This window comes from Dipodomys spectabilis, unplaced genomic scaffold (assembly GCF_019054845.1).
Source record: "Dipodomys spectabilis isolate Male_0828 unplaced genomic scaffold, ASM1905484v1 ptg000567l, whole genome shotgun sequence".
NCBI classification, from domain to species: Eukaryota; Metazoa; Chordata; class Mammalia; order Rodentia; family Heteromyidae; genus Dipodomys; species Dipodomys spectabilis.
Window position 1 is genome coordinate 3,228,545 of NW_024871244.1, and position 72,089 is coordinate 3,300,633.

A 72,089-nucleotide genomic window follows, 5' to 3' on the forward strand; every position below is an offset into this window, starting at 1 on the left:
ATTCCTACCAATTCTTGGGTATTTATTATGCCTCCATGTAATTAATGTTATTATTTTCATCCTTAATAAACTATTAAGTAAATTAGTGCCCTGAAATTATTGCATTCCTGTGAGAATTAGTATTTTTAATACTTCATAAGATAATTAAATAAAATCAGCCAACTGATATCATGATGTCTAATTTTATATGATTATCATTCATGAGCAACTTATTCAACCGTGACATTGATAACATTCCATAGTTATTCCTGTGGATGGGAACCAGTCTCTTAGGATCCCCCACCATCCGGAAGTGACATGACTGGGATTCGAACTGTAGGGCTATGTTGCTGTGCGGGACTATGGCTTCCCCAATAGCCACAATTAAAAAAAAAATTAGCTCCCTGGTTCAGAATTCGTGCAATTTTTTCTGCCAGGCCTGGGATTTGAACCAAGGTCTGGGTAAATATGCAGCACTGTGAGGGAAGGGAATCTGACAATTCTTGAAGACAAGAAATTCAGGCCTGTTCCCTAGGCCAGAATTCAAGCCTCCGGCCTGGAAAACATACTCCTTATATCCATTTTAAAGATAGGATTTATACTTCCATACAGATATTCAGTCCATATCATGTTTTGTGTGGTTATTCATTTTATTTCTTGTTTTATTCATTTATTTACCATTTATTTTATTGAATCTGATGACACCTCTACCATTTATTACATTGTTTACATCCTATCACATAGCATCCAGATTTGTAGATATGTTCTCCATCATGCCTGACACCCAGAACTCTCCTAGAAAAGGAAAACATGTGTCACACTCAGCTTCTTATTCCAAGATTAAATTTTTGGGAGTGCTGGGATCTGAATTCAGTGCCTAGCAGGCCCAATTCATAAATGGATGAGTGTGAGCATGGCAGCCTCTAGCCAATGAAGCTGTCAGGTGGTTCCCAGGTGCTGACATCCAGCCCCAGCTTTGGCCAAAACAGTGATACATGGATATGCAGAGGGTGGTATACAAATAAATATATATGGGTAAAGAGCACCAGAACCGTCTATCTATGATTGAATGACACCTACTACGTTCCTACCAACTATTAGGCATGTATTATACGACCATTGAAGGAATATTATTCTTTTCATGGTTAATAAACTATTAATTGGGATCAATCAGCTTCCTAGGATTATTGCATCCAATTTTAGACTATAACAAAGCATGACCTACTCTTTCAATTGGTATTCCTATGCATAGGAACAAGTCTCTTGTTATCTCCTGACATTGGTAGGACCAGGATTTAAACCGAGGGCCTATGTTCACAGGTTGGCCTATGGCTTCCCTGATAGCCCTCCAACTTCAGCAATGGTAAGTCAGGTCCACTTTGTAACTGTGTCATCCAGACCCAGGATGGTCACTGCAAAGAATACAACGTAAAACCCCCAGCCTTCTGCAGTTCACCACGTTTTGTTCTATACTACTTTTTTTCTTCCTGCAAGCCCTGTGGGCCTAGGATCCCAGGATTGGCTATGGGTCCAGAGGCTGCACTCCAGCCTAGGGAGATTGAAACTGAGGCAGAGTTGCCACTAACTGAGTTCAAGCCCCTTGTTCACAAAATAAAGAATAAATTAAAAATTAATTCATTATTTAACTAAATTAAAAAAGAAATAAAAATCCCTGGTTGGGAATTTCTGCCAGTTTTGTTTCCTAAACTGGGATTTGAATTCAGGGTCTTGGTAAACCTGTAGCAGTGTGTGGGAAAGTGCAGAGTTGCCACTTCTTGAGTACAAACCCGGTGTAAAACCAACAATAAAAAATTAACTCACTGAGTTCAGCAGGGGGAATAGATGTGGAGATGGGAGGAAAGGGATGGTAAGTGGAAAACAAAGGAGACAACAATGCTCAAAAGGAACTATACTCATTACCTTGCTCATTTAACTGTAACCCCTTTATACAACATTTTTACAATAAAAAATGAAAAAAAGTAGTGCTCAGAGAAGCAGTTCGGGGGTAAGGGAAAGACATTTGAATAGATGTACAAAATTCTACACTGCTTTTATTTTAATGTTCAGTATGGAACTGAATAAACATAACTACTTCCATTAAAAAAAAAATAAATCTCTGTCTTGGAACTGGGGCCAGAATTCCGGTCAGTGCTGGGATTTGATCTCATCATCCAGTTAACATTTTTGCACCTTGGGTGAAAGCAAACTCACTGTCCTTGAGGAAAAGTAATTCAGGTTAGAGTTACCATGTTCTGAATGAAGGCCCTGCAATGGAAAAATATTTCTATATATGTGTAATATATGATATATTTACGTATGTATGTTTATAACATATTGTGATTTGTATTATTGAATTTGTATTTATTTTAGTTTTTACTTGATTCATTTATTTTAGTTTTTACTTGACTCATTTATTTATTGTCTATTGTATTTAGAATTATTATTTTTGGGGGGGGGTCCGGTCGTGGGCCTGAACTCTGGACATGGGTGCTGTCCTTCAGCTCTTCAGCTCAAGACTAGCACTCTACCACTTGAGCCACAGCACCACTTCTGGATTTTTTTTCTGCTTATGTGGTGCCGAGGAATCGAACCCAGGACCTCGTGCATTCAAGGCAAGCGCTCTTCCACTGAGCCACTTTCCCAGCCCCAATTTAGTATTATTGTACACATAATATTTAATACATTTTGCACATCTATTATAAAATTATACAGAATAATATAGGACATTGACTCATTTTTTATTAATACTTTTTAAGTGTTGAAACATGATACATAATTAAATGGAAGCATTTGCCACAGTCTTCACATGTTTAAAGTCCCTCCTAAATATAAGCTGTGTCTTCTGTATATTTGGACACTTTCCTATAGGGATTTCTTTAAATGATTTATACTCAGACTTGAGGACAGGCAAGCTGAGGGATAAAATTGTAAGGGAGGGGCTAGAAATATGGGCTTAGTGGTAGAGAAATTGCTCAGCATGTATGAATGCCAGGGTTGAATCCTCAGTGCCACATACAAAGGAAAAGCCAGAAGCTATGGAGTGGCTAAAGTGGTAAAGCGCTAGCCTTGAGAAAGAGAAGCTAGATACAGTACCTAGGCCCTAAGATAAAGCCCCATAACTGTCAAAAACAATAGGCCAGATGCCAGTGGCTCACAACTGGAACACTAGCTTCTCAGGAGGCTGAGATCTGAAGACCACAGTTCAAAGACAGCCTAGTCAAGGAAAGCCTGTTAGACTCTTACCTTCAATGAACCACCAAAAGACCTATGTGGTGTTGTGGCTCAAGTGGTAGAGTGTTCGCCTTGAGATGAAGGGCTCAGGGACAGTGCCCAGGTTTGAGTTCAAGACACACAACTGGAAAAAAACCAGGGTTAAAGTACTTTTTTCTATTTTCTAAATAGGAGAACATTCTCTGGAAAATGAATGCTGATGTACACCAGAATTGGAGTCAGAGCTCAAGGTTAAAGTGTAGCAGATCAAGATGCCCAGCCTCTCAGACTCTAGCATTATAACCTTGTGTCCTACAGGGTTCTGAAAGATCCAATGTTGAAAGGGTTAATATACTCCCCAAGCCCATTGTGATGAGTAGTTGACTTGTATTGTCAATGACATTACAGTTTTGAACCTAGCAGAGCACCAGTAGCTCATGCCTGTCACCCTAGCTCAGGAGACTGAGGTCTGAGGGTCACAGGGTGAAACCAACCACGGACGGAAAGTCTATGGGACTCTGACTTCCACTTCTGAAAAGTCAGATGTTCAAGAGCTTCCTGGGTTTCCCTTGGTGATATGTTATTTGCACTCTAAATGTTCTTAGACTTCTTAAGCTATAGAAGCAGGAATGAAACATTATGTACCAATCCTGGGTTCAAATGAAGTTCTCAGGATCTGAGTCCTAGCCCTATTAGCAGGAAGAACTCCAGTGTAACACTGTATTTGAAGGACAGGAAACAGTTTCAAAATCCAGACTAGGAGAAGAGACCCAGGCCTGCAGGATTAGGAGGCAGAATGTACACACTTAACAGGGAATTGTGCTACAAAACCACTTCATTCATTCCAGGAACGCCAGCAATGAGGGGAAACCTGAAACATTTGTTAGAGTTACACCACGGTCAGGCTTTTCTCAGCCTCTTTAAACAATGACTAATTAACCTTTCTCCTTCAGGTGAAGGGAGCCTCAGGCTATCTTGGTTAACAATAGACTTGGAAAAATTATATTAAGTGAAGTAAGCCAGGCCCAAAGAAACATAGGTTCCATGGTTTCCCTTATTTGCAATAAGTAGTATATGTCCCAGTAAAGCAGTGAAGGTCAGATAATTTGATGTTGGGGGAATGAACCCCAAGATAAGTATTCAAAAATTTTTTTTGTTTTATTTTCTTTTCACGCATTTGTTTCTAACATATTTATAAGATGATTTCTATGTTGCTTTGTATGTTCCTCCTCCACGGTATAAGCCATGCTTTCACTGTATTTGATGTAGGTATAATTTGTGGAGGGGAAGGGCAAAAACAAATCATTTAACTAGGGATACAGGTGGACCCATTCCAATAATGAGATGTACAAGTCGTTATGTCGAAAAATGAATTTTACATCTTTGGTGGGGCCTGGGGGTAGGATTGGGTAGGGGCAAGGGGGAGTATGGGAAGGGATAGGAAGGGGAAACAAAGAGGAGGCAACAATGCTTGATAAGAAAGGTACTCATTATCTTGCCCATGTAATTGTAACTCCTCTGTATTGTATTCTCACAATACAAAAATATAAAAAAAAATAGAGAGCCAGTTTAATGGGGGAGAGGGGAGTATTTCTTTGTTGCTTTGTATGTCCCTCGCTCACCGTATAACCACTGCTTTCACTGTATTTGATGTTATTATAATTTGTGGAGGGGAAGGGAAAAACAAATCGTTTAAATAGGAATACAGGTGGATACTTTGCAACAATGAGACATACAAGTCATTATGTCAAAAATGAACTTTACAACTTAGGTAGGGGGGCAAGAGGAGGGTTGGGGGGGCGGGGGAGGATGGGATGGGAAGGGAAAAGAAAGGAGGAGGCTACAATCCTTGATAAGAAATATATTCATTATCTGGCCCATGTAATTGTCACCCCTCTGTACAGTATTTTCACAATAAAGAAAGTATAGAAAAACACTGCTCTCTGATCTTAGGGAGTGGGTTTTGACTCTCCATCTGTCAGATTTGAAGGCCCTTCTACTTCTGCCAGTCCATTTTCCTTCCTTCCTTCTCCACATAATTAATGTAAATCCCCAGTCGAAGGAGATGCAGGGTCCTTTCTCTACTGTGTCTGAGCACTTGGGTTAGAACCTGGCTCTGCCTTCTTGGCTTTGGTGACTTCGGCTGCCAGAGAAGTGGGACAGAGACACTCTTCCTGCTCTGTGGTTGTGTGAAGGCGATGCTGGTGTCCTGGCACATTGCAGAAGGCCTCATGACTGGGAATTGTTCCCTTCTTTCCTCCTGACGTCCAAGACCATATTAATCTGTCATCTATCTATCTATCTATCTATCTATCTATCTATCTATCTATCTATCTATCTATCTATCTATCTATCTATCTATCTATCTATCTATCTATCTATCTATCTATCCATCTATCTATCTATCCATCCATCCATCCATCCATCCATCCATCCATCCATCCATCCATCCATCCATCCATCCATCCATCCATCCATCCATCCATCTATCTATCCATCTATCTATCTATCTATCTATCTATCTATCTATCTATCTATCTATCTATCTATCTATCTATCTATCTATCTATCTATCTATCTATCTATCTATCTATCTATCTATCTATCTATCTATCTATCTATCTATCTATCTATCTATCTATCTATCTATCTATTCCATCCACCTACATACCTACCCACCTAACTATCTCTTTGTCAGTTCTTGGGTTGAACTCAAGGCCGGGGTATTGTCTCTACCACTCTGCTACTTGAGTCACAGCGTGAATTCTGGCTTTTTCTGTGTATGTGCTACTGAGGAATCAAACCAAGGGCTTCTTGCATGCTAGGCAAGCACTCTCTCATTAATCCACATTCCCAGCCCCCTCACCTTTTTCTTAGTGATAGTTTTTACATAATTATGCTACCAACTTACATTTCCAAGTTTAATTTTCTGAATACTGGTTATTTCCACGAAACCGAACCTTCTCTTCCCCTACCTGATTTGTGAATCTACTGGCCTTGGTCTCATAATAAAATGTAAATAAAGGCTGCTGAGTGTTTAAGTTCGCATCATATAAGGACACAGACCTGGAACCCTAGAAGAGAAAAGCAATGGGCCTGAAATGAAGAGAATGATGTGGTATGTGCAACAAGAATATCCGAAAAATAAATCAGTAAATAAAAGCAGAGGCATTGCTTATGGTTTGTTTGCACTCTGGGAGGTAATATACACACATAAGTTAGTAGAGCACTGATACATAACATGACCTTCACTTTTTGAATTTTTGTGGCCAACCCAGTGCCTAAAGTCAGGGCCCCATGTGTTCCTCAGATGTTTTGCTCAAGCCTGAGGCTCCACCACCACCACCACAGCTCCATGTCCAGCCATCTGGTTATTAATTGTATATAAGGGACACCCAGGCTTTCCTGGTCTGTCCTGTATCTCCTGCTCGGCTCTCTCAAAACTGGAGCTCTACACTCTGAGCCACTGCTCCACTTCTGGTTTTCTGGTGGTGTATTTGAGATAAAAGCCTCACAGACTTTTCTGCTTGGGTTGGCTTTTGATGACGATCTCCTGAGGAGGCTTCAAGTGGCTTTCCTCAGGGATTCATCGAGGAGTTGCTCAGCACAAAATATTATTCTAAATCTCGGGGGTACTAGAAAAAATCAGAAACATGAAGATGCTTCTAGTGTGTTCTAGATACTTAAGTTTGGAGACACATAACATTCATAACTATTAGATCATTTTATAGGCAATAGGACCAATGAAGACAGTGTGTGGATCACTCCAGCCTTTGGTCCTCTCATCCGGAGACAGTAAATTTACTGCAACTCAAAGCTAAGTGACAGAGCTGACATGAACTGTGGACCTTAGCTTCCAAATCCTATGACACTCATTTCTCACTTTTGGCTTCTAACCTGTGACCAGAGTGGAAGATGAGGAAAGATAATCCTTCTCAGAGAAAGCAGCTATAAAGGACATTTGGTAGTTTGCTTATAAATTCAAACCATGGGAATGACCCGGTGAAGAAGTCAGATTGTCCAGATTAATAAATGAAGAAAAGAAAGGCAGGTGCCAGTGTCTGCTGATTATAATCCCAGCTCCTCAGATGGATGAGATGTAGAGATTCTCAGTTTGAATCTAGCCCAGGTAGGAAAGTCCTTAACATGCTTATTTCTTAGAGATCACACAAAAAAAAAAACAAACAAACCAGAAGTGGGACTGTGATTCAAGGGTAATGAGCTACCCTGGAGCAAAATGAGCTCAGGGACAACCTCTAGGCTCATAGTTCAACCTCAAGACTTTCCCACCAAAAGAGCCTATACCTCCATGTCTTTGTGTATGTATGGATGCATTCCTATATGTGAATCTCCAGAGTAGCTATTATGAATGGCATCAAGCTAGGAAATTTGTTCTCAATACAATGATTTCATAGCACAGAGATGGCTTTCATGACAGTGTTTGTTCTGGGGCTCCCCTCACTGTTCCCAGTGTAGCCTGAGGGTTTCTCTGCTCCAGAGGCCTGCTGGAAGAAGTCTTTCATATTGTCTAAACAGGCACACTAACGGCCTCACTCCTGTAGAGCTATATAACAAACAACTCCATCTGGGTCAATTAGTGAGGATGAGTCTGAGCAAGCTCTGAAGGTCAGGAGAAAAAGGCCTCTTTGTACCCCAAGCTCTCTCTCTCCCCAGTGCTCTGTTTTGACAGGAATCCTTTATTTGTGCCACCTTCCATGGCAGGCCAAGTTCCCTGCACTTATTCTGCCTTTGTGAGGCTATGTTCTGGTGTTCATATACAGTGCTAAATGTAATTCAGGAATCACTCAGGAACTCAACTAGGGCACTGAACCTAATGAAATGTTTCATTGCAGGTGAGGATGGGCCTTTGATGCCTCTCCTAGGATTCCTGAAGCTTGGGAAATCCAAGCACATGTCAGATATCACAATACTTCCTGTCATATGGGGCTGGGGAAGCTCATGAGGTTTTGAAAGCTTTGACCTCTCCTAGTTGGGCCCTAGGTGGCTAGGTTTGATTGTTAACACAGGGCATGGATGCTGTCCATGAGATCAGAGCAGAAGACTAGTGCTTGATCATTTTGTGTCACAGCTTCACTTCTCCTTTCTGTGTGTGTGTGTGTGTGTGTGTTTTGTGTGTGTGTGTGTGTGTGTGTGTGTGTGTGTGTGTGTGTGCACGCACGTGCATACACTAGTCCTGAAGCTTGAACTCAGGACTTGAGCACTGTACCTAGTTTCTCTTGCACAAGGATAGCCCTCTCCCACTTGAGCCACAGAGGCACTTCAAGCTTTTTTCTGGTAATGTGGTACTGAGAAATCAAGACCAGGGTTTCATATATGCAAAGAACTCTACCCCTAAGGCACATTTCCAGCCCTCTACTTCAAGTTTGTTAGTTTGTTTATGTCTTTTTGTTGTTGTTTTTGTCAGTTGTAGGAGTTGAAGTCTAGGCCTGGGTTCTTCAGCTGAAGTCGTGTGCCCTACCACTTGAGGTACAGGGCCACTTCAGGTTTTCTGGTGGTTCATTGGAGCCAAATGTCTCAAGGACTTTCCTGCCCATGATCTTCAGCTCTCATCCTCCTCAGTAGCTAGGATGACAGGCATGAGCCACAAGCACCCGGCTTCCACTTCAGGTTTCTTAGTGGTGAATTGGAGATAATAGTATCATGGGACCTTTTGTGTCCAGAATAGTTTGGAACCCAGGTCCTCAGATCTCAGCTTCCTGAGAAGGCAGGATGATAGACCTCAGCTATAGACCCCTAGGTCGTGGCACTCTGTTGCAAGGGGGTCCTTGGCTCCACATGGTAGAGTGCTGGCCATGAGCATAAGAGGTAAGGGTCAGCACCTCGGCCCTGAGTTCAAGATTCATGACTGAGGAAAAACAAAACACTTGTCTGCAGGAGACAACTCACCGACACTTTAGTAATACATAATTTTGTCCCTGCCAACGGACATATCTGGGCCTCAATATTCGTGTCTGCATAATCATCTCAGTTGTGGAGCTCTTACAAGGACCAGATGAAAGACTGCACCCTATGAAGGACACAGCACATGTCACTCTTTGAAGGACTCAACCCACAGCATCATGTGATAGACTCAGCACACTGAACCCTGTGAAGGACTCAGCACATAACTCTATTCCATAAGCTGTCATTAGAATTAGGGTGCTTCTATCAGTATCACCATTCTTTGAGGAACATTTCATAAGCCACACAAGTTCACATCTAATGGTTTATTGGGGTGTTTTTTGGGGGGGTTAAACATGGGAGTTGTACTCAATGCATAGGGATACTGTCCTAATAACATTTGCTCAAAGCTAGAAATCTACCTCTTCGAGCCACATTTCCAGGATTCTCACAGACTTCCTGACAGGGCTGGGTTTTAAAACCCCCAAGCAGCCAGGATGATGGGGGTAAACCAGCAGTGTCTGGTTTCTTGGAGCTGGGTTGCAGCAGTTTACATCTGGCTGTCATTTTAAGTGGCAGCTGTCAGCACCAGACTCCTAGCTTGCTCTGTGATGAGGTATTTGAAGTCCTGGCCTTTTATAGTTGCAGTTAGAACATTCTACCTTTTTTTTGGCAGCAGTCCTGGGCTTTGAGTAAGGGCTTAGACACTGTCCTTAAGCATTTGTGCTCCACGCTAGCACTCAATTGATTGAATGACAGCAGAACTTCTGGGTTTTCTGTTTATGTGGCACTGAGGAATTGAACCCAGGGCTTCCTGCTTACTAGGGAAGCACTCAACCATCGAGCCCCATGACTTAATGAGGTATAAGTAGGTAGACATTGCTGTATATAAATATTATGTACACAAAAAGAGACATCCCTATATTATTAACATGGATATTACTGCCAATTATTAGATATTAAATTATGTCTCCACTTAATGATGTGTCCCAGTTGAACAATTAATAAAGCATCAATTAAAATTACTCAATATCCTGCTACTATTTATCATATATGTACATATATACATACATATATTTACATACTTTATAGAATAAGACAGATGTCTATATATAATTAAATATACATCATGTGTCACTACCAATTATTAGGTATTTAATTATGACTCCATGCAATTTTTATTCTGTTAGTGCTTAATAAAATATTAATAAAACTTAATACACATCCTATAATTATTGTGTCTCATTTTATCTAGAATGATTCACTAATTCAACCCTTCATCATTTATGGTAGTGACAATTATTCCACCTATGACATTTATTACATTTATGACATCCTATTACATAGCATATAGATTTGCATCCTAATTATACATCCTACCTGTCACCGAGGACTTTTGAAGAAAAAAAAATGTGTCATGTTCGGCTTCTCACTCCAAGAATACATTTTTGGCAGTGCTGGAATCTAAACTCAGGGCTTAGAAGTTCATGAATGGGTAATTTTCAGCGCAGCAGCCTCTAGCCAATTCAGCTCCTAGGCAGTTCCCAGGCCCTGAGATGGAGCCCCATATGTTGACTCTATATTGTGCTTAGTGTAGTTATTCATTTTATTTTTGTTTTATTCATCTATTTACCATTTATTTTATTGACTGTTGTTACACATGGAATATTTATTACATTTATTACAGAAGTTATAGATTTGCCTATGTATGAAACTTCATACCTGATACCAAGGACTTTCACAACAAAGGAAAACATGTGTCACCATAGGCTTCTTACTCCATGATTCAATTTTTGGGAGTGCTGGCATCTGAACTCACAGGCTACAAGGCTCAATGCATGAATGGGTGACTGTCAGCACGCCAGCCTGGTGAATATTGAGCTGACAAGTAGTTCCCAGCACCTGAGATAGAGCTCCAGGTGTTGAGAAAATGAGAACAGATTGACATGCAGATGGTAGTACACAAATAAATATAGATCTTTATAGAATGCCAGAAATGTCTATACAATATTCAGTTATATATGCTACATTCCTACCAATTCTTGGGTATTTATTATGCCTCCCTGTGATTAATATTGTTTTCATCCTTAATGAATTATTAATTAAATCAACCACTGTCCTGGAATTATTGTGTCCATGTAATTAAAAGTATTCTTTTAATGTGTCAAAAATATTCAGTAATATCCATCAGCCTCCTAAAATCACTCTAATTTTATAATAGTATCATTCAGGAGCAACTAATTCAACCTTGACATTCATAACCTTCCATTGGTATTCCTATGAATAGGAACAAGACGCTTAGGATCTCCCACCATTGGTAAAGGTCAGGACCGAGCTTCAAACCCAGGGCCTATTTTGTCCTGTTGGCCAATGGCTTCCCTGGAAGCCCACCAGCCCTCAGCAATGCCAGGTTACCAGAACTTTTCATGTCAATCAAACACAGGAAGGTCACCTTGCAAAGAAAACAAATGTAAAACCTGCAGCTATCTGCAAGTTGCTGGTTTTTTTTTTCCTGTTTTGTTTTATTTTATTTTTTCCTGTCAGCCTTTGGGCCCAGAATCCAGGTTCGGCTGTGGGTCCAATGGCTGCACCCTAGCCTAGAGTGATTGAAGCTGAGGCAGAGTTGACACGACCTGAGTTCAAGCCCTGTCTTTGACAAAATAAAAATACATACAAAAATACATACATACATTTAAAATATTTTTAAAATTTTGAGGCTCCTTGGTTTGGAATTCATGCCATTTTTTTTTTCTGCCAGACCTGGGATTTGAACTCAGGGTTGGGTAAATCTGTAGCATAGTGGGGTAAGGGGAAGCTCACCGTGCTGGAAGACAAGAAAGTCAGGCCTGCTCCCAGGGCCTGACTTCAAGTCCTACCACTTGTATACATTTTAAATACATGATTTATATTTACATACACCTGTTTACTGCATATTTCAATTAGTGTATTTATTCATTTTATTTTGTGTTATATTTATGTATTATTTATTTTAGTGAGTATGATTACACATATAATATTTTTTACATCCTATTACATAGGACATAGATTTGTATATGTATTATGCATCATTCCTGAGACCCAGGACTTTCACTGATAAGGAAAATAAATAGGACAGTTGGCTTCTTCCACAAGGATTAAGTTTTTGGCAGTTCTGTCATTTGAACACCAGGCCTAGAAGGCCCAATTTATGAATGGGTCAATGTTATCCCACCAGTCTGAAGCAAGTGAAGTTATCGGCAAATTTGAGGACTGGAGATCAAGCCCTAAGAGTGGCCAATATATAAACACATACATGTGTAGATTGCAGTGTGTGTGTATTTACATGTGTATATGCATATATAAATGTATACAGAGACAGATAAACATTTATTTAGATTCTAGTGTATAACTCTATATAAAGAGTGATGTCTATATCTTATTTTCATATATTCTATTACTACCAATTATTTGGTCTAAAATTATGCCTCCATTAATTAATCACAGTAGAAGACTTAATAAATTATTAAATTAATCAATGACCTGTATTATTGCATACAATCTTATATTAGAATGACTAGCTAAGTAGTAATTCAATTAGTACATTTCAAACATTCTATTAGTGTTCCTATACATAGGAATGAGTTTTCTAGGATCTTCAGCAGTGTGTAGGTGCCATTCCCAGGATCCAACTCAGGGCCTAGGTTTGTGAGTTGGGCTCGAGCTTCACTGACAGCCCACCAGCATTCAGCCAGGCAAGGTCACATTCTATTTTCAAGCTGAGTCATTGAGACCCAGGATGGTCAAGTTCAAAGGAAACAAAGGTAAAACGGTTGTGTAAAACTTCCTGTTTTTTTTCCTTCTCCATTTGTGTTGATTTGATGTTTTTATGCCAGTGTTGGGAGTGGAACTCAGACCCCAGGATCCCCGGATCATCTGTGGGTGTAAAAGCTGCACCCAAGCCTAGGGTAATCATAGTTTAAGACACAATAAAATGCTTCCTTTAGCAAAAAGAGCTCACAGAAAATGTATAGGCTAACAGTTCAAGCCTCAGGACCTGCCATACAAAAATAGAACCGGTAACTCCATATGTCTATGTATGCATGCATGCATTTCTATTGGTGAACATCCAGAGTCTCTCTGAAGAAAGCCACCCAGTCCGGAAATTTGCTTTGAATAGAATGATTTCATACTACAGAGAGTGCTTTCAAGATAGTGCATGTTCGGGGCTCCCCTCACTGTTCCCGGTATAGCCTGAGTGTTTCCCCACACCTCAGGCTGCTGGAGGAAGTCTGCCTCATTGTTGGAACAGGCAGACAAAAAGCCTCACTCCTGTACAACTGTGTAACAAACAATTCATCCAGGGGCAATTAGTGAGGATGAATGTGGGTGGGCTCTGAAGTCCAGGAGATAAAGGCCTCTTTGTACCCCAACCTCTTTCTCTCCCCAGTGCTCTGTTTTGACAGGAAGCCTTCATTCGTGTCACCTTCCATGGCAGGCCAAGTTCCTTGTACTTATCCTGTCTTTGTTAGACTATGTCCCATTGTTGAAACAAACTGCTACAATTAATTCAAGAGTCCTTCTGGCAGACAACTGGGGAGCTGAACCTAATGAAATGATTCACCATTGGCAATGGTGCCTCACTTGGTTTCCAGAAGCTTGGTAAATCTAAGTACATGTGTAGTATCACAATGCTTCCAGTCATCTAGGGCTGGTGAAGCTCATCAGGTTTTGAAACCTTTGACCTCTCCTAGTTGGGCCCTGGGTGGCTAGGTTTTGAGGTTGAGCACAGGGCCAGGGTGCTGACCATGAGCTCAGAGCAGAAGCTCTTTGCTTACCATTTGGTGTCACAGTTTCATTTCTGGTATCCTTATCTGTGTGTGTGTGTGTGTGTGTGTGTGTGTGTGTGTGTGTGTGCATGTGTGTTGTGTATGTGTTGTGTGTGTGTGTGTGTGTGTTTGTGTGTGTGTGTGTGTGCACCAGTCCTGGAGATTGAAATCAGGACCTGAGTATTGTACATGAGTTTCTCCTGTATGAGGATAGCACTCTACCACTTGAGCCACAGAGCCACTTCAGGCTTTTTTCCCCCTAGGGATGTGGTACTGAGGATTCAAACCCAGGGTTTTATATATGCAAGGCACTCTACCCCTAAGACACATTCCCAGCACTCCATTTCAGGTTTCTTGCTTTATTTTCTTGTAAGTTGAAGGACTTGAAGTCTGGGCCTGGGTGCTGTCTCTGAGCTCTTCAGCTCACATCTAAAACTCTGCTACTTGAGCTACAATGCCCCTTCAGTTTTCCGGTGTTTCATTGGAGATAACCGTCTCAAGGAATCTCCTGCCCAGGCTGGCTTTGGACCCTGATCCTCAGCTCTCAGGCTCCTGAGTAGCTAGGATGAGAGGTGCAACTCACCGGTTGCCAGCTTCCACTTTAAGTTTCTAAGTGGTAAATAGGAGATAATAGTCTCATGGGACCTTTTGTGTCTGGGATAATGTTGAACCCAGATTGTTAGATCTCAGCTTCCTGAGTAGGCAAGATGACAGACCTCAGCTACAGATGCCAAGGGTCGTTGGCTCCATGTGATAAGACACTAGCCATGAAACCAACAGGGAAGGGCCAGTGCCTAGGCCCGAGTTCAACATTTACAACCGGAAAAAATAAACCAAGACAATTGTCTGCAGGAGACAACTCATTAGAGTTCAGAACATCCAAAATTTTGGCCCTGACATGGGACATATTTGAGCCTCAACTTTCTCATATGCACAATCATCTTACATTTGGAGCTCTTACAAGGACAAGATGAAAGAATGCACCACATGAAGGACTCAGCACATAACACCTCATGAAGGACTAATCACATAGCTCTATCCCACAAGCTGTCATTAGAATTAGGGTGTTTTCATCAGTATCACCTTTTTTTTTTAGAAACACATCACAAACTGCACTAAGTTCACATCTAATGGTTTAATGGGGTGAGGTTTTTTTAGGGGGAAGTTAGCCACGAAGATTGCACTCAAAGATTGGGGCTACTGTCCGAAGATTTTAGCTCAAGGCCAGAGCTCTTACACTTCGAGCCACAGCTTAGAGTTTCACAGACTTCCTGCTAGGGCTGGGTTTTAAAACCACCAGTGTTAGATCTCAGCCCCGGAGTATCTTGGATGATAAGGGTGAGTGAGCCAGCAGCATCTGGTTCCGTGGAGCTGGGTTGCAGCAGTTTACCTCTGGCTAAATCAGGTTAGATGGCATCTGTCAGCACCAGACTCCCAGCTTGCTCTGTGATGAGATATTTGCAGTCCTATCCTTATATCGTTGAGGTCAGACCATTCTTTTTTTTCTTTTTTGGTGCCAGTCTTGGGTCTTGAGTAAGGGTCTAGACACAGTCCTGAAGCTTTTATGCTCAAAGCTCGTGCTCAACTGCTTGAGCAATAGCACAACTTCCGGATTTTTCTGTGCATGTGGTAGCCAGAAATCGAACCCAGGGCTTTGTACGTACTTGGGGAGCAGTCTACCACAGAGCCCCAGGAGTAACAAGTGTATAAACAGATAAATGTGTAGATTGGTAGATGGATATATAGATAGATAGATGTATATGTATAAACTAAGGGAAATTTCTATATTATGAAATTGCATATATGTTATTACTACTAATTATTGACAACTAAATTTTTCCTTCCTTTTTTAAGTATCATGATTGAATACATAATAAAGTATTAATTGAAAATTAGCCAATGTAGTATAATTGTGTATAATATGAAAATCATACACTACTAATTTGTTACTTTTATAACAATCCATTTGTATGGATGTATCATCAGAATGTATTTCTTAGAACCTCCCACCATTCATTAGTGACAGACCCTGGATTAGAACTCCAGGCCCAAGTTGCCGGCTTTGGCTACGGCTTCCCTAATAGCCTGCCAAATATCAGCAATGCAAGGTCATGTGCACTTTCTGGGCCTTGTCATTTAGACCCAGGATGGTCACAATACCAAAGGAAAAAAAAAGTTAAATCCCTTTCTTGAACTTCTTAGTTTTATGCTTCTCCTTGTTTTTGTTTTTTATTTTTGCCAGCCCTGAGATTTGAACTCGGGTCCTAGGATCCCTGGGTTGGTTGTGGCAGAGGTGCCAAGAGCTAAGTTAAAGCCCTGTGCTGGGTCAAAAAAGAATTAAATAATAATAATAAGGCCCTGGCTTGGAATATGCACCATTTTTCTGGCAGGCCTGGGATTTACACTCAGGGCCTGGGTAACTCTGTGACATTGTGGGTGAAGGAGAAGCTCACCATCCTTGAAGATAAGAAATTCAGACCAGTTCCCAGGGCATGGACTCAAGCCTCAGCACTTGGAAAAAATAATATTCATATATTGTATCTATTTACATACATGGGTTTACTGCATATGACCTTTATTACCCTTATTTATTTGGTATAATTACACATATAACACTTCATTTATTACATCATATCACCTAGATTATATTTGCATACGGATTATACATCATACTGAGACTTAGGACTTTCTCAGAGAAGGAAAAAAATATGTGTCAAAATTGGCTTCTTACTCCATGAATAAATTTTTGGCCATGCTGGGATTTCAACTCCCTGCCTGCTATGCCCAAACCATACATGGAGTCACAGTCTTAACACACCAGCCTCCAGCAAACTGAGCTGCCAGGAAATTCTGAGGACCTTTGATCAAGCCACAGTATTGACCAATATATACATTGATAGATATGTGTATGTGTATGTGTATATATATATATATATATATATACACGCACACACACACACACACACACACACACACACACACACACACATATATATATTCCTTCTCATATATATATATATATATATGAGAAGGAATGTGAGGATATTAATTTATATATGTATATTATTACCAATTATTTGTTATTACATTATGGCACCATTTAATGAAGTATCATGGTTGAATACATATAAAAGCATTAATTAAAAATTAGTTAATATCCTTCCATTAGAGGAATCATACCATGGTGCTAAAATGGAAAATAAATCCAATAATATTTGTGTGGCATTCTAAAATAGGATCATGAATTAACTGCAAATTTAATTATTATTTTATAGCATTCCATTAGCATTCACACGAGTAGGAATGAGTTTGTCAGGATCTCCCTCCATTTTTAGGTAGCAGTCCTAGCATTCGAACTCCAAGCCTGGGTAGTTACTTCGAATGCAAACAATTAGAATGACACCATGAATATTTTAGATTGTCACTATTAAAAAAATAACAAGAAGAAAAGAAAGCCAGGTGTCAGCAGCTCCTCCCTGTAATCCTAGCTCCTCAGGAGGCTGAGAATGTAGAGAATGCCAATTTGAATTCAGCCAGGGCAGGAAAATCGGTGACACTCTTATTTCTAACAGATCACAGGAAAAAAAATGAGTGGGATTGTGTCTCAAGTTGCAGAGTGTTACCCTTGAGCAAAAGGAGCTCAGAGACAGAGCATAGGCTCACAGTTCAACCCCAGACTTGCCTCCCCCCCACCCCCCCACCCCGAATAAAAAAGGCAGCAGTAACTTCATGTCTCTGTGTATGAAAAGATGTTTTCTGGATGATGGGCATTCAGCAGGTTGCCCATGCTCAGCCCACCCATCTTGAGCAAGCTGGGACAAGCCCTCAGAGTTCCTAGGCTGTAGGAGTAGTGGAAGGTTCTGGATCCATATTCTCTATCCCTAGACCTCTAGGGCCTGGTGGCTCTCACTCATTCATCATTCCTCATTGCCGAGTCAAAGACTGGTTCCAAATCTCGGCAAAGATATGAAATAGTCAGCAATTTCTATGCCTGAAGGGATAAGCCAATAAATCTCACCCTCATAACTCCTGTTAAAAGTCAGCCTTGGGCTGCGAATGTGGCTTAGTGGTAGAGTGCTTAGCTAGCATGCACGAAGCACTGAGTTCTATTCCTCAGTAATACAGAAACAGAAAAAGGCAAAATTGGCATCATGGCTAGCCCTCAGGAAAAAAATCTAAGGAACATGCCCAGACCCTAAGTTCAAGCCCCAAGACTGGCAAAAAAAAAAGTGAGCCTGGTGAGACATATTCTTCTGGAACTCAAGAGGGCTGAGGTTATAGGTAAGAGATAAAGGGCAGCTACTTGTGGCTCACTCCTGTAATCTCAGCTACTCAGGAGGCTAAGATCTGAGGATCATAATTACAAGTAGGAAATTCTATATGAAAAACTTTTCTCCAATTAAACACCCAGAAGTAGAGCTATGTTTCAAGTAGTAGACTGCTACCCTTGAGCAGAAAAGCTCAGGGATAGTGTCCATGGCATGAATTCAAACCCTAGGACTGGAAAACACACACACACACACACACACACACACACACACACACACACACACACACACACACACACACACACTAAGATAGAGCATTTGCCAGTAAGCCTGCAAAAGTTCCACCTCTAGAGAGAGAAAGGAAGGAAAGACTTGCTCCAGGAGGTGATATAATCAGTGCCAAAATTCCACAGGAGTTCTAAGGTGTGCAACAGGACAGAGAGCCTCAGGCAGAAGGTACAGAATAGGCAAAAGTCTTGAGGTGTGGTATAGAGCAGGTGGTGTGGGTGGAATGAAGGTTTTGTGTCTTCAGAAAAGACTGGCAGGGCATTCAAGGCTGGGTCAAGGTTTGTACTTGAGTCACAGGTTTGGAAGAGGGTGGAGTCCCAGAATGGGGCCCAGGGGGAAGATTAGCTTGGCTTTTCACCATGGACCCCAGCCATTTCCTGTGGCTGGAAGTCTATTTTTCACAGCTCCTGACCCTTGGGACTCCTTTACATTGAGGAGTCAGGGCAAATGCAGGGAAGAACCCTTGCTTAAGTAAAGCTTCTGGGCTGGGAAGGTGGCTCAGTAGTAGAGCACTTGCCTTGCATCCATGAGGCTCTGGGTTCGATTCTTCAGCACCACAAAAGCAAAAAGGAAAAAGCTAGAAGTGTCGATGTGGTTCAAGTGTTAGAGTGCTAGCCTTGAGCTGAAGAGCTGAGGGACAGTGCCCAGGCCCAGAGTTCAGGCCCCAGGACCAGAGCTCCCCCTCCAAAAAAAAAAAAAAGAAAAGAAAAGTTTCTACCCCAATGCCACCATTAGCTCCCTCCCTTTAGCTACTCAGGAGACTGGGATCAGAGATCATGGACCAAAGCCAGCTCAGGAAAGGTATGTTAGTGAGACTTTTCTTGCCAGTGAACTACCAAAAGCCAGAAATGGAACTGTTGCTCAAGTGGTAGAGTGCCAACCTTGAGGGAAAAACTTAAGTGACTGGAACCAGACCCTGAGTTCAAGGCCAGTAATGACATAGAAAAAGAAAAGAAAAGAAAAGAAAACTGTCAGGAGCTCCTAGTTCACTGTGGTGAATGGCCAGATCAGCTGGGCGCCGGTGACTCACGTCTGTCCCCCTAGCTCCTCAGGAGGCTGAAATCTGAGGAGCTTGGTTGAAAGCCAGCCCCGGCAGGAAAGTCTGTGAGACTTTGATCTCCAAGGAAGCACCAGCAAACTGGAAGAGGCACTGTGGCTCAAGCGATAAGCTGAAGAGCTGAGGAGACAATACCCAGGCCCAGAGTTCCAGTCCCATGACCAACTCCCCTGGCCTGCTTGGAACTCACTCTTTGGCTCTAGCCAGAGTATTTTCCAGTGGGTCCCTGAGTTTCTCCCAATGTCTAGGTGTCCTACAAGTCTTGAGAGCAGCCCATTTGGAAGACTTTGCTACAGAGCAGGCCACATTATCAGAGAATTTTCCAGCCTTGGGGAACAGAGGTCATCAGCTGGGTCATCAGAATGGCATCTGTTATGGGTGCAGTGTGGATCTGAGCAGTAAATCAACTTCTCAGACCACGGGTTTGGGGCAAGGAGGGCCAGAAGTTGCAACTGGCATGGCAGGTAACAGCCGCTCAAACGGGTATCACAAGAGTGCGAATCTGTCAGGCACACCTCCGGTGGGTGTTGAGTTGGGTTAATGAAAGTCTTGTGGGCTCACAAATCCACAGCCAGCTAGCTGGCTGCTGCTCATAGCAGTCGCTATCCCAGGAGTCCCAGGGCTCGGATCCCTGCTTTCCTCACCAGTGCTCAGGGCTCAGTCTGCAAATGGGGGCCAACTACAAAGTTACATACACAGTGTCCTTTCCCTTGCTCCTGTGGTCCCATGGATGGTGGAGGTCAGGAGCTCTTGGCTCCCACTCATCATCCTGGCTATTTGGGAGTCTGAGGTCTGATGGTAATGACTCAGAGCCAGCCCAGGAGGGAAAGCCCATGAGATTATTATCTCCCATATACCACCTGTCCCGCCCCCAACCCACACACAAAAAAGCCAGATGTGGTGCTGTGGCTCAAGGGGTAGAACCTCAGCCTTGAACAAAAGAAGCTCAGGGATAACACCCAGGCCCTGAATCCAAGCCCTAGGACTCACACAATCATAATAAAATAAATGAACAGTGTACACATTTTATCTGACTACCAAGAAAGATGAATTCAGTCTTTGATCTGGCTGGTATTTTTAGCCAAAGTTAAGGGGCTTCCCTTGATGTTCCCCTAAACCTCTCATTCTCTCCTTTATCTGTCCAGCCTTCAGTTGTAGGACAGAATTCGGATCATCCCCTGGATGTGACCTTAAGTACCCTCCCCCATCCACCTTCCTTGGGGTCAGGATACTGGATGCACTTCCTGCTGGGAGGATGAGGCACCGCAGAGAGGAGGGTAGGTATCCCCAACACTTACACACAACACACACACACACACACACACACACACACACACACACACCCTAAGGCCAACTCAGACTAGCCTTTTCCAAAGACACTTTAGTGACACAGCTCCTGATCCACAGCCCACATCCAGAATGAGAGGGCCACCTTGGGTTCCAGCCACATGGGGATGCTGGGCCACCTCTTCCAGCACCCATTCAAACAGTTCCAGTTCCAGAGAGAGAGAAAGAGAGGGAGGGAGAGAGAGAGAGAGAGAGAGAGAGAGAGAGACAGACAGACAGACAGACAGACAGACAGACAGACAGACAGACAGACAGAGACAGAGAGAGACAGAGACGGAGAGGGAGAGGGAGAGAGGGCCAGAATTACACTTAAGCCAGTTGCTGGTGACTCAGGCCTATAATCCTAACTACATAGGAGGCTGAGATGTGAAGATCATGGTTCATGGGTGTCCAGGGCAGAAACATCTGTGAGACTCTTATCCTCAAAGAACCACAAGAAAAATGGAAAAGACATTGTGTCTCATGAGGTAGAGCGCTAGCCTTGACCTGAGGAGCTTGGGGACAGCATCCAGGCCCAGAATTCAAGCCCCACGAATGACAAGAAGTGGACTTCCCACCACAAGAAGTGGACTGAATAACACCCACTGTCCTAAGGAGCATGGCAGAGAAGTCAGGCTGAGCTTCCTGTCAGCTGGGGGTCATGAGTAGTTCACCCAGCTTCTCCATGCCACCTTTTCTCCAGCTGCACAACTGATTACAGTGAAGGATCCTCTTCCTCATGGGGATAGAGTAATAATGAAAGACAGCCATGTTTAGTTTCATAATCCCACAAGTGTTGCACAATTAATAACAGGCCCCATCTGAGCCCTTTCCGAGTAACTTCCTGTCATATGCTCACAGAATTGCTGACATCCATATCTGACAGCCGTGCCATTTGTGGCTGGCCCTGCTCAGGAGATCCCTCTGTATAAGTTCCTTATTTTTCTCACAACTCTCCCGTGAGGAGACTGAGGTCCGATGGTTGACGTCCAACCCAGAGCTTCACCTGGGTTCAAGAATCAGCTGCCGTGGACTAAAAGTTTGGGACAATCCATCTAAACCAATGACTGAGCATGGCACTAATGCCTACCATCCCAACCCCCCCCCCACACACACACACCTCCACAGTCCTTTGCAGGCAAAGATATTGTACTTTCTTTTTGTTGGTTGTGGTGCTTGAACTTTGGGCCTGGGTGCTGTTCTGGAGCTCCTCAGCTCAAGGCCAGCACTCTACTACTTGAGCCACAACACCACTTCTGGTTTTCTGGTGCTTTGTTGGAGAGAAGAGTCTGAGGGTCTTTCCTGCCCAAGCTTGCTTTGAACTGTGATCTTCAGATCTCAGCTCCTGAGTCCTTAGGATGACAGCCATTAGCCACTGGCACCCGGCCAAAGATGCTTTTCCATTCCTGTCATACTATCCCCTCAGGAGGCTGAGATCTGTTGCCTGCAGTTGGATGCCACCCTTGGCAGCAAAGTCCATGAGCACTCTTATCTCCAATTAAATACCCAAAAACCTTGCAAGTGGAGCTGTGGCTCAAATGGCAAAGTGCTAGCTTTGAGCATAAAACAACAGATGAGACCCAGGCCTTAATTTTAAGCTTTTTCTAGCATAGACCCACCCAAGAAAGGGAAGCAGGTGTGCACACAGGAGCTCAAAGCTCACAAATAATACTCAAGACTCACAGAATAGATCCCATCCTGCTCTGATTGTCTGGATTCTATGTCCTAGATCACAGCAGTCTTAGATGGGACTGACCATGCACCAAGTCAGGATGGTCAAGTACAATCTCATACTGAGGATCCCGTGACCTCATCAAGGACTCAAGATCTCACTGTCCTGCATCGACACTGAGCAGGCAGGCGAGGTCTAGTTATCCAACCACAAGATATGGGAACGAAAGGATTTCTTGGCCAAGGGATGCAGACTGGAGGGCTCTCGGTCCCTCTCTCTAAGGAGGGAGAAAAGGGCCGAACCATTCCAGGAATGTTCCTGGGTTGTGAGTATCCTCAATAAAACAACCCTGCTCAGAGTCAGTGCCTCTGTTTTTTCCACCAGCCTCTACCCAGCTCTGCCCCACTTACAATCAGCCCTCTCTGAATCCCAGATCTGCCATCTGGACTAAAGGCTGAGCCAGCAAAGTGACCCAACTCTGCCTCTGAGAATGGCAGTCACAGGGCCCTAGAGTTCCCTAGAGGAAGTCTCGGGCAACACGGGTCTAACTCCAGCCCTCATTCTCTGGCTGTCCTGTGCCAGTGGCACACTCACGTCTGTCTCTGGTCAAGGAATGAACACCGGGGGTGTCATCTTCAGATAGAGCCAGCAATAATCCCAGTCCCCAAGGAGGTACCGCACAGGCATCCTGCATCGGATGACAGCCAGCTTGTCAATAGTGAAACCAAAGTGCCAGGATTTTTAACAGCCATGTGGCTCGGTCGAAGGCTCTACCACTGATGGTCTAGGTTGTCAGGTGAGGTCATGGCTCCAATGGCCTGACACACCTGACCTGGGATGGTCCTCCCTCTTCATCTTCCTGTTTATCCATTGCCTCCCTCCTCTTGACACTCCCTAAGCCTATACCTCCCTATTCCTTGGACACTTTCTTCTTATCTGACCAGAAAATAAACTCGGAGGGCCTGTGGAGACTGAAATTTGGTGACGCATCCTGAGCCCTAAGGTCTACCCGAGGCTGTTTCCCACTGCAGTCGGCGAACACACAGCTCCTGGATGTCATGAAGTTATTGAGGGGTCAATGGCTTTGTCCTACATACTGGCTTTAGGCTCTGAAACTGTCCCCACAGAGATTGTGAATGGTTGGCTCCCTTGATCCAGGGATTTCAACCAAGGCTTGCATGCTCCCTTCTTCCTTCCTTTCCTCCTTTTCTCCCTCCATCCTTCCCTCCTCTCTTTCTCTTTCCTTTCTTTGTGTCACTTCTGGGCCTGAACTCAGATCCTGGATGCTGTCTCTGAGCCTTTTTACTCAAGGCCAACAGTCTACAGTTTGAGCCACTCATCCATTTCTGGCATTTTCTTTTTGGTTGTTTGTTGGAGATAAGAGTCTTACAGGCGGGCTGGGAAGGTGGCTCAGTGGTAGAGCACTTGCCTTGCATGCTCAAGGCCCTGGGTTCGATTCCTCAGCACCACATAAGAAAAAAGAAAAAAGCCGGAAGTGGCGCTGTGGCTCAAGTGGTAGAGCACTAGCCTTGAGCTGAAGAGCTGAGGGACAGTGCCCAGGCCCAGAGTTCAGGTCCCATGACCAGACCCCACCACCCCCCCAAAAAAAAAAAAGTCTTACAGGCTTTTCTGCCTGGAAATTAAGCCTCAGTCCTCCTATCTCAGCCTCCTAAGTAGCTAGGATGTCAGGTGTGAAGCACCGGCATCCAGCTCAAATCAAGATTTCTCCATGTGCTGTGGAACCAGCACTGGAACCTTTCATCGTCTATGATTGCCTGGACCTGGCACACACACTGTAACGGTTTGTTGGACAAATAAATGAGCATCTCTCTATGACAATATTATAGAAAACTCCCATCCAACTCAGGTAAGTATCCTGGGAGTGGAAGGATTGGTGGGGGAGGTGTCAAAGCCTATGTAGTTCTACCACAGTTCTCCCTCGTCCCTCATCCTGCCCTCCTGGTGCCACCGCACTTAACTGTTTTGGCTCTGAGGATGTGAGCCACGATGTACTCGCTGGATTCTGGGGCCTCTTGGATGCCTCTCTTCTCAAAGATCTTTGTCCAGCAGCTGACCCACACTTTGCCACTCAGTTCCGCCCTCAGGTGTGAATGAGGTTGCCATGAGGTGAACACCTGGCTCAAGGGGCCTTCTCTTCTCCCCCTGGGGCCAGACAGGATGGTCCACCACATACGGCCCCCAAGTTTCATGTTGCAGAGAAAGGATCCTTGAGGCATCTGGGGTCTCTGGATCTCTCAGATTCCTGTGCAGGTGCTGGGAATCATCTCTGCTCACAGCTTGCAGGCTTGGGATGCGAGGTCACCGTCTCTGTTTCCCATGTTGTCCTTCACTGTGGTGGTCACACTAGAGAGAACCAGAGGAGGATCAGCATCTGCTGGAGGAAGGCAGTCATGGTACGATATTCATGACAAGAGACGATCTGGCTTGGGAACTCTGCATGTGCTGCTTTGAACATCATAGTTTGGCAGCTGATATCCTCCATCTAATTTGACCTATAATCCCAGTCATTAGTAGTAATTGCCAGCTTAAAAAACCCTGGAAAAGCTGGCATTTCAGTTGTCCCAATCAAACTTAAAGAATTCCAAAGTTGAGGTGATGTGTCTGCTGTGCCAGCTCCATATGCTCTGGGCTCCTGGCCAGGACCTTCACTTCAATTGAGACCTCAGACAGCCACTGAAGCCACTTCCTCTTGTGCATGTGCTCGCTCCTCTCTGCTCTCTCTCTCTCTCTCTCTCTCACTCTCTCTGTCTCTGCCTCCAGTCCTCTTGTGGGCAGCCTAGCCCCCTCCATGCATGCGTGCCTACCACTGAGAGACCCTGGCCACTGCTGCCACCACAGTGAGCCCCCTGGACCATGCCTCCTCCTCCCCTGGGCCCCATCCCCTCTTCTCCTCAGCCCAGCCCCCCACCCTTGACTACAAGAGCAGCTCTGACTGGGCCCTAAGGCTTCCAGGCCATGGGAATTTCAACCTCACTTCAGCTCAGCACTCCCTGCCAACCCTAGCACTTGCTCGGGAGATCGAATCTCCCCTCAGCCCCACCTCTGGAGGAGACTCTCCTCCATTCTTCTCTACTCCACACATCAAGCAGGTGCACAGTGACCGCTGTGTGTGTGTGTGTGTGTGTGTGTGTGTGTGTGTGAGAGAGAGAGAGAGAGAGAGAGAGAGAGAGAGAGAGAGATTGTTGGGGATAACTACCTCAGAACATAGCACCCTTTGGGATGACTCAGCACACAGCACACTTCAGAAACCAGCACAAAGCACCCTGAGTAAAAGACTCAGCACAGTGCACCCTTTGAAAGACTTAGCATATAGTAACCTTTGGGATGACTCAGCACACAGCTCCCTTTGAAGGAGGAAGTCCATAGCACACAGTGTATAGGACACAGTGCATGGCAGGCTTTGAAAAGCCCAGCACATAACACTCTTTTCCAGAACTCAGCACATAGCACCCTGTGTGAAGACTCCACACACACACCACTCTTTGAAGGGCTGAGTATGTAGCACCTTGTGTAAAACATTCATTGCACAGCACCCTTTGAAAAACTCAGCACATAACACAGTTTTGAAGGACTCACACATACCACCCTGTGAAAGGACTCAGCACACAGCACCATTTGAAGGACAGTACAGAGCAACCTGTGTAAAAGACTCGGCATAGAGCACTCAAAAAACTCACCTTGTCCCCCTCTTCTCAAGGATGCAGCACATTGCAACCATTGGAATGATTCAGCACACAGCCTCTTTTGAAGCACTCAGTAAAAGTACCGTGTGTAAAAGACTCAGCCCACAGAAACCATTGAAAAATTCACCTGTCCCTCCCTTTTCAAGGGCTCAGCACATAGCACCTTTTGGGATGAATTGGCACACTGCACCTTTTGACGGACTCAGCATAAAGTACATTGTGTAATGGACTCAGCACACAGCACACTTTGGAAAACCCAGCACGGCCCACTGTTCTCAAGGACTCAGAACATAGCACCCTTTGGGATGACTCAGTACACAAAATGCTTTTTGAGGACTCAGCACAAAACCCTCATGTGGGTAGGACCCAGAAAACAGCACCCTGTGAAGGACTCAGCACATAGCTGTATGTCACAAGTTCAGCTGTAATTAGAATTAGGGTGCTTTCTTCTGTATCACCGTTCTTCAGAAATACTTCACAAATCCTACTAGTTCACATTTAGCTAACCTATGTTTTATGGGGGAGGGTCAGCTGGGGGTCTTGAACTCAAAGCTTGGGGGCCCTGTCTCTGAGCTCTTTGGTTCACTGTTAGAGCTCTTCCACTTTGAGCCACAGCTCCAATTTTTTGGGGAGGTTGTTCTTTGACAGTCATTACGGGGATCAGGAAGGGCAAGTTGGGGTGTTCGTGGGCAAAGGCTCTTAGCTGGGCCTGAAGCTGACCTCTCCCTTCCTTGTGCCCCTGGGAGCTGGGCCTCCTAGAGCTCTCTTGGCCTAGGGTGGAACAAATCTGCTCTGGAAACAGCATTCAGGGTGGGCAAAAGTCAGCGTGGCCCTGGTCACTTCCCCCAATTGAACTCTACAGGACAATAGTCCCCGACAATGGCATGAGGCCACATGTCCCACATCCAGCTACAAGGGCGCAGGAGTCTCCCACCATAGGGATTATACCTGCAAGTTGTGTTTACTCTTGCTTCCCTGAGGCCACCATTATGCTTCAAAGCCACCCTGGACAGGAAAATCCTTGAGATTCTTACTTACAATTAACCATCGAAAAGCAATTGGGGCTGTGGCTCAAGTGGCAGAGCACTAGCCTTGAGCAAGAAAACTCAGGATAGAGCCGAGGCCCTGAGTTCACACACACACACATACACACACACACACACACACACACACACACACACACACTACACACACCACATGCATGCAAAATCAGATTTCTACACTGCAATCTTTGGATATTCTCTACCTTTCTCCACTAAGCCTGGTGGCGTTTGATCTAGGTGTTTCATGCATCCAACACCAGGTGACATCTTTAATTTTGGGGAACAGAATGGCTAGAACATCAGCCTTCCCCCATCCCAGCTCCTTGATTGAGTCAAGGTCTATCCAGGCCCTTTGGAGCTCCTTTTACAGACTTGCCAAGAAGCCTTCAAAAGGTATCACATGCTGGGCACTGATGGTTCATGTCTGTCATCCTAGCTACTCTGGAAGCTGAGATCTGGAGGATCACAGTTCAAAACCATTCTAGGCAGGAAAGTATGTGAGACTCTTATCCTCGATGAACCATCAGGAAACAAGAAGTGGCACTGTGGTTCAAGGGTAGAGTGCTAGCCATGAGAAAAAGAACTCAGGGACAGTGGCCAAGCCCTGAGTTCAAGCCCCAGGACTGGAAGAACAAATCTTTGTTGGAAGCATGTTTTCCCTTTGAAAACAATTCATTCTTTGTGATAAGCATAACATGGGCTTCTTCCCTGGCCACCAATCCTCCATTAGATGGTACTTGAATATGGACCGCCTCCTGGCAGCCTCTGCCCTACCCGACCCACAGTTTACCCTTCCCATCACCTGTCAGATAGAGGCCTGAGAGAAGGGCACCTGACCACCTACTTGTGGTGGCTGCTGAGGCTTTTGAGAGTCAGTATGTCACATAGAGGGTCATCATCCACATCTGTCTACAGAAGAAAGGTAGGGAGTGCTCTTCACCTGAGCCCTCGAACTGTGGGCGATCTGGATGTGATGCTTCTGTGGCAGGATGTGCTCCAAGGGGGAGTCTTCTATGGGGTAGGGAACCCCGACCTCTCTTCTGGAAGTTTCCACACTGTGTTGAAGTGGCAATTCATAAATCTTTCTGTTCCTCACTCATTTGACCACCCTGGAGCCTGAGGCGTCTGAAGTGGCGATGGTGGCGGGGCACTCAGCCTGTGCTGGTATCTGGTGCCTGCTGTCCATGCCTTCCTCCAAGAGGAACCACAGCGGCTCCTACAGCTCTCTCCTCTTCTCCACCTTCTCCTGGGACAGCCAACACATGTACTCAGGTTTCTCCTGACAGCTCATCCAGGACAAACATCTGGTGTTTAAACGCCACAAGGGAGTCCTCAATGGTGCTGATGTGTGCTAACAGCTGGCTGCATCGATGGTGGAGCTCATCCGCTGGACTCTGGAAGTCCACCTCATCATGCAGGTCGTGGATGAAGCAGATTTTCTTCTCTGGCGCCCACGTGTCCCAATTCCCATCCCCATGCAGGCTGTGGTGCCAGCCTGTGGCTCCAGCTTTCTCTGACACTGAGCTGCCAGATGGGCTGGGCACCCACAGTAGGTCTACCACTCTTGGCACAGGAGTTTCCCCCTGTGGATTTCAGCCACCGAGAGCGCTCACAGATCCACATCCCTCTAGGTTTGGGGGACGTCTCCATCCTCTGCGATGGTCAGGTTGGGAAGAGTTGCCTCCTCATCTTTTGCTTTTCCAGGGCTCTAATCTTCACCTTCCCCAGGGAAAGCCAGGAAACTCAGCTAGGACTACAGGCACTCCTCCTGTGGTCTGATCACTTCCAGGCATTTGAGGGTGTCCTGCCACTTTGGGGGCACCATGTGGTCCTGCCAGTTGGTGGGGCCCTGCATTTGCTTCAGCTGCTACAGCAGCTGGGTCTGCCTCTCTAGGTGCTGCTGCAGTGCCTCCTTCTCGGAGCTCAGCTACTCATTGGAGGTGATGTGTGGCTCACAGGTGGCTCTGAGCTCCTGCAGTTGGGCCAGGGACGGCACATGCCGCTCCTGAGACGCTTGGCTCTCTCTCAGCCATCTCTTCCCATTCCTATATCTTCTCCTCTGTGTGGTCCAACTGTTCCAGCAGGTGTTTCTTCACCTGCTGCTCTGAGTCCAGGATGCTGGCGAGCTTCTCCTTCTCACTGCTCACCCTGTGAAGAGCATCCCGCAGCAGGGCCAGCTGTTCCTCCATCTGTCCACTGCACACACATGTGCATCGTGGGGTCTCAGGGATCTCTTGCTGATCCTTGGCCTTTTACTCCGGTCTCCACAGTTGCTTCTGCTGCTCCATTCTGGAAACAGAGCCTCTGGTTTTCCTGGACCTGGATGTGAAGTTGTTCCTCCAGGCTTTTCAACTCCATCTGCGTACAGTAAGCCTGGGCCTGCACCTGCCGCTTGGCTGGAGATGGTCCCGCAGCGGGCCGTGGTTCTGCCTGCTTCTTTCTCAGTTCCTGCAGCTCCTCCTCTAGGTCAAACACCTGCCTTGCTCCTCGATCCTTCTCCTCTGTCAGTTGGTTCATCCACTGAATCTGCCACCGGGCCTCCTCCTGCTGCACGGACTTCTCAATGCTCAGGTCTTCCATGAAGGTGTCTCTCTCTAGATTTGCTGCAGTCACCATCCAGTTCAGGTTGTCCAGTAGTGTCTTTAGTAACTCATGCCCCACCAGCGCTTGTTGGAACTTGCAGATTCTCTTCTTCATGTTGCTCCACTGTGTCCAGAGCACTTCCAGCTTCTCCTGCAACTCGGTGTTCACTTGTTCCAGATCATTGAAGCTTATAATATTTTCCTCGAGCTAAAGGGTCACATCATTCAGCTGTTTGAAGAACATTTTGGTCTCATTCTGTGAGCAGTGACCACAGATGCTGCCATCTCCAGCTCCACCAGCCTGCAGGCAGCTGGTGAGAACTTCGTGCTTTCTTCTCTGTCATTGGTCACGTGCTGCAAGTGGGACAGTGCATATTGTAAATAACTTTCTGCCAAACCGACCTCTGTATGGGTGCCTTGTGGATCTCTAGCTCCGTTTTCAGTGCTGCGTACAGCTGGGCTATCTTCTCCCTCTCTTTCTCCTGTTCATTCTGAAGGTCTGACCTTTCCTACTTCAGTGATTGGATGTTGGCACAGAGCGCCTCTTTACTTCTTTTGCTGAGATCCAGGGCAGGAACCTCGTGTCAATAACACCTGTGTGGATCCTTGCTGGTATCGGGACCATCGACACTCTGGACGCTGGTGGCTGTGACTGTGTCCATAGGCAGGGAAGGCCCATGGTAAGCATCACCTTTGGCCGGACTCTGCTTTGAATCACGCTCCCCAGTGGCGTTTGTCTTGGGGATCCTTCACTTTTTTGTGTTCTTTGTTTTCTTGAATGTTGCAGTTCTGTCTGGAGGATTCTTCTGCCAGTGTTCTTGTGGCAGTTTCTTGCCTGCAGCTCTATCATGGAGTCTTGTTGTTTCAGATATCTGAGCACTGGGAAAGATGGGCTGTCCACATTCCCAGGCTCTGGGAAATCCTCTACTCACCGACTCACGGACTAGGACGTCAATTTCCTACTTTAGTCCAAAGTCTCCTCAAGTCTCTTGCTCACCACTGAGCCACCTCTGCCTTCCTCAACTGCTGGTATTGGTGTCAACCAACTGAGGGAATCCAGGTGTTACTGGGCAGCATGGAATGTGGGCGTGGGCACCATTCCTATTTCCCATTGGTCAGAAAGAACCATGAAAGAATGGGAGTGTGGCAGGAATCCTGTGATGAAGGCAGAATGGGCAGAGTCAAGATGACAGCAGCCCCTTTCCCAGGAAACTCAGTCCAATCCAGTTGGGGACAAGAGAGTGCACTGCTTTACCTGGATGGCTGCACAGATTGTTGTGTATGTCTGTTTGTTGCTAGTCCTGGACCTTGAACTCAGGATCTGGGCACAGTCCTTGAGCTGCTTTTGCTCAAGGCTAGCCTCCACCACTGAAGCCACATGGCTATACTTCTGGTTTTGTTGGCACTGAAGTTGGACAGGGTCTCAAGGAGTTTCCTGCCTAGGGTGACTTTGACCATGATCCTCCTATCACAGCCTTGAAAGTGTCAAGCAAGACTGCTGAGAGCCATTGGTGCCTACCTAATCATTGGCCTTGCTGATGTTCTGGCACAGACCAGTGAGTTCCCTATCCTCGGGTTGAAGTGGTGGGAGCTGGAACCCACAATTGGAATCCTGGTCCTGCCACGTCCAAATGGCTAGAGATCCTAAGAAACTCAATCCTATCCATATGAATACCAATGGCATGTGATATATGTCATGATTGAATGGGCAGTTCTTCAATGATTTCTAGTATAAAATTGTACACAATTATATTCTATGAAACTGATTGATTTTAATTATTAGTTTATGAAGCATTTAAACAATCACATTCATTAAATGGAGGCAGAATGAAATACTTAAGAATGGGGCATCACATAGTATAGAGCTGCCATTTTTTCTGTCAGGACTGGGATTGGAACTCATGGTCTGGGTAACACTATTGCACTGTGTGAGAAGGGGAGGCTCACCTCCTTGAAGTTGTGAAATTCAAGTCTATTTCTTAGGCCTGAAATCGATCCCTAGCACTAGAAAACATCCTATTAATGTACATTTTAAATATATGATTTATATTTACATACATAAGTTGACTCCATATAGCGTTCACTGTATTCATTTTATTTTTTGTTTTATTCATGTATTGGCCATTTATTTTATTTACTATTATGGCACACAGAACATTGATTACATTGATTCCATAGATATAGGTCTGCATATGTGTTCCACTTCATACCTGACACCCAGGACTTTCACAAAAAAGGAAAACTTGTGTCACCATCACCTTCTTATTCCACGATTCATTTTTTGGGAATGCTGGAATCTGAACTCATGGCCTACAAGGCCCAATTCATTAATGGATGACTGTCAGCATGCCATCCTGGGGCAAATTGACCTGACAGGCAGTTCCTAGGACCTGAGATCGAGCCCCAGGTGTTGACAAAATAAGAACAGAGTGACACGCAGATTGTAGTATGCTAATAAATATATATATCTTTATAGAGTACCAGAGATGTCATTATTCAGTTACATAGACTACATTCCCACCAGTTCTTGAGTATTTATTATGCCTCCATATAATTAATGTTATTGTTTTCATCCTTAATAAACTATTAAGTAAATCAGTGTCCTGGAATTATTGCATATCTGTAAGAAATAGTATTCTTTTAACGCTTCACATTGAATGGAATCAGTCTACTGAAATCATGAAGTCTAATTTTATATGAGTAGCATTCAGGATCAGCTCATTCAACCGTGACATTGAAAACATTGCATCATTATTCCTATGGATGGGAACGAGTCTCTTAGGATCTCCCGCCATCTGGAAGTGGCATTACTGGTATTCAAACTCTAGGCCTGCGTTGCCGTGCGAGACTATGGCTTCCCCAATACCCTGCCATCCTTCAGCAATGCAAGGTGAAGTACCCTTTGGAGCCATGTCATTCAGTAACAGATGGTCACGGTGCAAAGGAAGAAAATGTAAAAACGCAATCCTGTCACGTTCCTGTGCTCTTCAGCTGAAGGCAAGCACTGTACCGCTTGAGTCACATCACCACTTCCATTTTTCTAGTGATTTCTTGGAGATAAGTGTCTCACTGACTTTCCTGTCCAGGCTAGCTTTGAACCAAGATACTCAGATCTCAGTCTCCTGAGTAGCTAGGATGACAGGTGTGAGCCACAGGCACATGGCTCTACCACCTTTTTTTGTGGGGAGGGGTCTAATCGTGGGCTTGAACTCTGGGCCTGGGCCTTGTCCCTCAGCTCTTCAGCTCAAGGCTAGCGCTCTACCACTTGAGCCACAACACCACTTCCGGCTTTTTTATTTTTGCTTATGTAGTGCTGAGGAATCAATCCCAGGGCCTCAAGCAGGCAAGGCAAGTACTCTACCACTGAGCCACCTTCCTAGCCCTATTTTTTTTCTTCCCACCACTTTTTTTCTGTGCACATTTTTTCCCCACACAAGGCCTGGAGATCTAGAATCCCAGGATCGGCTGTGGCTCCAGTGGCTGCACCCAGCCTAGGGTGATGGAAGCTGAGGCAGAGTTGCCACGACCTGAGTTCAAGACCTTGCTTTGCAACACACACACACACACACACACACACACACACACACACACACACACACACACACACACACAATTTAGCTCCCTGCTTTCAATTCTTGCCGTTTTTCCCACCAGGCTTTGGATTTGAACTCAGGGTCTGGATAACTGCAGCACTGTGGATGAAGGGGAAGCTCAACATGCTTGAAGACAAGAAAGTTGGGCCTGGTCCCTAGGCCTGAATTCAATCCCAGCCCTGGAAAACATACTGTTTATATACATTATAAAGATAGGATTTATACTTACCTATAGATGTTCAGTCTATATCCTGTTTATTGACTGTATTTTTGTTTTATTCATTTATTTACCATTTATTGACTGTGATGACATATGATATATATTCCATTTATTATATTGATGACATCCCATCACATAGTATCTAAATTTGTAGACGTGTTCTCCATAATGTCTGACACCCAGAGAAAAGGAAAACAGGTTTCACACTTGGTTTCTTATTCCACAATCCAATTGTTTGCAGTGCTGGGATCTGAACTCAGGGCCTAGCAGACCCAATTCATGAATGAGTGTGTCAACACGGCATCCTCTAGCCAAAAAGCTGCCAGGCAGTTCCCAGACCCTGTGATTGAGCCACATGGGAGGACAAAATAGCCATACATGGATAGGCAGGTGGTAATATATCATTAAATACATATTTGTATAGAATTTCAGAGACATCTACCTAGGATTCAATGACATAAACTACATTCCTACCAACTCTTAGGAATTTATTATGCCGCCATTGAAGGAATAATATTGTTTTCATGCTTAATAAACCATTCATTAAGATCAATCAGCATCCTAGGATCATTGCGTCTAATTTTATACTAGACCGATGCCCGCAGAAACTTCTCATTCAATCATGAGTTTGCTCACATTCTATTGTTATTCCCATGCATAAGAACGAGTCTCTTGGGAAGTCTCTGCATTGGTAGGTGTCAGTACCAGGATTAAAAATCAGGGCCTACAATGACATATGGGCCTGTGGCTTCCCTGATAGCACGCTAGCCATGGCCAATGCAAAGTGAAGTACCCTTTATAGCCGTGTAATTCGGACCCAGATTGGTCACCATGCAAAGGAAGAAAATTTTAAATATTCATCCCATGGCTATTTTTCTGTGTGGTTTTTTTTTTTAACTCTTGCAAAGCTTCAGGGCCTAGGATCACAGGATCCACTATGGGCCTGTGGCAGCCCACCAGCCTAAAGTGATCGAAGCTGAGGCAGCGTTGCCATGAACTGAGTTCAAATACCTTGGTGAGCAAAAACAAAACTAAAAAACTAATAAAGCACCCTAGTTCAAAATTCACACCATTTTTCTGCCACAGCTGGGCTTCCAACTCAGGTTTAGGTAACACTATAGCACTGTTGGAGAAGACAAGCTTACCATCCTTGAAGACTACAAGGTCAGGTCTGCTCCCAGGGCCTAAATTGAAGCCCCAGCACTGGCAAAAATCATATGCCTACCTATTTTAAACATAGGATCTCTATTCACATACATTCATTCAGTGTAGTTATTCTTTTTATTGTCTTAGTCATGGATGCATTTTGTTTATTGGGCATGATGACAGATATAACTGTGCTGACATGGATGACAATCTATTCTCATGTCTATAGAATTGCTTAAGCCTTCTCCATCATATCTGAGACCCAGAACTTTCACAGGACAGGAAAACCGGCGGACGGATTGGATTCTCACACCTGCATTCCTCTTTTGGGAGTGTTGGGATTTGAACTCAGAGCCTAACAGGCCCAATTGGAGAAAGGGTCAAGGTGAGGACACCATGATGTGAGCTACTAAGGAACTTGGCTGTTCCCAGGACCTATATTGAACCCCGGGAGTAGGGCAGGTGGAGAGCAAAATAGTCTTCCATTCATAAGCTGAAGATAGTATGCATATTTGTATAGAATAGAAGAGATGGCAACCTGTAATTGAATCCAATCTACCCTGTGACTACTGATTGTTGGATCTTTCCTGATGCCTCCATTTCATGACTGTGATGATTATGGTCATGCTTCATCAATTCTTCCTTAAAAATAATTGATACCCCAGGAATCTTGCCTATCATTTCCTAGTCACATCTTGCAGGAACTACTCATTCAAGGATGAGATTGATCACATTTCACGATTCTTACTAGATCCGGAAATGAGTATCTCAGGATCTCCCACCATTCCCTCAATGAAGGGAGCTGACTGGGATTTGACCTCGGGGCCTCCGTTGCCCGGTCGGCCTGGGCTTCCTCAACAGCTTCAGGCCTTCACCAACTCCAGGTCACCTTCACTCTGTAGGTCTCCGGGTTCAGACCACCATGGTCACCGTGCAAAGGAAAATGAATGTAAAAGCACCAGGTGGAACTTCCCACCGCTCTTTTTCCCCTCGTGGCTTTTTTATTGTCCTGCAAGCCCTGGGGTCCTAGGATCTGAGGATGGGCTGTAGGTCCACAGAACACAGGCTAGGATGATCGGAGCTGAGACAGAGTTGCCACAACTTGAGTTCAAGCACCGGGTCTGGTTAAAAAATATATATATATATATATACATATATATGTATATATACACACATGTATACATACACATATGTATACATATACATATGTGTATATGTATACATACATATATACATATATATGTACATATACATATATATGTATATATATACATATATATACGTATATATGTATATAAACATATATATATGTATATATGTATATATACACATATATATACGTATAAATGTGTGTATATATGTGTATATATACATATATGTGAAGCACCCTAGCTCAGAATTCACACCATATTACTGCTAGATCTGGGATTTGAACTCAGGTCTGGGAAACATTGTTGCACTGTTGAGGAAGGAGAAACTCACCATCGTTGAAGACTACAAATCAGGCCTGGTCTCAGGGCCTGAATTGAAGCCCAAGCCCTGGCAAAAATCATATGTCTACCTATTTTATACATAGGATCTCTATTTACATACATGTGTGGAATGCATCATGTTTTCAGTGTAGTTATTCTTTTTATTGTGTGTCTTTATCAGGGATGCATTTTGTATTTTATTGCATGTGATGACAGATATAACTGTGCTGACATGGATGGGAACGGATTCCAATGAGTATAGAGTTGCCTATATACCATACTGCAACCTAGCTGAGACCCAGAACTTTCACAGTACAGGAAAACAGGTGCAACTCTGGGCTTCTCACACCAGCATTCATGTTCTGGCAGAGTTGGGATTTGAACTCAAAGCTTAGCAGGCCCAATTGGCGAAAGGGTCTAGGGGAGGACACTGGCCTGTGAGAAACTGAGAAGGTAAGCCTGTCATCGAGCACCAGCGAGGGCTAGGATAGGCATAAATTCATACTTGAAACATAGGATCTGTATTGACATACATGTGTGGAACCATCTTGCATTCAGTGCAATTCTCCTTAATTTGTGTCTAATTCATGGAGGTATTGTGTATTTTACTGAGTATGGTGACAGGTATAACTGTACTGACATGGATGATGACGTTTTCCCATGGTTATAAGATTCCCTATGCATTCATTCTCCATCCTAGCTGAGACCCAGGACTTCCACACGAGAGGAAAACAGGTGCAACGACTGGCTTCTGACATCAGGATGAATCTTTTGTCAGTTCTGGGATTTGAGCTCAAGTCTGGGTAACCACATTTCCCTGGGTGGAAGGGGAAGCTTTCCATCCTTGAAGACTAGAATGTCAGGCCTGGTCCAGGGCCTGATTTGGAGCCCTAGCACTGAACAAAATAAGAAGTCCCCCTCTTTTAAACATAGGATATCTATTTACATACAGGTGTGGTATGCGTTATTTTCTAATTTTGAGTCTTATTCATGGATGTATTGTGTATTTTATTGAGTATGGTGACAGGTTTATCTGTGATGCCATGGATGACAACCTATTCCCATGACTATAGAGTTGTGTATATAGCATTTTCCATCCTCTCTGAGGCTCAGGACCTTCACAGGACAGGAAATCATGTGGATCCATTGGTTTCTCACATCAGGATGACTCTTTTGGCTGTGCTGGTTTTTGAACTGAGAGCCTAGCAGGCAGAATTGGTGAATGGGTCAAGGTGAGCACACCAGCCTGTGAGCCACTAAGATGCTAGGCCGTTCCCAGGGCCTGAGGTAGTGCCCTGCAGTGGCCAATATATTCATGAATTCATAATTTAAACACAGGAGCTATATTTCCATACATAGGTGGAAAGCATCTTGCGTTCTGTGTACTGGTTCTCTTGATTTTGTGTCTTATTCATGGATGCATTGTGTATTTTATTGAGTGTGATGACAACTATAACTGCGCTGACATGGATGTCAACTGATTCCCATGAGTATAGAGTTGCCTATATGGCATACTCCATCCTAGCTGAGATCCAGGACTTTCACAGCATAGGAAATCAGGTGCAACGATTGACTTCTAACATCAGGATGAATTTTTGGTAGTACTTGGATTTGAACTCAAGGCCTAGCAGGCCCAAGTGGTGGATGGGTCATGGTGAGCACATCAGCCCGTGAGCCGCTAAGCAGCTAGGTTTTTCCTGGGACCTGAGACCGAGCCCCAGTGGGGGCCATCGTAGTCATAAATTCAGAATTTAAACAGAGGATCTCTATTTCCATACATGGGTGGGTGGCATCTTGTGTTCGGTGTAGTCATTGTCTTTATCTGGTGTCTTATTCATTGATGTATTTTGTGTTTTCTTGAGTATAGGATGACAGATATAAGTGTGGTGACCTGGATTACAACCTATTTCCATGAGTATAGAGTTACCTAATCATTCTCCATCCTAGCTGAGACCAAGAACTTGCACAGCATAGAAGAACAGGTGCAATGAATGGTTTCTCAAATCAGGGTGAATTTTTGGCAGTGCTCAGATTCAAACTCTGCCTAGGAGCCCCAACTGCCCAATGGGTCCTCATGAGCACACCAGCCTGTGAGCCACTAGGGAACTGGGCCATTACCAGGAACTTAGATCGAGCACCAGGGTGGTCACAAGATTCCTCAATGCATCATTGAAACATGGGATGTATATTCACATCCATTGTGTGGACTGCCTCGTGCATTGAGTGTAGATATCCTCTTTATTTTTGTATGCTATTCATGGATGTATTGTGTATGTTTTTGAGTATATATGACAGGTGTAACTGGGCTGACATGGATGAAAACCTTTTGCCATGGCCACTGGCCATGGCATCATAGCTGGGACCCAGGACTCACATAAGTAAGGAAAACAGGTGCAACATCTGGCTTGTGACAGGATGAATCTTTTGGCACTGCTGGGATCTGAACTCACCACTTAGCAGGCCCAGTAGGTGAATGGGTCCATGTAAGCACACCAGCCTTTGAGCCACTAAGGAGCTAGGGCGTTCCCAGGACTTGAGATCTAGCCCCGGGAGTAAGGCAGGGGGAGCACAATAATCATCCATTCATCAGCTGAAGGTAGTATGCAAATAAGTACATATCTGTATAGAGTAGGAGAGATGGTGAGCTGTGATGTAATCCAATATACCCTGTGACTACCAATTCTTGGACCTTCCCCGATGCCTCCATTTCATGACTGTGATGATTATAGATACGCTTCATCAACTCTTTATTAAAAATAATTGATACTCCATGAATCTTGACTATCATTTCCTACTCACATTCTCAGGAACTACTCATTCAAGGATGAATTTGATCTCATTTCACGACTCTTCCTAGGTCTGGAATCGAGTATCTCAGGATCTCCTGCCATTCCCGCAATGTAGGGGGGCTGACTGGGATTCAACCTCGGGGCCTCCATTGCTCGGTCATCCTGTGGCTCCCCTGATAGCCAGCAGGCCTTCAGCCACACCCGGTCACCTTCAATCTGCAGTCTGCCGGGTTTGGTACCACCATGGTCAACATTCAAAAAAAAAAAAAAAAAAAAACTAAAAGCACCAGCTGGAACTTCCCACCACTTTTTTTTTCCCATCCGGCTTTTCTTTTTCCTGCAAGCCCTGGGGTTCTAAGATCCAAGGATGGGCTGTGGGTCCAGAGGCTGCAGCCTAGGATGATCGGACCTGAGGCAGAGTTGCCACAACTTGAGTTCAAGCCCTGGGTGTGTCAAAAAAAAATTAAAAGATTGAAAAATTATAAATGAAGCACCCTAGCTCAGAATTCACACCATTTTATTGCTGGAGCTGGAATGTGAACTCAGGTCTAGGTAACTCTGTTGCACTGTGGGGGAAGGAGAAGCTCACCATCGTTGAAGACTACAAATCAGGCCTGGTCCCAGGGCCTGAATTGAAGCCCCAGCTCTGAAAACAATCATATGCCCACCTATTTTACACATAGGATCTCTATTTACATACATGTGTGGAATGCATCATGTTTTCAGTGTAGTTATTCTTTTTGTTTTGTGTCTTAATCAGGGTTGTATTCTATATTTTATTAAGTATGATGACAGATATAAATGTACTGACATGGATAGCAACCTATTTCTATGGCCATGGAGTTGCCTATGCCTTCTCCATCCTAGCTCAGATCAAGGACTTTCACAGGACAAAAAAACAAGTGGACCGATGGGCTTCTCACATCAGGATTCATGTTTTAGCACTGTTGGGATTTGAACTCAAGACCTAGCAGGCCCAACTGGCAGAAGGGTCAAAGTGAGGACACTGGCCTGTGAGCAACTGAAGAGCTAGACTGTTCCCAGCACCTGACATCGAGCACCAGGGAGGGCCAGCATAGTCATAAATTCATACTTGTAACATAGGATATATATTGATAAATATGTGTGGACAGCATTTTGCATTTGGTGCACTTCTCCTTAATTTGTGTTTAATTCATGAATGTATTGTGTATTTTACTGAGTATGGTGACATGTTAACTGTGCTAACATGGATGACGACCTGTTCCCATGGTTATAAGTTTGCCTATGCATTCACTCTCCATCCTAGCTGAGACCCAGAAATTCCACACGAGAGGAAAACAGGTGCAACGACTGGCTTCTGACATCAGGATGAATCTTTTGTCAGTGCTGAAATTTGAGCTCAAGTCTGGGTAACCCCATTGCACTGTGGGGGAAGAGGAAGCTCATCATCCCTGAAGACTAGAATGTCAAGCTTGGTCAAAGGCCAGATTTGAAGACCTAGCAGTGGACAAAATAAGAAGCCCACCTCCTTTAAACATGGTATCTCTATTTACATACAGGTGTGGTATGCATCTTGCATTCAATGTAATTAGTTTTTAATTGTGAGTCTTATTCATGGATGTATTGTGTATTTTATTGAGTATGGTGACAGGCATATCTGTGCTGCCATGGATGACAACCTATTCCTATGGCTATAGAATTGCCTATATAGCATTCTCCATCCTCGCTGAGTCCCAGGACTTTCACAGGACAGGAAAACAGCTGTAAAGATTGGCTTAACACAGCTGGATGAACCTTTTGGCATTGCTGGGAGTTGAACTCCGGGCCTAGCAAGCTCAACTATCTAATGGGTCCACATGAGCATACCAGCTTTTGAGCTATTAAGGATCTAGGCTATACCCAGGACCAGAGATTGATCCCTTGGTTGGGGTTTGTGCACCATATACATCCATTCATAAGCTGAAGCTAGTATGCTAATAAATACCTATTTGTATAGAGATGTGGCAAGTTGTGTTGGAATCCTATCTAACATGTGACTACTAAATCTTGGATCTTTCCCAATGCCTCGATTTCCTGAAGGTAATTATTATTGTCACACTTTGTGAAGTCTTAATTAAAAATAATCATTTTGCCAAAGTTCTTGTCTATCATTTCCTATATGAATCATGCATGAACTTCTCAACTCTTCCCTAGACCAAAATTCAAGCACTAGCCTGGAAAACGTAACATTTATAGACATTTTAAATATATTATTTGTACTTACATCTATATATTCAGTCTATATAGTGTTTGCTGGAGTGATTCATTATATTTTATTATTGACTGAATGAATTAGCATTTATTTTATGGACTTGAGTGCACCTATATCATTTATTACATTTATTCACATCTATTCCATAAAATGTAGCTTTGCACACATATTATGTATATCATACCTAACACCCAGCACTTGCACAGAAAAGGAAAACAGTTGTCACACTTGTAATCTTATTCCAAGATGAAATTTTTGGCAATGCTGGGACCTGAACTGAGGGCCTAGAAGGCCCAACTCATGAATGGGTGAGTGTCAGCATGGCAGCCTCTAGCCCATTCAGCTGCCAAGTGGATCCTAGGACATGCGATGGAGCCACATGTTTGGCCAAAATAGCAATACCTTTCTATGCAGACGGTGGTATACAGGTAAATATATGTTTAGATATTTTGATACTGCCAGTGATGTCTATCTAGTATTAAATGACATATATTACGTTCATACAGGTTCTTGGGTCTGTAGTGAGGACTCCATTTAATGAATAGTATTCTTTTAATTTATAATAAACTATGATTTAATGCATAATAACCTGTGATTATTGGGTCTAAATTTATATTAGACTGATTGATGAACTACTCATCCAACCATGACATTGATTACATTTCTCTGGTGTTCTTATGGACAGGCAATAGCTTCTTAGGCTCTCCAGCCCTTTGTAAGTGGCATGACTGGGATTCAAACTCAGGGCATAGGTGTCCAGACTAGCCTATGGCTTCTCTGCCAGCCTGCCAGCCTTCAGCAATGCCAGGTGACCTACAAGTTGCAACCATGTCATTTAGACCAAGGACAGTCAACATCCAAGGAAGGAAAAGAGAGAATCTGCCAGGTGACCTACAGGTTACAGCAGTGTTATTTGGACCCGGGATGATCACCATGCAAGGAGGGAAAACCAAGAAAACACCATCCATGGTCAGTTCCTAGCTTTTTTTTTTTTTTTGGTGCCGTTTTCATTTTGTTTTCCTGTCAGCCCCCGAGGCCTAATATCCCACGATGGGTTGTCGGTCCAGAGGCTGCAACATCCCAGCCTAGGGTGACGTTAGCTGAGGTAGAGTTGCCATCCTATGAGTTCAAGCTCCGTGCTGGGCAATACATAAATAAATAAATAATAAATAATTTAAAAATATTAAAAATAGTTGGGCACTGGTGGTTCACGCCTGTACTCTTAGCTACTCAGGATGCTGAGATCTGAAAATCTCTGTTCAAAGCCAGCCTGGGCAGGAATGTCCTTGAGACTTCTCTCCAATAAACCACTAGAAAACCGGAAGTGGTGCTGTGGCTTAAGCAGTATAGTGCTCGCCTTGAGCTGAAGAGTGCCTTTTTTTTTTCTGCCAGGCCTAGGAATTGAACTCAGAGACCGGGTAACTCTTATGCACTGTGGGGGACAAGGAAACTCACCCTCTTTGAAGACAAGTAATTCAGGCCTGCTCCCTAGGCCTGAATTCAATCCCTACCCCTGTTAAAGTAATATTCATCCACATTTGAAATAATTAATATCTACATACTTATGTTTATTGAAATTGCTTTGAGTGTATTTATTTTATTTTTTGTATTGATTCATTATTTTTGTTGACTATTATTACACTTATGTATTAAATTGATTATATCTTATGAGAACTATACAGATTTGCATATGTATTATGTATCTTACTTCAGACCCAGGACATTCACCGAAATTCTATAGTATATCATCCCATGCTTAGAAAAACAGAAAGATAAATCAACCAAAGTCTAATTTATCCCTAGGCACCCCAGTGGCTCACATCTGTAATCCCAGCTACTCAGGAGGTAAGAAATAGAAGATGAAGTTTCAAAGCCAATCCAGGCAGCATAGCCTGAGAGACATCATCTCTAATTAACTGGCAAAAAGCCAGGCTACAAGTATGGCTGAAGTGGTAGAAAATCAGCTATGAACAACTAAGCCAAGAAAGAGCAAGCTGAGTTCAATTGCAGGGAGAGGGGGGGTAGGGGGATAAAGGGGAGAGAAATCCTCCAAAAACAGAGAAATAAACAACACACAAATCCCACCTAATTTATGGTACCAACAAACTGAAAAAAAAAATCAAGCTTGTGCAGTTATATAAATTTACATGAGCACATATGCTCTTAGGTACACATCAAAACCATGTTTTAAATAATATATGTATATATAAAAATTAATAATGTATATATATGAATAAACTAAGAAACCAGCCAATGAACAAATGCTTCTGAATTAGTGCCTTTATATTTATATTAGTGGCACAATAAATTATTTGTACTAAAAGTATATTCCAAGTTTCTTTCTGAGGAATAAATCTTAAAATGTTTCTTCATGCAGCAGGCGTCAGTGGCTTATGCTTATAATACTAGCTATTCAGGAGGCTGAGATCTGAGTCTGGCAGTTCAAGGCCAGCCCCTGCAGGAAAATCCATGAGAGTCTTATCTCCAATAAACCACTAGAAAACTGGAAGTGGCGCTGTGGCTCAAGCCGTAAAGTGCTTGCATAGAGCTATAGAGTGCAGTGATAACGCCCAATCCGAGCTCAAGCCCCACCACAGACAAAAAAAAAAAAAGACAAGTTTGTTCATACAAAATTCTAACATTCTGAGCTTTAGGAAACTTTTCTTCCAGGGTCTTATGCTCTTCAGGCAACTACTCCATTACTGAGCTACATCTCAGTACCAATGTTTTTGTTTTTCATTTTACAATCCAGTTTATTCCAAAAATGCTTACAAGTATTACTGTCCTCACAGAAGTGAGTTTATATTGAGAAACCCAAACTTTTGTGGTATGAAGACTCCCCTAGTGTATTTCGTGGTAGGCACTGAGGAAAACTCACACGACACAATTGCAGACATTTTATAATTATAGAAATAATTCTAAATAGAAACAACATAAACTATTGGGCACGGGTGGCTCATGCCTGTAATCCTAGCTACTCAGGAGGCTGAGATCTGAGGTCTGTGAGACTCTTATCTCCAATAAACCACTAGAAGCGTGGAAGTGGTTCTGTGGCTCAAGTGGGTGAGCACTTGTCTTGAGCTGAAGATCACAGGGACAGTGCCCAAACCTAGAGCTCAAGCCCTACGACCGACGAAAAGAAGAAGAAGAAGAAGAAGAAGAAGAAGAAGAAGAAGAAGAAGAAGAAGAAGAAGAAGAAGAAGAAGAAGAAGAAGAAGAAGAAGAAGAAGAAGAAGAAGAAGAAGAAGAAGAAGAAGAAGAAGGAAGAGGAGGAGGAAGAGGAGGAGGAGGAGGAGGAAGAGGAGGAGGAGGAGGAGGAGGAAGAGGAGGAGGAAGAGGAGGAGGAGGAGGAGGAGGAAGAGGAGGAGGAAGAGGAGGAGGAAGAGGAGGAGGAGGAGTTGAAGAAGAAGAAGAAGAAGAGGAAGAAGAAGAAGAAGAATAGGAAGAAGAAGAAGAAGAAGAAGAAGAAGAAGAAGAAGAAGAAGAAGAAGAAGAAGAAGAAGAAGAAGAAGAAGAAGAAGAAGAAGAAGAAGAAGAAGAAGAAGAAGAAGAAGAAGAAGAAGAAGAAGAAGAAGAAGAAGAAGAAGAATAGGAAGAAGAAGAAGAAGAAGAACAAGAAGAAGAAGAAGAAGAAGAAGAACAAGAACAAGAACAAGAAGAAGAACAAGAAGAACAAGAACAAGAAGAAAAAGAACAAGAACAAGAAGAAGAACAAGAAGAAGAACAAGAAGAAGAACAAGAAGAAGAAATAACATCAACTGTCCCAAACTTCTAGGGAGAAATTATATCCTCATTTTCATTCTCACTCTTCATGGCAGATGGTCAAAATAGAAAAACCAATGTGCTATGCTGAAATGTAAAAGTTTAAACCCCCTTTTAAAAATAAACTCTCATGTTATAAAATCAAAATGTTTCAAATAAAGGCAAAGTGAGCTTTAAACAGTATTAAAAATGCTAATGAAGCTCCTTGGCTTGGAATGTGCCATTTTTTCTCTTCAAGGCCTGGGATTAGAACTCAGGGTCTGGGTAACTCTGTTGCACTGTGGGGGAAGGGGAAGCTTACTGTGCTTGAAGACCAGAAAGTCAGGCCTGTTCCCTGGGCCTGAATTCATGCCCCAGTCATACTCCTTATATAAATTTTAAAGATAGGATTGAACTTCCGTACAGTTGTTCAGTCTATATCATGTTTGGTATGGTTATTCATTGTATTTTTTGTTTTATTCATTTATTTATCGTTTGTTTTATTGACTTTGATGACATCTAACCATGTATTACATTGTTTACATCCTATCCCATAGCATCTAGATTTGTAGACTTGTTCTCCACCATGCCTGACACCCAGCACTCTCCCAGAAAAGGAAACCAAGTGTCACACTTGGCTTCTTACACCAGGTTGAAATTTTTGGCAGGCGCTGAGATCAAGCCCCAGAGGTGGCCAAAATAGCTATACATGGATAAGCAGGCGGTAGTATACCAATAAATACATATTAGTACAGAGTGTCAGAGCCGTGTATCTAGTATTCAATGACATCTACTAGGTTCCTAACCAGTCTTAGGTATTTATTATGCCTCCATTGAAGTAATATTATTCTTTTCATGCCTAATTAACCATTAATTAAATGCAGTCTGTGTCCTAGGATTATTGTGTCTAATTTGATACTAGACTGCTACACAGACTACTCATTCAATGATGAGTTGGATACTATTCCATCAGAACTTTTATGCATGGGCAGGAGTCTTTTGTGAACTCTTGCCATTGGTTGGTGTTAGGACTGGAATTTGAACTCAGGGACTCTGTTGCGGGGTTGAACTATGGCTTTTCTGACAGTTCGCCAGCCCTCAGCAATGACAAGTCACATGTGCGTGGCAGCCATGTCATTCAGACCCAGGATAGTCACCGTGCAAGGAACCACAGCCAAGAAACCATTTACCATGTGCAGCTTTTTTGGTGACATTTTCATTTTGGTTTCCTGTCAGAACTAGGGTCTTAGGATTCCAGGATAGGCTTTGGTTCCTGAGGCTGCACCCCAGCCTAGTGTGATGGAAGCTGAGACAGAGCTGGGACGATTCAGTTCAAGCCATGTGCATGGCCAAAAAAAAAAAAGAAAACAAAAAAAAATACAAAATTAAAAAATTAAGACAATTAAAAATATAATAAAATGATTACTTATCTCCCTGGTTTGCAATTCGTGCCATTTTTTTTCTGCCAAGCCTGGGATTTGAACTCCAGGTCTGGGTAAATAGGCAGCACTGTGGGGAAAGGGGAATCTCACTATGCTTGAAGACAAGAAAGTCAGGCCTGTTCCCTAGGCCTGAATTCAAGCCTCAGTCCTGGAAAACAAACTCCTTATATACATTTTAAAAATAGTACTTATACTTCCATTCAGATATTCAGTCCATATCATGTTTGGTGTGGTTATTCATTTTATTTCTTGTTTTATTCATTTATTTACCATTTATTTTATTGGCTCTGATGACACTTATACCATTTATTACATTGTTTATATACTATCACATAACATCTAGATTTGTAGATGTGTTCTCTATCATGCCTGACATCCAGGACTCTCCCAGAAAAGGAATACATGTGTCACACTCGGCTTCTTATTCCAAGATTAAATTATTGGCAGTGCTAGGATCTGAACTCAGGGCCTAGCAGGCCCAATTCATGAATGGGTGAGTGTGAGAACAGTAGCCTCTAGCCAGTGAAGCCGTCAGATGGTTCCCATGCACTGAGATTGAGCGCCAGGTTTGTACAAAACAGCGATACATGGGGAGGTAGACGGTGGTATCCAAAAAATATATATTGGTAAAAAGTGCCAGTCTGTCTATGGCTGAATGACATCTACTACGTTCTGACCAACTCTTAGGTATTTATTATACCACCATTGAAGGAATATTATTCTTTTCATGTTTAATAAACTATTAATTAAGATCAATCAGCATCCTAGGATTATTCCATACAATTTTAGACTCGACTGATGCACAAACTAGTCTTTCAATTGAATCTCTAGTGATCTCCTGCCATTGGTAGGTGTCAGGACTGGGATTTGAGCCCGGGGCCTATGTAGACAGGTCAGCTTTAGCTTCCCTGATAGCCCGCCAGACTTCAGCAATGTCAGGTCAGGTCCACTTTGCAGCCCTGTCATTCAGACAGGAGATGGTAATCGTCCAAAGAAAAAAAGGTAAAACCCCCAGCCCTCTTCAGCTCACCACTTTTTGTGCTTTCCCACTTTTTTTTCTTCCTACAAACCCTCTGGGCCTTAGATCCCAAGATTGGCTATGTGTCTGGCGGCTGTACCCACGTTAGATGATTGAGGCTGAGGTAGAGTTGCCACGACCTGAGTTCAAGCCCCGTGGTTGGGAAGAAAAAAGAATAAATTTAAAAAAACCAAGTAAGTAAGTAAGTAAATTAAAAAAAAATCTCCCTGGTTTGGCATATCTGCCAGTTTTCTTTCCTAGCCTGGGATTTGAACTCAGGCTCTTGGTAAATCTGTAGCAATGTGAGGGAAGGTGCAGAGTTGCCACTACTTGAGTTCAAATCCCATGCCAAGCCAAAAATAAAAAAAATTAAGTCACTGACCTTGGCAGGGGGAGAAGTTGTGGAGATGGGAGGGAAGGGATGGTAGGGGGAAACGAAGAAGGAGGCAACAATGCTCAATAGGAAATGTACTCTTTACCTTGTTCATGTAATTGTAATCCTCTGTACAACATTTTTACAATAAAAAGTGTACAAAAAAAGAAACAATGTAATGCTCAGAGAAGCATTTTGGGAGTAAGGGAAGGATGTCTGAAGAGCTGTACAAAATTCTACACTGCTTTGTTTTTTAATGTTCACTAAGGAACTGAATAAACAAAACTGCTTTTATTAAAAAAATTAAGTCACTGTCTTGGAACTGGGACCAGTATTTCTGCTATTGCTGGGATTTGATCTCACCGTCCAGGTAACTCTTTTGAACCATGGGTGAAGGCAAGGCTCACTGTCCTTGAGGAAAAGAAATTCAGGCTAGAGTTCCCAGGGACTGAATGCAGGCCCTGCAATAGAAAAAATATTTCTACATATGTGTAATATATGATATAAACTTACATATATATGCTAACTACATATTATGATTTTTTATTATTGATTTTGAATTTATTTGTTATTTGATTCATTTATTGTTTATTGTATTTAGTGTTATTATACACATATTTATTACATGTTGTACATGTATTTTAAAATTATACAAAATAATTTAGGACATTGACTCATTTTTCATTAATACTATATTGTGTTGAAACATGATACATAATTAAATGGAGGCATTTGTCACAGTCTTCACATGCTTAGAATCTCTCCCAAGTATGAGATTTGAATTCTTTTTCTATGGACATCTTCCTTTAGGGATTTCTTTAGATGAGGATAGGCAAGTTGAGGGATAAAATTGCAAGGGTGGGGTTAGAAATGTGGCTGAGTGGTAAAGAGCTCGCTCAACATGCATAAATGCCAAGGTTTGAATTCTCAGTGCCACATACTCAGAAAAAGTCAGAAGCTGTAGAGTGGCTCAAGTGGTACAGTGCTAGGCTTGATAAAAAGGAGCTCAGAGACAGTACCCAGGCCCTAAGATCAAGCCCCAGGATTGGCAAAAACAATAGTCCAGATGCCAGTGGCTCACACCTGGAACCCTAGCTTTTCAGGAGGCTGAGATCTAAAGACCACAGTTCAAAGACAGCCTAGGAAAGGAAAGATAGCCTCTTTTCTCCAATGGACCACCAAAAGACCCCACATGGCGCCATGGTTCAAGTGGTAGTGTTCACCTTGAGCTGAAGGGCTCAGGGACAGTGCCCAGGCATGAGTTCGAGAAACAAAACAGGAAAAAAGTGGAGGATAATCAAAGTACTTTTCTTATTTGCTAATTATGAGAACATTATCTGGAAAATGAATTATAATGTACACCAGAATTGGAGTCTGAGTTCATTGTTCAAGTGTAGCAGATCCATATGCTGAGGTTCTCTATCTCTAGCATTATAACCTTGCGTCCTAGAGGGTCTGAAAGGTCCAATATTGAAAGGTTTAATATGCTCCCCAAGCCCTTTGTGATAAGCAGTTGACTTGTATTGTCAATGTCATTACAGTTCTGAACCTAGCAAACCACCAGTAGTAGCTCATGCCCATCGCCCTAGCTCAGGAGGCTGAGTTCTGAGCATCACAGGGTGAAGCCAGCCAGGGGAGGAAAGTCTATGACACTCTGACTTCCACTTCTGAAAGATCAGATATTCAACAGCTTCCTAGATTTCCTTTGGTAATGAGAAGTTATTTGCCCCTAAATGTTCTTAGAGTTCTCAAGCTATAGAAGAGGATAAAAAACATCAATGACCCATCCTGGGTTTAAATGAAGTTCTCAGGATCCAACCTGTAGTCTTGTTAGCAAGATGAACTCCAGTGTAACACTGTATTTGAAGGACAGAAAACAGTTTCAAAAGCCAGGCTAGGTGAAGAAACCTAGGCCTGCTGTACTAGGAGGCAGAATGAACACACTCAACAGGGAAGTGAGCTGCAAAACCACTTCATTCATTCCTGGCACAGCCAGCAATGGGAGGAAACCTGAAACATTTTTTAGAGTTACACCAGGATCAGGCTTTTCTCAGCCTCTTCAAACAATGACTAATTAACCTTCCTCCCTCAGGTGAAGGGAGCCTCAGGCTATCTTTAGTTTAACAATCGAGAGCCAGTTTAGAAGGGTATAGGGGAAGAACAGAGTAGAAAACCCTGCTCGCTGGTTTTAGGGAGTGGGTTTTTGACTCTCCATCTGTCAGATTTAAAGGCCCTTCTTCTAGCTCTGCCAGTGCTTTTTCCTTCCTTCATTCTCCACATCATTAATGCAAATCCCCAGTCCAAGGAGAGAGGTAAGGCTATTTCTTTTCTGTCTCTGAGCATCTGAGTTAGAACCTGGCTCTGCCTTCTTGGCTCTGGAGCCCTCGGCTTCCTGAGAAGTGGGACAGATGCAGTCTTCCTGCTCTGTGGTTGTGTGAAGGCGATGCTGGTTGCGTGGCACACTGCAGAAGGCCTTATCACTGGAAAGTGTTCCCTTCTTTACTCCTGACATCCAAGACCAGGTTCTATCTATCTATCTATCTATCTATCTATCTATCTATCTATCTATCTATCTATCTATCTATCTATCTATCTATCTATCTATCTATCTATCTATCTATCTATCTATCTATCTATCTATCTATCTATCTATCTATCAGTCTATCTACTTAGGTATCTAGATACCTACCTAGCTATCTCTTTGCCAATTCTTGGGTTGAACTCAAGACCTGGGCACTGTCTCTAGCATTCTACTACTTGAGCCATACCAATTCTGACCTTTTTCTGTGTATGTGCTACTGAGGAATCAAACCCAGGGCTTCCTGCATCTTAGGCAAGCACTCTCTCAGTAATCCACATTCCCAGGCCCCTCATCTTTTTCTTAGTGGTAGCTTTTACATAATTATGCTACCAGCCTACATCTCCAAGTTTAATTTTCTGAATACAGGATATTTCTACAAAACTTATCCTTCTCTTCCCCTACCTGATTTGTGACTGTACTGGCCTTCACCTCATAATAAAATGTAAATAAAGGCTACTGTGAGCTTAGGTGGGTATCATATAAGGACACATGCCTGGAACCCTGGAAGAGAATAGCCATGGTCCAGAAATGAAGAGAATGATGCAGTATGCACAAGAGCACATCTGAAAAATAAATCAGTAAATAAAAGCAGAAGCAATTCATACGGTCTGTTTGCACTCAGGGAGGTAATATACACACATTAGTAGTTAGGGCTCTAATTTTTTTGAATTTTTTTGGCCTTCTCTTTTTGAATTTTTTTGTGGTCATCCCAGGGCTTAAACTCAAGGCCGGATGTATTCTTCAGCTGTTTTGCTCAAAGCTGAGGCTCTATCACTGCCACAACTCCACTTACAGCCATCTGGGAGTTAATTGGACATAAGCGCCTCCCAGGCTTTCCTGCCTGGTCTGGACTGTATCTATTACTTGGCTTTATCAAAGCTGGAGCTCTACCTTCTGTGCCACTGCCCCACTTCTGGTTTTCTGGGGGCTTATTGGAGATGAGACTCTCATAGTCTCTCCTGCTCAAACTGGCATTGGGATTGCGATATCTTGAGGAGGCTTCAAGCGGCTTTCCTCAGGGATTCACCAAGAGCATATTCACAGAAACCCTTAGTCTAAAACTCGAGAGCAACTAGAGGAAAACAGACACATGAAGATGCTTCTAGTGTGTTCTAGATAATTAAAGTGGGAGACAAAAAACTCTCATAATAATTAGATCATTTTATAGGCAAAAGGAGCAATGCAGACAGCATGAAGATTGCTCCAGCTTTCGGTCCTCTCATCCTGAGACAGTGAATTCACTGCAGCTCAATGCTAAGTTACAGAACTGGTATGTCTTGTGGACATTTGCTTCCAAATCCTGCGACACTCATTTCTCACTTTTGGCTTCCAACCTGTGACCAGAGGAGAAGATGACGAGAGAGATTCCTTCTCAGAGAAGTATCTATAAAGAACATTGGGTAGTTTACTTATAAATTCAAACCATTGGAATGACCTTGTGAAGAAGTCAGATTGTCCAGATTAAAAAATAAAGAAGAAAAGGAAGGCAGGTGCCAGTGGCTGCTGGCTGTAATCCCAGCTCCTAAGGAGGCTAAGATGTAGAGAATCTGAGTTTGAATCCAGCCAGCATAGGAAAGTCTATGACACTGTTATTTCTAAAAGATCAAATTAAAACACAGAAGTGAGGCATTGACTCAAGGTTAATGCACGACCCTTGAACAAAGGCGCTCAGGGACAACCCCTAGGTCATATTTCAACCCCAGGACCTGCCCCCCCCAAAAAAGAGCCTTACATCATGTCTTTTGTATATATGGATGTATTCCTATAGGTAAAGCTCCAGAGTATCTATGATGATTGGCACCAAGCTAGGAAATTTGTATTCAATACAATTATTTCATAACCCAGAGACTGCTTTCATGACAGTACATATTTCAGGCTTTTCTTCTCTGCTCCCAGTGTAGGCTGAGGGTTTCTCTGCCTCCAAGGCCTGCTGGAAGAAGTCTCTCTCATTGTCTGGATATGCAGACAAAAGGCCTCACTCCTGTACAGCTGTGTAACAAACAATTCCACCTGGGCCACTTAGTGAGGAGGAGTGTGGGAGGGCTCTGAAGGTAAGGAGAAAAAGGCCTCTTTGAACCCCGAGTTATCTCTCTCCCCAGTGCTCCGTGTTGACAGGAAGCCTTCATTTGTGCTACCTCCTGTGGCAGGCCAAGTTCTATTCACTTATCCTGCCTTCGTGAGACAATATAACTGGTGTTCAGATACAGTGCTCAATATAATTCAGGAGTCCTTCTGGCAGACAACTCGGGCAAGGGACCTTATGAGATGTTTCACTGATGGTGATGATGGGCCTATGGCATCGCTTCTAGGTTTGCTGAAGCTTGAGAAATCCAAGTGTATGTCAGACATCACAATGTTCCCTATCATATGGGGCTGGTGAAGCTCATCAGGTTTTGAAATCTTTGACCTCTCCTACTTGGGCCCTGGGTGCCTAGGTTTTGGGTTGAACACAGGGCCTGGTTGCTGAGCATGAGCTCAGTGCAGAATCCCAGTGCTTTACCATTCTGTGTCACAGCTTCATTTCTGGTCTGCTTGTGTGTGTGTGTGTGTGTGTGTGTGTTGGTGTGTGTGTCTGTGTGTGTGCATATCCATGTGCGTGCACACTTACACCAGTCCTGGAGCTTGAACTCAGCACCGGAGTACTGTACCTAGTTTCTCTTGTACAATGATAGCCCTCTCCCACTTGAGCCACAGAGACACTTCAGGCTATTTTTCTAGTGATGTGGTTCTGAGAAATCATGCCCAGGGTTTCATATATGCAAAGCACTCTATGTCTAAGACACATTCCTAGCCGTCTACTTCAGGTTTGTTAGTTGGTTTCTTTCTTTTTTGTTGTTGTCAGTTGCATGAGTTGAAGTCTAGGCCTGGTGCTGTCCCTGAGCTCTTCAGCTCAATTCTTGTGCTTTACCACTTGAGCCACAGAGCCACTTCACATTTTCTGGTGGTTCATTGGAGCTAAATGTCTCAAGGACTTTCCTGCCCAGGCTAGCTTTGAACCATGATCCTCAGATCTCATCCTCCTGAATAGCTAGGATGACCAAAATGAGCCTCAAGCACCCAGCTTCCATTCAGGTTTCTTAGTGATGACTTGGAGATATAATCTCATGGGACCTTTTGTATCTGGGATAGTTTGGAACCCAGATCCTCAGATTTCAGTTTCCTGAGAAGGCAGGATGACAGACATTGGCTATAGAACCCTAGGCCATGGCACTCTGCTGCAAGGTGGTCCTTGGCTCCATGTGGTAGAGTGCTAGCCATGAGCCCAAGAGGTAAGGGTCAGCACCTAGGCCCCGAGTTCAAGATTCATTACTGAGGGAAAACAAAACAAAACAATTGTCTGCAGGAGACAACTCACCCACTCTTTAGTAATACATAATTTCGTCCCTGCCATCAGGACATATCTGAGCCTCAATATTCTTGTCTACATAATCATCTCAGTTATGGAGCTCTTACAAGGACCTGATGAAAGAATGCACCCTGTGAAGGACACAGCACATGGCACTCTTTGCAGGACTCAGCACACAGCATCCTGTGAAAGACTCAGCTCACAGCACCCAATGCAGGACTCAGCACACTGTACCCTGTGAAGTCTCAGCACATAGCACCCTGTGCAGGACTCAGCACAGAGCACCTTATGAAGGACTTAGCACATATCTTTATTCCACACACTGTCATTAGAATTAAGGTGCTTTAATCAGTTTCACCATTCTTTGAGGAACATTTCACCAACCACACAATTTTCCATCTAATGGTTTATTGGGTGGTTTTTTTTTGGGGGGGGAGGTTTACCCATGGGGTTTGAACTCAAAGCATGGGGATACTTGAGCTCTAGCTCAAGGCTAGAGCTGTAACACTGAACCATATTTCAAAGAGTCTCACTGACTTCCTGTCAGGGCTGGGTTTTATAGCCCCCGAGCAGCTGGGATGATGGGAGTAAGCCAGCATCCTCTGGTTCCATGTAGCTGCGTTGCAGCAGCTTACATCTGGCTAAGTCAGGTTAAGTGGCAGTTGTCAACGACAGACTCCTAGCTTGCTTTGTGATGAGGTATTTGAAGTGCTGCCCTTCTGTAGTTGCAGTTAGAACACTCTACCTTTTTTTTTGCGACAGTCCTGGGCCTTGAGTAAGGGCTTTGACACTGTCCTTAAGCGTTTGTGCTCCAGGATAATGCTCAATTGATTGAAAGACAGCAGAACTTCTGGGTTTTCTGTTTATATGGCACTGAGGAATCTAACCCAGGGCTTTGTGCTTACTAGGTGAGCACTCAACCACCGAGCCCCAGGAGGTATAGAGATTGCATAAGAAGAGAGATGTCTGTATATTATTAATTTATAGATAATTACTACCATTTATTATGTATTAAATTATGTCTCCTTAATGATTTGTCTCTGTAGAACAATTAATAAATCATTAATTAATAATTACTTAATATCCTGTTATTGTTTATAATGTATGTATATACAACCATACATATAATTACATATTTTATAGAATGAGACAGATGTCTTTATATAATTAAATTATATATCACATATATAATTTATATATATTATTATATATAAATAAATTATCATGTGTTACAACCAATTATTAGGTATTTAATTATGTCTCCATGTAATTTTTATTCTGTTAATGCTTAATAAAATAGTAATTTTACTTAATTCATGTTCTATAACTATTGTGTCTAATTTTATCCCAGAATGATTCACTAATAATTCAATTTGTTTTTCATTTATTGTAGTGACAATCCTTCCGCCTATGACATTTCTTACCTTTATGACATTCTCTTACATAGCATCTAGATTTACATCCAAATTATACATCCTACATGACACGGAGCACTTTCAAAGAAAAGGAAAACTTGTGTCACGCTCGGCTTCTTACTCCAAGATTACATTTTTGGCAGTGCTGGGATCTAAACTCAGGGCCTAGAAGACTCAATTCATGAATTGGTGACTGTCAACACAGCAGCCTCTAGCCATATTGCACTTAGTGTACTTATTCACTTTATTTTTATTCATTTATTTACCATTAGTTTATTGAATGTTATTACACATGGAATATTTACTATATTTATTGTATAAGATATAGATTTGCCTATGTATGAAACTTCACACCTGACACCCAGGCTTTTCACAGAAAAGGAAAATGTGTCACCCTAGTCTTCTTACTCCACGATTCAATTTTTGTGAGTGCTGGCATCTGAACTCACAGCATACATGGATCAATTCATGAATAGGTGAGTGTCAGCACTCCAGCATGGGGCATATGGAGCTGACAAGCAGGTCCCAACACCTGAGATCCAGCCCCAGGTGTCGACAAAACAAGAACAGATTGACATGCTGATGGTAGTACACAAATAAATATATATCTTTAAAAAGTGCCAGAGATGTCTACACATTATTCAGTTATATAGGCTACATTCCTACCAATTCTTGGGTATTTATTATGTCTCCATGTAATTATTGTTGTTTTCATCCTCAATGAATTATTAATTAAATCAACTGCTGTCCCGAAACTCTTGCATCCATGTAATTAATAGTACTCTTTGAATGTGTCAAAAAGTATTCATTAAAATACATTGGCCTCCTAAAATTACTCTCTAATTTTATACTAGTATCATTCAGGAACAACTAATTCAACCTTGATATTCATAACCTTCCATCCGTATTCCTATGAATAGGAATGAGACTCTTAGGATCTCCCTCCATTGGTAGAGGTCAGGAACGGGCTTCAAACTCAGGTCCTATGTTGCTGTGTTGGTCTATGGCTTCCCTGGCAGCCTGCCAGCCTTCAGCAATGCCAGGTAACAAACACTTTTCAGCCATGTCATTCAGACCCTGTATGGTCAACTTGAAAAAAAAATGTAAAACTGGCAGCCATCTTCAAGTTGCTGGGGTTTTATCTGTGTCATTTTATTTATCTATTTATTTCCTGTCAGCCTTTGAGGCTCAGAAACCCAGGTTTGGCTATGGGTCCAGTGGCTTCCACACAGCCTAGAGTGATCAAAGCTGAGGCAGTGTTGCCATGCCCTGAGTTGAAGACCTGTGCTTGAAAATAAAAATACATACATATATACATACATACATACATACATACATGCATGCATGCATACATGCACGCATATATACATACATTTAAAATATTAAAAAAATTATGAGGCTCCTTGGCTTGGAATTCATGCCATTTTTTCTGCCCGACTTGGGGTTTGAACTCAGGGTTTGGGTAAATCTGCAGCACTGTTGACGAAGGAAAAGCTCACCATGCTAAAAGACAAGAAAGTCAGGCCTGTTCCCAGGGGCTGAATTCATGCCCTAGCACTCGAAAAAATAATATTCATATACATTTTAAATACATGATTTATATTTACATACACATGTTTACTACATATTGCAATTAGTGTGTTATTCATTTTATTTTGTGTTTTATTTATTTCTTATATATTTTAGAGAGTATGATTAAATGTATAACATTCTTTACATTCTATTACATAGGACATAGATTTGACTATGTATTATATATCATCCTCAGACCCAGGACTTTCACTGATAAGAAAAACAAGTGGGATCATTGCTTTCTACCACCAGGATTAACTTTTTGGTAGTTCTGTGATTTGAACTCTGGGCCTAGAAGGCCCACTTCATGCATGGGTCAATGTTAGCACACCAGTCTGATGCAAGTGAAGTTGGCAGGCAAATTTGATGACTTGAGATCAAGCCCTAGAAGTGGCTAATATATAATCAGATAGATGTGTAGATTGCAGTGTGTATGTGTGTGTGTGTGTGTGTGTATTTACGTATGTATATACATCTATAAATAAATGTATACAGAGACAGATGAACATTTAAGTAGATTCTAGTGTATAACTCTATATGAAGTGATGTTTTATATGTTCTATTACTAAAATAACTTGGTCTAAAATTATGCCTCCATTAATTAATCACGGTAGAAGACTTAATAAGAATTAAATTAATCATTGACCCATATTTATTGCATACAATCTTATTTTAGAAATATTAGCTAATTAGTAATCAATTAGTACATGCCTAACATACTATTAGTGTTCCTATAGAGAGGAACGAGTTTTCTAGAATGTTCAGCCATGTGTAGGTGGCAATCCCAGGAATAAACTAAGGGCCTAGGTGTCTGGGTTGGGCTCAGGGATCATCGACAGCCCGGGAGCCTTCGGCCATGTAAGGTCACATACAATTTTCAAGCCGAATCATTGAGACCCATGATGGTCACAATGCAAACGAAACAAAGGTAAAACGGTTGTGTAAAACTTACTGGGTTTTTCCGCCTCCATTTTTGTTGGTTTGATGCATTTTTGCCAGTGCTGGGAGTTGAACTCAGGTCCTAGGAAGCCTGGATCATATGTGAGTATAAATGCTGCACCCCAGCCTAGGGTAATCATAAGTTAAGACACAATACAGTGCTTCCTTGTGCAAATGTAGCTCAGGGACAGTGCCTAAGCTCACAGTTCAAGCCTCAGGACCTGCCAAAAAAAAGAGCCAGTAACTCCATGTGTCTGTGTATGTATGCATGTATTTTTATCAGTGAACATCCAGAGTTGCTATGAAGACAGGTTTGAATAGAATGATTTCATAGCACAGAGAGTGATCTCAAGACAATGTATGTTCCAGGGCTCCCCTCACTGTTCCCAGTGTAGCCTGAGGGTTTCTGCACATCCCAGGCTGCTGGAGGAAGTCTGCCTCATTGTTGGAACAAGCAGACAAAAGGCCTCACTCCTGTACAGCTGTATAACAAACAATTCATCCAGGGCAATTAGTGAGGATGAGTGTGGGCAGATTCTGAAGGCCAGGAGAAAAAGGCCTCTTTGTACCCCAAGCTATCTCTCTCCCCAGTGCTCTCTTTTGACAGGTAGTCTTCATTTGTGCCACCTCCTATGGCAGTCCAAGTTCCCTGCACTTATCCTCTCTTTCTTAGACTATGTTCCAGTGTAGAAACAAATTGCTACAATTAATTCAAGGGTCTTTCTGGCAGACAACAAGTTAGCTGAACCTAATGAAAAGATTCCTAATTGGCAAAGGTGCCTCCCTAGGTTTCCTGAAGCTTGCTAATTCTAAGGACTTGTGCAAAATCACAACGCTTCCTGTCATCTATGGCTGGTGAAGCTCATCAGGGTTTGAAACATCTCACCTCTCCTAGTTGGGCCCTGGGTGGCTAGGTTTTGTGGTTGAACACAGGGCCAGGGTGCTGACCATGCGCTCAGAGCAGAAGCTCTTCGCTTTACCATCACTTGGTGTTACAGTTCCAGTTTTGGTATCTGTGTTTGTGTGTTTGTGTGTGTGTGTGTGTGTGTGTGTGTGTGTGTGCACGTGTGTGCAAACACCAGTACTGGAGCTTGAACTCAGTACCTGAGCATTGTACCTGAGTTTATCCTGTATAAGGATAGTGCACTACCACTTGAGCCACAGAGCCACTTCAGGGTTTTTTTCTAGGGATGTGGTACTGAGGATTCAAACCCAGGGTTTCGTACATGCAAAGTACTCTACCCCTAAGACACTTTCCCAGCACTCCACTTCAGGTTTCTTTCTTTTCTTGTAAGTTGGAGGAATTGAAGACTGGGACTGGGTGCTCAAGTCTAGCACTTTACCACTTGAGCTACAGAGCCTCCTCAGGCTTTCTGGTGCTTCACTGGAGAAAACATCTCAAGGAATCTCCTGCCCAGGCTGGCTTTGAACTGTGATCCTCAGCTCTCAGGTTCCTGAGTAGCTAGGATGACAGGCATGAGTCACCAGTGCCCAGCTTCCACTTCAAGTTTCTAAGTGGTGAATAGAAGATAATAGTCTTTTCTGTCTGGGATAGTTTGGAACCCAGATCCTCAGATTCCTGAGCAGGCAGGATGACAGACCTCAGCTAAAGACACCTAAGCTGTGATACTTTGCTGCGAGGGGGTGCTTGGCTCAACGTGGTAGAGCGCTAGCCATGAGCACAAGAGGAAGGCCAGCGCCTAGGCTCTGAGTTGAAGGTCCATGATGGATTAAACTAAACCAAAACAATTGTCTGTAGGAGACAAGCCACTAGAGTTCAGTACATACATAAATTTGGCCCTTCTTTGGGGACATATCTGAAACTCAACTTTCTCACCAGCACAATCATCTTACTTGTGGAGCTATAACAAGGACCAGATGAAAGAAAACACCCCTTGAAGGGCTCAGCACATAGCACCCTGTGAAGGACTCGGCACACAGCAACCCGTGAAGGACTCAGCACCCAGCACCCCAGGAAGGAGTTGTACACTTCAAATTGAGTAATTGTAATAGAGTGGATTGAAAACTACACGTAAATATTTTCTCAGTCTACACATATAAAAGCACAAAGAAGAAGGGTCTAGTGTGCGCCAGGATGAGATTAAATAGGTTTCCTATCATAGTTCTACCTTGTCTGAGTTGCCTTGTGTTTCCCTTGGTTTCTTGTTTCCTATCATAGTTCTACCTTGCCTGTGTTGCCTTGTGTTTCCCTTGGTTTCTTATTATACTAAGGCCTGGGACATTGGTTTCGTGGTTTAGCACTGATTCAATGTCTGCAGCATTGAGTGAGGCACTCACACCTCTCATGCCTGAGACCTGAGTCTCTTGAACTTTGAAAACAACACAGGAACATCTTTCTTGTTCCTGAGCCACAGGCCAAGTGAGCTGGCTTGAGCTGTCAGTTAGTTACTTGGCGCTCAGAATTCCATTATGAGGGAGGTAGTGTCATCTCTCAGATCCCAATGTTCTACGCTGCTTTCTCACATAAGACCATCCCAAAGACAAACTGGAGGCTGAAATCTCCCCTCCCTCATCACTTTATACATATATGGACATGGTTAAAATCCCAACATCCTCAGCTTGGACTAGATACCGGCCTTTTCTCAGCCTCAAAGAGCCCTTCGTAGGTCAGATTCAGGTCTTATTGTCACTGTTCTTCACATCCTGCACAAATCATTTTGCTTCTCAGGGCTCTCTCAGCCTGCCATGTGCTTCTTGCATGTATTCCTAGGACATTGTTACGTTTTTGTTTCCTAATCTTCTGTTTGCTCTTGAAGCCCCTGTGTGCTGTCACTTGGAAAAAAGGTAAGTACTTAGACGTGGGAAAAATCAAAAAAGTATTGAAAACAAACATTACACATATAGTCAGACATTTTTACAGGTGTACAGTCTTGTAAGACAAGAGTATTTTTGATATTTTTATCATATTTTATGACAGATGGGAAGGGGAGAAAGGAAGAGGTGCTGCATTGTATTCTCATAATTCAATGATTATTATTTAAAAATACTATATTTGAAGGAATGTAATATTTAAAGATAAAAACTGTGCTCCTGTTCTTTTTATAAGCTAGTCGTTTATAAAGCATTCCTCACTAAAGTCTTGTCGTCTGTGTCCCATGAACTAACCTCCTCCATCAAAATAATAAAGGAAAACCCTTCACAAATAAGTGGACTGTTGTCCAATCTCTGGATAAGAATTTAAGATACAACATTGCCTGTGATTTTGTGCGTGTACATGTGTGTGGGAGTGTGTGTGTATGTAGGTGAACGTGTGTCTGTGCATATGGGTGTTTTAAGAATTGAACAGGGACTATATGACAATCCCAAGCATCTTTACCTTGACTGTAGTGCTGTACCAATTATGCCACAGTTCCAATGCAAGCTTTTTGTAGTGAACTGGAGAGGAGAGACTCATAAAAATTCCTGATCAGGCTGTCTGAACTAAATCTCACGTCTCAACCTCCTGATTAGGTAGAGTTTAATTATGAATCTCCAGCACCTGGTGATAAAGCATTGTTACTGGAGAGAGTGGGATTGCATGTTTCAGTCCAGCTTCACAACACTCTATATCATAAAACAGCAACAGCAAAGCCCGATATCAAAATACAATAATAAGATGTAATTAGGATACAATTTAGTGATATAGTATGCTAGCATAACTTTCAGGAAAAGTTGGTCTTAATGATTTAGTAACACAAAACCAAACAAAATTAGATAATTTCAGTAGATTCTATGAATTTTTAAAATTCCATCTTAATAATTTCAAAACATTATAAGGAACAAAAAAATATTCATACTTCTAAGGAGAATGTTAAAAAGATAAAAGATGGCAGATTATGAAATGGAATATTCTACACTGCAAGAATATTATTGTCATGGTGAATATATGGTGGTATTGTTATGGTGAATATATGATAATGTTCTTCAGAGGAGCAATAGATAAATATATACTTACTGCACATAGGTAACTTGTCTATCTCTATCAACTTCCAGTCTTCTAGTGCACATTATCAATGTATTCATGTTTATGGTATATTCCAAAAAATAACTAGCAGAGGCAGGAGTTACCAAAATACATTAGCTTCAATGTTTTAGGAGATAAACGTGTTAATCATATTGACTATTTTATATATATTAAACAGATAATGTGTTATCATTGTATCTCTAAGTATGTACAAACACTACTTCAAATTGAAATGAAACACAACAATGTTTTGAAGGCATATGCCTGTAAAGCTAGCTATTTGGGACATCAGTTCAAGACCAGTGTAGTTTTACCTGCAATGCTCCCCAACCCCTGGCTCTGTGTGATGGAATACGTCTATCATCCCAGGTCCATGGGGAGCTGAGAGCAGGAAGATATGAATTCCATGCCATACTAGGCAAGAATTTCCACATGGCTCCATCTCAACCAAAGAAGGTTCAACACTCCCCCACCTAAGTGAAAATAAAAATAAGAGCATTGTAGTATAAGAAATGAACAATATTAAAACATGCCAATACAAACCATCATGAACAACACACATCTAGTGTTTGCTTCTCATACCTGTAATCCTAAATATAGCTAGGATTATATATGTGAGCCAGAGGTACTAAGCAGTTCATTATTTTAAAAATGTCTATTTGAGTGTCTGCTTTGACTCCGAGGTCTTTGATCTATTTGGAGTTGATTCTGGTGCAGGGGTATACATAAGGATCTAGTTTTAGTTTTATACAAATGATTAACCAATTTTGCCAGCACCATTTACTGAAGAGCCTGTCTTTCTTCCATTGTATTTTTTAGCTCCCTTATCGAAGACTAAGTGGCTATGTCTGTAGGTTTATTTCTGGGGTATTAATTTTATTCCATTAGTCCTAAAATCTGTTCTTGTGCCAGAACCAAGCTGTTTTGATTACTATGGCTTTGTACTAGAGATTGAAATTTGGTATTGATATTCCTCCAGCACTGTTCTTTCTACTAAGGATCATTTTTGCTATTCGAGGTCTTTTATTGTTCCATATGAATTTTTGGACTGCTTGTTCTATTTTCTTGAAGAATGAGTTTGGAATATGGATACGTATCCCATTGAAATGGTAGATAGCCTTGGGAAATATTGCCATTTTCGCGATGTTGATCCTTACAATACAGGAGCATGGGAGGTTTTTCCACTTTCTAAGTTCTGTTTTCATTTCCTTTTTCAGGTTGTAACATTTTCATCCTAGACGTCCTTCACTTCTTTGGTTAAGTTAATTCCTAGGTATTTTAATTTTGTGGGGCTATTACAAATGGAGTTGCTTTAATGATTTCAGCCACGCTTTTCTCATTGTTGGCATACAGAAAGCCATTGCTTTTTGAGGGTTAATTTTATACCCTGCCACTTTGCCAAAGTATTGAATCAGCTGAGTAATTTGTGAGTGGAGTCCGTGAATAGGAGAAACCCTAGATCTCCTTGGCACAGGCAGAAATTTTCTTAATAGAAACTCAGAAACACAACCATTCAAAGAAAGGTTGGACAAGTGGGATTGCATGAAATTGCAGAGATTCTGCGGGGCAAAGGGCATAAGTAGCAAGATCAATAGAAAGCCCACTATTGGGAGATCTTCACTAGCCATACAACAGACAAGGGTCTCATATCTAAAATATACTTGGAACTCAAAAAATTAAATCCCCCAACAAGTTTGCAAAGAATTAACTGCCCAATAAATAAGTAGGCTAAGACTTAAAAAGAAACTTTTCTGAAGAAGAAAAAATGATGGCCAATAGACACATGAAGAAATGTTCAACCTCTCTAGCCATCAAAGAAATTCAAATCAAAACAACACTGAGCTATCATCTCACCCCAGTTAGAATGGCTATAATCAAGAGCTCTAATAACAACAGGTGCTGGAGGAGATTTGGCCAAAAGAGAACCTTACTGCATTGTTAGTGGCAGTGTAAATTTTTTAAACCACTTTGGAAAGCAGTACGGAGGTTGCTCAAAAGACTCCACATAGAGCTCCCCTATGACCCAGCATTCCCACTTTTGGGCATTTGCCAAAATGATCACAAACAAGACCATACTAAAGCTACCAGCACAACTATGTTTATTGCAGCATTATTTACCATAGCTAAGATATCGAACCAACCCAGATGCCCCTGAGTAGATGAATGGATCAATGTGCTATATATACACAATGGAATTCTATGCCTCCATCACAAGGGATGACATTGCCCCATTTGTTAGGAAATGGAAAGCCTTGTAAAAAAGTATATTAAGTGAAGTAAGCCAGGCCCAAAGAAACATAGGCTCCATGGTTTCCCTTATTTGCAATAACTGGTATATGTCTAAGACAAGCAGAAACGGTCAGATAAGTTGATGTTAAGTGAAATGTACCCCCAAGATAAGGATTCCAATGTTTTTTCTTACTTGTGATTGTTTCTAACATATTTATAAGATGATTTTTTGTTGCTTTGTATGTCCTTCCCCCACGGTATAACCCTTGCTTTCACTCTATTTGATGTTTGTATAATTTCTGGAGGGGAAGTGAAAAAACAATTGTTTACATAGGCATACAGGTGGACCCATTGTAACAAAGAGATATACAAAACATTTTGTCAAAAAACGAATTTTACAACTTTGGCCCGGGCTGGTAGGGAGTGGGGGGTGGTAAATTTGGAGGTGTGGGTGGGAGATAAGATGGGATGGGAAGGGGAAACAAAGGAGGGCCAACAATATATATATCTTGAAAGGTAATATATTTATTACCTTTCTCATGTAATTGTAACACTTCTGTATGGTATTTTCACAATAATAATAAAAACAGACTATTTGAAGCCAGGTGCCAGTGGCTCATGGCTTTAATCCCAGTTACTCATGAGGCTAAGTTCAATGGCAGCCAAGGAAGCAAAGTCCCCATAAGACTCTTACCTCCAATTAAAAATTCAAAAGACAGAAGTGGCTCCCTGGTTCAACTGGTAGAGTGCTGACTAACTTGAGCACAGAGTCTCAGGGACAGTGCCCAAGTCCTGAATTCAAGCCCCACAACTGACAAAAATAAATAAATAAACATTTAAATGTCTGAATTGCTTGTGAATTAAAATGGCAGCGGTGGTATACAATTCTACAGTCTACTACAGAATTCATTTTATTTGTGGTTAGAAAAAGTAGCAGCAATTGAATAAAGGACATTTTTTCATAAACTAGGACAGATTGGTCTTTAATTAGAGGAAATTGCTGGACTCACACATAATATTTTTGGTTGGTTTTTGTTTTGTTTTTAGGACAGGATGAGAAACCTTATTTCTGCCAATGGCTATTTGGATATGTATGACATCATTCACAGGCCATGCAGAATTAACAGTAAAGACAGGAACAGACCAGTGGCAATAAACTTATTTGTCTTTATGCCATGTTTCAAATGATTTGTTTAGCTTATATGTCCCTACGGCCTATAGTTGCCTATTCCGTTCTTCCTCAAAATATAGGCATGTTCTACAAATTCAGATTTGAGCCAGGCGATATGCAGTATTAGTGCCAATAGATGAGGAAAATTCTAACACAACCAGGGAAGCATGAATCCAACACTTTAGCTGCTGGACACTGGGGACTCAGGCCTATAATCCTAGCTACTCAGGAGGCTGATGATCAGAGTACGAAGCCAGCTGGAGTGAGAAAATTTGTGAGACTCTTCTCTCCAATTAACAACCAAACAGCCATAAATGGAGCTGGGGCTCCAGACTTAGAGTAGCCTTGATGACAAAAAGTCGGGGGCAGTACCAAGTCCTGAGTTCAAGCTGAAGGTTAGGCACAAAAACAAAAAAATCAACAGCATAAAAAAAAACCAGAAACTAGGAGAAAGCTCAGGAAAGGATGGCATTGTCTACAAGACAAATGTACACATTACATGAATTGTGAAATGGTAACCTCACTGTACACTTCTAAGTAACAATTACATTTAAAAAAGAATCTGAGAAATGCCAAATAGGTCCTTATGATGTGCCTCAACTTTCCAGAATTTCAATGTCCCATCATCTGGGCTGGTAGCACACAGGTTGTAGCTCAGGGTGATGATAAAATATGAAGCCAGAGATCCTTTCAGATTGTCCCACCAACACTTCTATTATGTTAAACAAAAATCAAAACAAAGGAAAGCAAACAAAATAGACTTTATGGTTAATTAAGCTGCTATTAAATATTCCAGGCATAATTATAATGTTAAATTGTGAGGTAGTACATACGTTTTGTAGATACTGAACTCACATGTGTCACAAAATTATCCATGGATTCATAACTAGAAACTCTGAAGTGTAAAGTATATTAATTAGGTGAGTTTCATTAGGTAGCCAATGAAGAGAAAACCACATGGTATTCAGTCTGGTAAAGTAGTTTATTTACTGAACTGCTGCCCATGCCATACATGGTTGAAAGGCATTTACAAAAAAATGGGGTGACTCAACATGGGGCCAGGATGCATCCAGGCGAAGGACCGGATGAGGTGTGATCAGGTGGGGAAAACTTCTTGCCACACTGGATCTAGATGTAACTTCAGGGCTTGGGACTCACCTCTGGTCAGATGGAAAATGTGACCAGAGGCTGAACAGTTTGTGACTTAGCAGGAGGGGGAGGTGGCTGCCTCCAGGTGTGCCAGATACCTAGGTAACATATAAAAGGTGGAAACTTAGCTAAGAAATGGGAAGGTGTCTGCATAGGGTCTGCATGGCCTGGGGCAGACCTAATACCAAATACAAGTAGTACCTCTGCCATGTGTCTCCTGACTCCAAACAATTTATTTTCAATCATTTTCTTTGTTTCTCCTTCCTTCCTTCCTTCCTTCCTTCCTTCCTTCCTTCCTTCCTTCCTTCCTTCCTTCCTTCCTTCCTTCCTTCCTTCCTTCCTTTCTTCCTTTCTTTCTTTCTCCCTTTCTTTCTTCTTTTCTTTCTTTTTACTTTATTTCTCCTTTCTTTCTTTCTCCCTTTCTTTCTTTCTTCCTTTCTTTCTTTCTTTCTTTCTTTCTTTCTTTCTTTCTTTCTTTCTTTCTTTCTTTTCTTTTCTTTCTTTCTTTCTTTCTTTCTTTCTTTCTTCCTTTCTTCCTTCCTTCCTTTCTTTCTTTCTTTCTTTCTTTCTTTCTTTCTTTCTTTCTTTCTTTCTTTCTTTCTTTCTTTCTTTCTTTCTTTCTTTCTTTCTTTCTTTCTTTCTTTCCTTCCTTCCTTCCTTCCTTCTCTCCTTCCTTCCCTCCTTCCTTCCTTTCTTTTCTCACTCCCTTCCCCCTCTCTCTCCTCTCTTTCACTCACCCTCCCTCACTCTTCTCTCCCTCAGTATTCTCAACTCTCAAATAATGAACACTTGCTGAGTTGAACTCCCAGGCTGGGAAGAGCAGGTCAAATGGCTACAGTGAAATTTAATTTAATATTTCTTTACAGCTCTACCACAGGTCACTGGAATCAAATAATGAACACTCAGCAGCATTTCATCTCAAGCCATTTGGAGGAGGAAAGCAAGCATGCTCACTGCATTCTGTGGGGTCCACCCTGGGAAGGTGGGGCAGACATCTCCATCCTCTTGGCTGAATCTCAGCTTAGTTTCTGTATCAGGAGATGTGACTGCCTCCAAGTGTGCCAGTTACCTAATTGACACAGGTACTAGGTAGAAACTTAGCCTCTTGTGGTGCTGAGATTAATGGCATGATTCAACATGATCCACTAGTTTGTTGAGATTGGGAATTCCTAAACTTTTGGTTAGGCTATGTTCAAATTGTGATCTATTTATTTCTGATTGCTAACCATGATTATAGATGTGAACCAGCACATCATACCATTCAATGTCCTTTATTCCACATGGAAGACATTAAGTTTATGTTCCCAAATGATATACAAGTTGGCAGACAGCAAAAGAAGTCATTAATTCTGATCCAGGTGTGTTTTTAATGTGAAACAAAATTACTTAGCAAAATATCTGACTACTTTGATTATACTTTCAAACTTACCCTATATTTTTATCAAATCACCTATATTAGCCAATGATTAACTCAAATTACCTGCAATCATTTATTTCTGTCATATCTTTTAGAGGTAGGCATAACTGGAGCTCACACCATTAACTAAAGTGGTAGAATTTGAGAGGATCACAGTTCTGAATCAGTGCAGGAAGGAAAAGTACCATTCATTTCAACCTACTAGGTAGGGATATTGGAATGCAATTATCATCCCTGTTTTTTTGGATGGGTGCAAAAATTGCTATTCTATGAATAAAGTAACTTAAACAAGAAAGGATTAAAGTGAGATTGCTTTCAATAATGCATTTAGACAATCTATACTAAGGGCAGGCTACTGGAATTCACACCACTAATTGAAGTGGTAAAATTTGAGAAGATCACAGTTCAGAACAAGTGAGCAAGAAAAGTAGTAAGAGTCTCATATCATCCTAAAGCCTGGCATGTGTTATGGTTGTAATGACTATTGGTCCCTTCGGCTCCGTAATAATAAGGGATTCAATTATCACTATGTATACAAACAATACCTCATGTTAATGGTTTTAACCACAAGCTAGATTGATGCCTTAGTTTGTGGACATGCCTGTGGCCACTCACCCCCACCACTCTAGTAGAATGAATATAAAGCATGTTAAGCAGGATTTTGGGATCCAGAACCTGGCAATGAGACTTCGGGTCCTCTGATGTCTTCTTTCCTATCACTTCCTGTGATTTCTCAGTTTTTCTGCCTGGTAGCCCATCATCTTTGCTGTTCCATGGTTGAGGTTAGTGACAGTACTGATATCTGAACACCTCAAAACAAACTATAGAAAAACACTTCCTCAGTGAAGATTCACAAACTTATAGGAGCACCTGGAAAGATACCAAACATCAGCAGTCATCTTGTGATCCTCTAGCAATAAAGTATAATTCGGGAGTATCTTTACTTCTGATAATATAAGAGATGGAAAATTCTCCCTTTTGTACATTTGTTACTTGGTATTGCAAAAATTTTCAGGAATGCATATATATTGTGAAATAATGTTATTTATTTCATAGTTCATGCACCTCGTCACCGGAGGGATGACCTTGTCTTATCTCAGTTGCCTGATTCAAACATAGATGAGTGTGAATTGCCTTAATTATGAACATTCCTCTATGAAACTCAACAACACAGAATGAAGTGTGAAGGTCAGGCCATTCCATACTTCTAAGGATTTCACATATATTAAGGATTCACATACATCTACACTGCTCAGCACTCATGGCACATTGGTGTGTTATAATTGGCTTCAGATCAGAAATACGCTAGAGTGTAAAGTGGAATGATGAGCTGTACATTTTCAACCCAAGAGTGATGATCACCACCTGCAATAATTCTCAGTGGAGAATCTTTCCTATACATTTTACTGACTTAGCTTCTATTCTGTGCTTTACCATTATTAGGGAGGGTCACACTGTACCGAGCTAGAATACTGCAGCAACCTTAGCTGCCCTAGAATTTTATCTCCAATCTTGATACCAAGGTCAAGACCACAACTCTAATCACATAGTTAGTGGGCACCTGAATTTTTCAAGCCTGGTTAAAAATTCAGCTATCATTGCTCGTTGCCAGTGTTAAAGATCTCACTCCTTTAGATTTATTGTGTATCTCCTTGTATTTCCAACACTGCCTTAGATGTTGGTGTTTGAAGTAGAACCTTTAGTTTGCATTTGATTTATGGAGGTGTTAGTGATGCCAGTTGACCTACATCTATTATAATGTAAGTAATTGGATGTTTTGACATATGAATTTAATTTTGGCAATTGAAGAATGAATACACATCACTCACAAAAGTTTCTTTATATTTACTGGTATTACTTTATGGTAAATTGCCTAAAAGTCAGTCATGGGAGCATATGTCCCTAATCCCATCACTTCTGTCACTGAGACAAGTCTTGAAAAGTGAGACTACTTGGCACTTCATAGTGATAACCTTCCTCCAAGAAAGGCGAGAGAATAGCAAAAAGAGCAAATGAATCTTCCAAATGTTTTGTTACATGTTCTTTACCCTTAGCCATTAAAACCACCATAATAGTATTTTTTATGTCTTCTTACCTACACTCTTCCTCTTCTGAACTGTTTTATTTATGGATCTCTAAGACATCATATAAAAATCATATAAAATCTATATAAATTATATACGAAAGCATATACAATAGTTTGTTAGGGATATATAACCTAAAAGGAATAATTTCAGAAAATTTTTATTAAGCACATAAAATATAATGCATACCTAAAATTGTCTCTTTATTGAAAACTTCAGCAGTTGTAGTTTATTTATTCTAACAAAGATTATAAACTAAGTTACAACAGTATTCAAAATGGAACACAAAACTAGCAACATGAAGGGTAGTACTAAAGAATGCTACTGCTACCACTAATAGAGTAAGAATGAAATTTAGAAAAAACTACTTCAGAGTAAAAGCCACAAGACAACTCCAATATTAGTGACCTTTTCTTTTTTTAGTAAAGACATTTTTTTCTCCGATATTAACATCAATTGGGTATATATGTCTTAAGGCCTTCAGGAAGGATGCTGTGATCATGTTGATGGAAGCTGACTTCTCTGGGACCTACTACATAATGTGCAGACACCTAATACACCTGCATTAGGGAAACTTTAGTGCTAATGACAGCTCTTTAAGTTAGGGAAAGAATTAAGTATTTTACTAAGAAAAAGAGGTAGGCATCAAGACCAAACAAATTTCCCAATTACCTAGTACTGATCAGTTGTAGACCCACAATTCAAATCCAGGATTCCACCAGGCATATCTGAGGATATTCTGTAAGTCTAACATTCATAAACGTTCAAGACCTATGGAGCAGATGAGCCCACATTATCTTCCTAATTATGGTTATAATGGCAAAAACATTACTACAGAATGTGTAAAGAAATACTTGAACAAACATCATTCAGCTTCCACTGTTTAGCATTCCTGAAACGATTACTTAAGGAGAAGAAATTCATGTTAAAGACACCTGTGCTGATGAACACAGGTTTTTATCATTAAGTGACTTGAATACACAGGGAATAGTTTGTTATGGATATATAATCCAAAAGGAATAATTTTTGTGACTTTCTCTTTGTACAAAAGAAAATCCATTCCCTTGAAAACCCAGAAATGAACCTACAGACCTATAGCCATCTAATCTTCGATAAGGGAGCTAAAAAAATAGAATGGAAGACAGAGAGCCTTTTCAGTAAATGGTGCTGGCAAAATTGGTTAACTACTTGTAGAAAACTAAAGCTAGATCCTTATTTATCACTCTGCACCAGAATAAACTCCAAATGGATCAAAGACCTCGGAGTCAAAGCAGACACTCTGAAAACATTGCAGGATGGAATAGGGGAAACCCTAGGTCTCCTTGGCGGAGGCCGAAATTTTCATAATAGAGACCCGGAAACACAACAAATCAATGGAAGATTGAACAAATGGGATTGCATGAAGTTGCAGAGCTTCTGCAAAGCAAAGGACATAGCTAGCAAGATCAATAGAAAGCCCACGGATCGGGATATGTTCACTAGCCATACAACAGACAAGAGTTTCATATTTAAAATATACTTGGAACTCAAAAAATTAAATCCCCCAACAACAAATCTTCAAAGAAAAAACTTTCCAATAAATAAGTGGGCTAAAGACATAAAGAGAAATTTCTCTGAAGAAGAAAGGAGGACCAATAGACACATGAAGAAATGCTCAACCTCCCTAGCCATAAAAGAAATGCAAATCAAAACCACATTAAGATACCACCTCATCCAAGTTAGAATGGCTATAATCAAGAACTCTATTAACAACAGATGCTGGAGGGGATGTGGACAGAAGGGAACCTTACTGCATTGCTGGTGGGAGTGTAAACTTGTTCAACCACTTTGGAAAGTAATATGGAGTTTCCTCAAAAGACTCCACATAGAGCTCCCCTATGACCCAGCAATCCCACTTTTCGGCATTTATCCAAATGTTTACAAACAAGACCACACTAAAGCTACCAGCACAGCTATGTTTATTGCAGTATTATTTACTATAGCTAAGATATGGAACCAACCCAGATGCCCCTCAGAAGATGAATGGATCCAAAGAATGTGGTATATATATGCAATGGAATTCTATGCCTCCATCAGAAAGAATGACGTTGACACATTTGTTAGTTAATGGAAAGACTTGGAAAAAATTATATTAAGTGAAGTAAGCCAAGCCCAAGGAAACATAGGTCCCATGCTTTCCCTTATTTGCAATATCTAGTATATGTATGAGCCAAGCAGAAAAGGTCAGATAAGGTGATGTTAGGAAAATGAACCCTAAGATATGTATTCAAATGTTTTTTTTTCCTTTCATGCATTCGTTTGTAACACATTTATAAGATTATTTCTTTGTTGCTTTGTATGTCCCTCCCCCCCAGTATAAC